Source organism: Dermacentor silvarum, chromosome 8 (assembly GCF_013339745.2).
Source record: "Dermacentor silvarum isolate Dsil-2018 chromosome 8, BIME_Dsil_1.4, whole genome shotgun sequence".
Classification (NCBI taxonomy): domain Eukaryota; kingdom Metazoa; phylum Arthropoda; class Arachnida; order Ixodida; family Ixodidae; genus Dermacentor; species Dermacentor silvarum.
This window is the reverse complement of record NC_051161.1, coordinates 146100875-146172963: the sequence shown is the minus strand read 5'-3', so window position 1 is coordinate 146172963 and position 72089 is coordinate 146100875. Positions and strand designations below refer to the sequence as shown.

At 46.5% G+C, this 72089-nt stretch overlaps 2 protein-coding genes across 2 annotated transcripts; one reads left to right on the top strand and one right to left on the bottom strand.

Moving 5' to 3' along the window:
• Nucleotides 1–25383: 25383 nt before the first annotated feature.
• On the top strand, nucleotides 25384–27366 carry LOC119462474 (neprilysin-1). Its single transcript, XM_037723820.1, has one exon. It carries the CDS (start codon nucleotides 25384–25386, stop codon nucleotides 27364–27366), a length of 1983 nt encoding a protein of 660 aa, XP_037579748.1.
• A 2939-nt stretch (nucleotides 27367–30305) lies between these two features.
• Nucleotides 30306–43949, bottom strand: LOC119462473 (putative nuclease HARBI1). Its single transcript, XM_037723819.1, has 2 exons — nucleotides 43497–43949; nucleotides 30306–30377 (listed from the first exon to the last, which is right to left on the bottom strand). Exons 1-2 carry the CDS (start codon nucleotides 43947–43949, stop codon nucleotides 30306–30308), a joined length of 525 nt encoding a protein of 174 aa, XP_037579747.1.
• Between the last annotated feature and the right edge of the window lie 28140 nt (nucleotides 43950–72089).

The window sequence follows — 72089 nt, the reverse complement described above, 5'->3', positions numbered from 1 at the left end:
ATAAATGATAGGGCACGACATGAATGTCATGACATGCGTGTCATGTAGGTCATAAAACTTCCGCCTAAATTGACAATGACTCAGCGAAAGAACATTAACTCTCAAAAACCACTCAAATGGGTTCTGACGTATCTACGAAGTGAAGGAAACACTAAAGGTAATGCTAGAATTCAAAATCATGAACATGACTCAACAAAAATGACAATGACTCAGCGAAAAAAGATAACTACTCAAAAACCACTCAAATGGGTTCTGACGTGGATACTATGTGAAGGAAACACTAAATGATAATGGTAGAAGTCATAGTCATGAGTATGACTAAACAAAAATGATAATAACTCAGCAAAAAAGATGAGCACTCAAGAACCACTCAAATGGGTTCTGACGTGGGTACTATGTGAAGGCAACACTAAAAGATGATGCTACAAGTCATAGTCATGAGCATGACTAACCAAAAATGACAATAACTCAGCAAAAAGAGATTAACACTCAAGAACCACTCAAATGGGTTCTGACGTGGGTAGTATGTAAGGGCAATACTAAAAGATGATGCTAGAAATCATAGTCATGAGCATGACTCACCAAAAATGACAATGACTCAGGAAAAAAAGAGGAACACTCAAAAACCAATCAAATAGGTTCTGACGTGGGTACTAAGTGAAGGAAACACTAAAGGGTGATGCTAGAAGTAATAGTCATGAGCTGGACTGAGAGGACTACCCACTGCAGAGCGGAGGAGCTACCTACGCTCGCGTGCTCTTTGGAATAAAGTTTATTCTCTCTCTCTCTCTCATGAGCATGACTCACCAAAAACGACAATGACTCAGCGAAAAAAGATAAATACTCAAAAACTACTCAAATGTGTTCTGACGTGTGTACTAAGTGAAGGAAACACTAAAGAATGATACTAGAAATCATAGTCATTAGCATGACTCAGCAAAATTGACGACACAGCAGAAAAAGATCAACACTCAAGAGCCATTGAAATGGGTTCGGATGCGATACTGAGTGAAGGAAAAGTGTAAAGGTCAATGGTTGAAGTCAGTCATGAGCATCGCTAAGTATTTCGCCTTAAGGTCTCCTAGGCGTTGCTAAAGGGACTCCTGAAAACTTATGACGTGAATGTCATGACATGCAGTGTCATGTAGGTCATAAAAAAGCCGCCTACGTCTTGGTGCTCTAATGCTTGTTTCGCTAACTTGGTAGGCTCCCCGCACACTGCTTCGCATAACCTCGGTTCCCACAGGGCGTGGGATCTGCCGGCTTTTAACTAGCACAACCCGCGACACCCAAGGGCTCGACGTGAGTTCAACAGTGCCGTTGCCAAGCATCTTGTTCACTTCATCTTAAATAACCTTACGCTCTGATGTAGAAACTCGATATGGCCGGTGATGAATGAGATCACCAGTATTTCATCATCAGCCTATATTTATGGCCACTGCAGGTCGAAGGCGTCTCCCTGCGATCTCCAGTTACCCCTGTCTTGTGCTAGCTGATTTGAACTTGGGCCTGTAAATTCCCACCAGTTTTCTGCCGCCCTCGACTGTGCTTCCCTTCTCTTGGCGCCCAATCCGTGACTCTAATTGTCCACCGGTTATCTACCCTACGCATTACATGGCCTGTGCAGCCCCATTTCTTTCACTTGATGTCAGCTAGAATATCGGCTATCTCCGTTTGCTCTCTCATCCACACCGCTCTCTTCCTGTCTCTTAACGTTAGGCCTAACAATATTCGTTCAGTCGCTCTTTGTGCGGTCCTTAATTTGTTCTCGAGCTTCTTTGTTAACCTGCAAGTTTCTGCCCCATATGTTAGCACCGGTAGAATGCCATGATTGTATACTTTTCTTTTACACGACAGTGGTAAGATCCCAGTCAGGATTTGGGGATCCCGGCCGTATGCACTCCAACCCGATTTTATTCTTCTGAATATTTCCTCGTCGTGATCAGGATTCCCAGCGAGTATTTGACCTAGATAAAGGTACTGCTGTACAGACTCTAGAGGCTCACTGGCGATCCTAAATTGTTGCTCCCTTGCCAGGCTATTTAACAGTATCTTTGTCTTCTGCATATTAATCTTCAACCCCAATTTTACACTTTCTTGGTTAAGGTTCTTGTCCCAGACCCCGTGAACAAGGCGTAGACGCCGGACCAAATTCCAAAGCCGATTAATCAGCTCCCGAAAATAATCCCACGAAAGCAAGGACAATTAAGAATGGGCCCTCTGGTGCGCCAGCGAACGCCGGTTGCTGGTAAAGGACCGAGTCAGAGCCCAGAGTTTTCAAAACACAACAAAATATATTCTTCACACAAGGCAGTTACGTACACACTTTTACACTTAGGCTAGAACCAACACAATACAATTCAGATGGGTATTAAGAAACGCAAGAAAATAATTAACGACAAGCACTAAGAGTCCAACACGCGAATTACAAAATGAATAGGAACACTAAGTGTCCAATCGCATTCACCCGTGATGGTCTTGTCAGACGACCTGGCCGTAGCTCGGGGCAATTCTCGAAGAAAACTTCTTCCGGAAATGCAGACGCTCGATGAACTCGTCGAATACCTTGCCAGGGAATCCCCTTCTTCTGCAGAGGGTCGGTCTTCACGTTACATCTCTTCACCAGACCGGTCTGAACTGAACTCTTCCTCTTCTGATTGTTGCACGGCAGTTTTATAGCCGTCACATGCATTCTCGAACCTTCCTATCGGAGTCGCGCTCTCGTAGCATGGCCAAAGCCTGGGCAGCTTCTAGTCTTTTCTCGCACCTTCGGCCGCCGCCGTCGGAGCGTCGTCAAGGGGGGGGGGGGGGTGATGACTCATCCCGTTGGCGCACGCTCACGCTGTGGCAATCTTTCTCGACTCGCCGGGTGAATAGGTGTCTCGGCGCGCGCGTGTGGTCTCACTCTCTCTCTGGTTACCGTCGCCTCGACGTCTAGACTCCGTTGGTCACGTCGACTGTTGAAGTGTACGCGCTCTCCCCCTCTGCTGAAGCTGCCGCCGCCCCGGCGTGTTTCTTTCGCTGACTTGCCTGGCACGTGGCGCGCGCTTTGATTACGCGCTATTTTGTGACAGTTCTCAATCATTTGTTGTAATTCGCTTTTTTGTTGGTGAGTAGGACAATGTTATCTGCAACCCAAAGGTTGCTGAGATATTTTTCACTGATCCTCAATCCTTAGTCTTGCCAGTCTAAGATCTTGAATCCTGCTTCTAAGCATGTAGTGAATAGCATTGGAGAGATTATCTCTCCTTTCCTGACTCCTTTCTTGATAGGTAACTTTATGCTTTACTGGTGAAGAACCAGCGTAGCTGCACAATCTTTGTAGATATTTCCCAAGAGATTCACGTATGCCTCCTATACTCAGTGATTACGCAATCCCTCAATGACTGCTGATATCTCCACTGAATCAAATCCCTTTTCATAATCTATGAAAGCCTGTTCTCTTGGTTGATTGAAGCAAAGTGTTGCCCTGATTTTATTAGAAGTAATATTGGTGAATATTTATACAGTACTATAAGCAAGCTATTGGGCATATAACTTTTCACTTCTATAACATCTCCCTTCTTATTGATTAGTATAAGGTTGGCATTCTTCCAGTTCTCTGGTACACTTGAAGTCGTGAGGCATTGCGCATAAAGGGCCGTAAGCTTTTCAAGCATGATATCTTCCTCCATCTTTCATTAAATTGACTGTTACTACATCTTCTCCAGAAGCTTTTCCCATGGCCATGTCTTGCAGGACCCTGCTAATTTCATCGCTCGTTATAGAAGGAGCCTCTTTATCCTGTTCATCACTACTTCGAATGAAAGTAGCTTGGCTGCTCTTAGAACTGTACAGGTGAGTATAGAATTCTTCCACTGCTTTTACTATGTCATCGAAATTGCTGATGATATTACGGTGCTTATCTTTCAGTGCATACATCGTGTCTAGTCATATGCAAAGTTTTCCTCTCACTGATTTAATCCTGCATCCATTTTTTGCGGCTTCCTCAATCTTTCTCAAGTTATAATTTCCAATATCCCTTACTTTCTTCCTGGTGATAAAATTTGACAGTTCTGCGAATTGTATCTGATCTCTTGCGTTTGACACTTTCATGCTTTCTAGTTTTTTATTAGGTCTTTTATTAGGTACTTGGTTGTAGTAGCACGGTTCCCGATGGGCGGTCTGCGGCTGCGACTATTTGGTTAGCCCCTCTTGCTTCTTCGAAGGAGAAAGCGCGTGCTCGCTCTGGAAGGTGGCACGCTAGACATCGAAGGAGCGTTACGTCCGATATCGCACACAACGAAATTGCCTCTGCAAACCGGACAGAGTTAGTTCTGTCGAGATAGCAAGTTGTAGCGCCGCACTGGGATCGAACGTCGAGCTGTGCCACCCGATGCCACTGCCTGCGGGTGTGGGAGAGAGTTCTCCTTGGTAGGGTTTGAGGTCACAGACATGCACCGGTCTGCTGATAGGTCTTAACTTCAAGTCCGCCAGCCTGTACACGAGCGAAGAGACAGTCTGTCGCACCCGGTACGGTACAGTCCATTTCGGCGACAGAGAAGATGAGAATTTCCTACTGGCGTCGCTTAGGACGTTATTGCGTCTCAACACCAGGTCGCCCACTTTGTACTGCACTTCCCGATGAGAGCAGTCGTACTGCGCTTTCTGCTCGGCGCGAGCAGTGCTGAGGTTCCGTCGCGCTTTGCGTAATGCCTCCGTTATGCAACTGCAATGCAAAGGGCGCATGTATACACGCTACGCAGCGCGCATCTCGCATCGCAAGTGGCCTGATACAATGCTAATGACGGCGATGATAATGATTATTTATTGGCATTCACTTTGAAACGCTGCCGTGAGATAGTCACCTAACCAGCTTGATTTTATTGCGATAGCAATTATATGGACACTCCAAAGCGATTTTTGCCGTCGGCTTCGTCGTTGCCGTCACCGTCGCCGTGAGGTTCCGTATAGTGTCAACGGCGATGAAATCGTCGCCGCGCTCCGGACGCTGTATATGCGAGTGAAAGGGCGCGAGGAACGCGCGCTTTCACGGGGAGCGAACGCATGTCGGAGAGCAAACGCGCGTTCTGCGCCGTGCTGCCTGAAGGGCTGCAGAATTAGGCGTCTTTTTCGTCCTTTACAATCACCACATATAGAGAGCAAACGCGACCTCTTCCCTCGCGCGAGCGGCCGTGGGGGGACGGGAGGGAGGGAGAGGAGGTGACGTTTAGCTGCGGCACCAAATGCCTATTTACATAAAAACGTTGCGAGGCGAGAAGGTGGGTAAGATTTCCGACGCTGCTCGAGGAGTGGCCCATTCTGATCTCGTCGAAAACCTCCGACCCGCCCCCAGAGGCACCAGCAACAGTCACCAACACCGCGCGTGTTTGGTGCGAACGCGGATGAAACACCGACGGCATCGAAAACAGTTCTGCGCGTTGCTGGTGCTGCTGCATGTCTAAGTTTATACAGCTGATAAAACTACTATCCTTACTCCGTATAGCTCACTACTAATTTGCTACCGCAATTGATGCTTCGCCTTTCGGGTGAAACAGCGAAATTTTTATCAGGTACACCATATATATTTTTCTAGCATTCTCGTTTACGTTTCCTCAAACTTCTTGCAACAGCAGAGCTGTTTAAGTTCTTGGTTAGGCTGCGTAGTGCGAACAACAAAGTACGCCTGGCGATGAGGTCACCGCGCGTTGCATAGCAACGCCTCGCACAGCTAGACGATGCACGTGACGTGATCGCTCAGCGAGGTAACCACACTCTCCCAGGCTACCCTCGCCACGGCGCGAGGCGCGGCCGAAGTATCCGGCGTTTGTAGGTGCGCCCCGGCTGCAGCCGGCGTCGAGATGTGACGTGCTGCATTTAGCGCCGGCCTCGCCACCCAGAATGAACCGCATCCGCGTCTCGTCGAGCAAGATTGCCTGGTGGATAGCCGTGATTATGGAATGCTCGAAAACCGACCCTCTATACAGTCCAACGCATGTGCCGCGCCGCCTAGACGCATGCGCATTTTATACGAAACTATAGGAGTTTCGGGATGATAACGAAACTGCGAACTCGCTGCACGTGCCGCCACCAGTATCCATGAGCCCACTTTGCTCGACCCGACGAGAATGCGGTCCATTCTGGGTCACATCTCAAAGCCGGCTGCAGCCGGGGCACGCCGACGAACGCCTGATACGTCCGCCACGCCTCGCGCGGGACTATAGAGTGCTGCGCTTTCGCTGACCTGGCGTCCCCGTGCGAGCGCGCTCGCGCTATAACGCTACGGAGGACTATAAGGTGGCCTTTAGAAGACTGCGCGCAGACTTAGCCAAATTTAGCCTATTCCAAATATCGTCCCGAGTATCGGGACGGTACTCGGAGTGGGCTAAATTTAGCTAAGAACCAGCCAAGCCAAACCAAGTTAAGCAAAGGAAAGCAAAGACAAAGCTAAGGAAGGGTCACCATCTTCACTGTTGGCTCAGTCTTCGCACCACTTAGTGTGAAGCTGCGCTAGCTTTTTTTTTCCTCGAACCTTTCTACCTTGTACCACTACCTGTGGATTTGCTACGTGGCGCTCTATGTGGTGTAATATATGCAACTGCGATGCAAAGGGTGCACGTATCGATGCTATGCTTAGCGCATGTCAAATGCTCCTGCCGTGCCCACGGCGTTGTTTTGTAATAGCGTATGACTGTTTTGTTGTTCGTAAACTATTAATTTGCGGCGATGTCGAGAAAAACCCAGGACCTACGCAGAAGGAACGGTACATGCAACTTCTTAAAGGTCAGAGAGAAATTCGTAAGGAAGTACTAGAAATAAAAACTGAATTAGCTGAACTGAAAGAAGAGATGCACGACTTCAGGCGTACTGTGGAAAATATGGCATCTGAGCGCTCAGCACAGCATGAAAACACAGATCAATTGCAGGCCACACTGAAACAGTTTGAACACGTCGTGTCTTTTCAATTTAAGAAGCTAACAGACCTTGAAGACCATAGTAGACGGTCTAATCTAATTATCCATGGTGTACCTGATCGACCTCAGTAGAGTCAGATGAGGAACTAAAGAACAAGGTTGTGAAGGGTATTTTTCAAGACAAACTCGAAGTTAAATTCGAATCTGTAGGGCGTATCCATCGACTTGGTAAGCAGACGGAGAAGCGGCCTGTAATAGTGTACCTGCGATACTTTACGAAAAAAAAAATAATGAAAAACGCAACTAAACTCACGGGCTCGAATATCTTTATTAAGAACGATTATTCCAAATCGACGTTAAGAAAACGCCGCCTGCTCTGGAACAGCGGAAAGGCTGACATGGAACAAGTCAAAAGAATCAACCTCATACACGATAAACTAAGATCGACAAGGATACGTACTTTTGGGATGATGCGCAAAACAGGCTGGTGAAAATGACCAACTACAAAAACACCAGTCCTCAACAGCCTAACAACTGACGTGACGTGCATGCGCACGACAAGCAACTTCGTCTCCTCAATTTGAATGGCCGCAGTGTTATGAATAAAACCGAACCCCTCCAAATTCTACTGCTGCAGTACGATCATCACATTACCGTAATAACTGAAACTTGGTTACATGAACGTGTGAATGATGCCGCCATTTTTCCGCCTTCCTATACGGCTTTTCGTAAGGACAGGCAATCAAGGGGAGGTGGTGGGGCCGTTCTGATCAAAAACAAATTTGACGCTGTCTGGCTAGAGGATGTACCGGAACTTGAATGTATCTGCATTAAAGTATCACTGTGGGGCCACTCGTTCTTCTTATACGCAATATATGGACCACTTGACTAAACTCTCGAGTACTTACTAAAATTAAAGGCACATATGTCTAAATATCAGGACAACAAAGTTCCTTTGGTTGGCGATTTTAATATGCCTGGAATAGACTGGGAGCGTTTTGAGACTTTTTCAACCAATACCTGTCATGCAAATGCAGTGTTTGACATAATGCTCACACAGAATTTTACACAATTAGTTCATGAACCAACGCATTACCAAGGTGCCTTTAAATCTGTTTTAGATTTGGTATTCATTCCGCGTGATTTTCGCACATCCACCGTTGTAATTGATCAAGGGCTGTCTGATCACTACCTTGTCTCAGTTTCTATTCCCCTGGTGCCACTTTCGCAGACTATGAACGCGTCCTTTCATCATGTGAAAGACTATACACGTGCCCATGATGTATGCATTATCGACCACCTAGAAAATTGTCTTGTAGATTTTGTTGATACGTATGTTTGCCGTTTGTGGGACCAATTTAAACGCATAAGCTTCTACTGCATCGAAAACTTTACACCGTCTAAACGTAAAAAGGTGCATAAACATAAGCCCTGGATGACAAGAGACATTTATGATGACAAGATGACATTTATCTTAAGCGTAAAGCGAAAAGAATAAAGAAAAAGCATGCTGACCCCAAACTTATATCTGACACTCTAAAGAACCTTGCAGATGCGGTGGATAGCTCGAAAGAATACTAGTTCAACACGTCACTCGCAAACTTCATAAAAAATGATCCAAAGAAATTTTGGAACTATATCAGCGAAAACACGAAACCCATATCACAAGGTTTTGTCGATGGTTCAATGGTATCTGATCAGACCGCCATTGCTCAACACTTCAATGACTATTTCCATAGTGTATTTTCTGCCCCTAGTGCTTCTATACCCACCATAACGGTGGACCATGCTGTAAATGTTTACTTCATTTCTTATCCTGGTGTCCTTGCTATGTTAACTCGAAGACTAAAACTTCTTGCGGGCCCGACAATATTCCTAACATATTTCTTCGTCGTTTTGCCGAGTCTGTTGCAAAATACTTAGTTATTATTTTTCGTGTCTGTTTGTTATCAGCGGAATTACCAGATGACAGGAAGTCAGCCCGTGTTGTGCCGATATTCAAGAAAGACGACCGTCTAATATTGCAAAATTATCGCCCGATCTCCTTAACATCATCGTGTCGTAAACTTATCGAACACATAATAGCTCACAAATTAAACGAATTCCCAGAAGAACACTCAGTTTTAACAAATCATCAACATGGATTCCGAAAAGGATTTTCTACTACAACACAATTGGTTAGTATAGTCCACACCTTTGCAGCTTGTCTTGACACTAACAGACAAATTGATGTAATATTTCTAGATTATAGTAACGAGGAATAAGGATTATAAACAGGGATAAGGTGTCTCAGAAAGGCTGGCCAACGTTTCGATAGGAGGACCTATCATCCTTTTTTTTGATTTTAGATTATAGTAAAGCATTCCACACTGTTTCTCACGATAAACTAATTATAAAGGATCGGTTAATTTGCATACCAGAATTGTTTATTTCCTGGATTTTAGCATATCTGAATAACTGTAATCAATACTTTCAGGTGGGAGAACAACAATCGGGCTGCCTTCCTGTAGTTTCTGGCGTTCCGCAAGGGAGCGTACTCGGCCCCCTACTTTTCTTGCTCTACATGAATGATATTGTCAATGTGGTTAACACCCCAGTAAAAATTCGTCTATTTGCTGACGATTGTGTGCTGTTTAGAGAAGCTACCTGCCTTAGTGACCAATGTGACCTTAACTCTAACTTAGGCAATGTGTTAAAATGGTGTGAGCAATGGGGAATGCTTCTTAATGCAACTAAATGTGTCTATCGCCCCATAACGCGCAGAAAAGCCCCCCTAGACTACACCTACAATTTGGCTGCAGCACCTTTACAGAAAGTAGCCTGCTATAAATACTTAGGTCTAACAATAACCAGTAACTCATCGTGGAACTTACACATAAATAACATCTGCTCTGCTGCTTTCCGAAACTATGCCTTCTACGCCACAAACTAAAAACTGCCCCGCCTACTGTTAAACTACTCTCTTAATTTTCCTTAATTAGGGCAAAACTTGAGTACGCTACAATAGTTTGGGACCCTCACACAAAAAATAACATTAAGAAGCTTGAAAGAATTCAAAGAAAAGCGGTCCGATTTATTTACGATAAATTTAGGACTACTGACTCCCCCACTGCATTACTAACCGCGAACGGCATTGAACTGTTACAAATTCAAAGAAAAGTAGACTAGAGATTCTATCAAACCTCACATCATAGGCTACCCTTAGACACCGCAACGTACGTATCCCCCTTGATAAGCAGACCCACTCGACACCACTACTCTCATTCGCTAACGCCAGTTTTCGCAAGGACTGACACTTTTTGATACTATTTTTTCCACAAACAATGCCTGACTGGAATAAACTAACTGAAGCATTCCCCCGGCGGCCGTGATCTCTATTCCATTTGTGTAATTAGTGCTGTTATTTATTGTTAGAGTTTAATTATAACCAAGCTGATTAAATTTTCTTAATCGTGTACCCTATGACGACACACATATTGGGAAAAGCTTGGTAGAAACTTGTTTCATCCTGTTCCTTTGTGATTATTCTTGTGTATCCTGCTCACCCTGCTTGGACTTCTTGTCCGCAGTATTTTTAAAATAAAATAAATAAATAAAATAAATTGCGTCTCCCCTCTCGCGCTAGGACGCCATTATCATCATCATCATCAGCCTATATTTATGTCCACTGCAGGACGAAGGCCTCTCCCTGCGATCTCGAATTACCCCTGTCTTGCGCTTGCGTATTCCAACTTGCGCCTGCGAATTTCCTAACCTCATCATCCCACCTGACTTTCTGCCGTCCTCGACTGCGCTTCCCTTCTCTTGGTATCCATTCTGTAACCCTAATGGTCCACCGGTTATCCATCCTACGCATTACATGGCCTGCCCAGCTCCATTTCTTCCGCTTAATGTCAACTAGAATATCGTCTACCCCCGTTTGTTCTCTGATCCACACCGCTCTCTTCCTGTCTCTTAACGTTACTCCTAAGATTTTTCGTTCCATTGCTCTTTGTGCGGTCCTTGACTTGTTCTCGAGCTTCTTTGTTAACCTCCAAGTTTCTGCCCCGTATGTTAGCACCGGTAGAATGCAATGATTGTACACTTTTCTTTTCAACGACAGTGGTAAGCTCCCAGTCAGGATTTGGCAATGCCTGCCGTATGCACTCAAACCCAATTTTATTCTTCTGTAAATTTCTTTCTCATGATCAGGGATCAACAGATGAGATAGAATTCGCTGAACTGTCAAAACTGATCAACAAGAAGAAAGTAAGGGATATTCGAAATTATAACGTGGGAAAAATTGAGGAAGCGGTAAAATATGGACGCAGCATGAAATCAGTAAGAAGAAAACTAGGCATAGGACAAGGAAAGATGTATGCACTGAAAGATAAGCATGGTAATATCATCAGCAATTTCGATGACATAGTAAAAGCAGCAGAACAATTCTATACTGACCTGTACAGTAGCTAAAACAGCCAAGCTACTTCCATTCGAAATAGTGATGAACTGGATACAGAAGCTCCTTCTATAACTAGCGATGAAGTTAGAAGGGCCTTGAAAGACATGACCAGAGGAAAAGCGCCTCGAGAAGATGGAATAACAGTAGATTTAATCAAAGATGGAGGAGATATCATGCTTGAAAAGCTTGCGGCCCTTTATACGCAATGCCTCACAACTTCAAGTGTAACAGAGAGCTGGAAGAACGCCAACATTATACTTATCCATAAGAAGGGAGACGTTAAAGAATTGAAGAATTACAGACCCATTAGCTTGCTTTCAGTATTGTATAAAATATTCACCAAGATAATTTCCAATAGAATCAGGACAACACTTGACTTCAGTCAACCAAGAGAACAGGCTGGCTTCAGGAAGGGATATTCTACGATGGACCATATCCATGCCATCAATCACGTAATCGAGAAATCTGCGGAGTACAATCAACCTCTCTATATGGTTTTCATAGATTATGAAAAGGCATTCGATTCAGTAGAGATATCAGCAGTCATAGAGGCATTGCGTAATCAAGGAGTGGAGGAGGCATACGTGAATATCTTGGCAAATATCTACAAGGATTCCACAGCTACCTTGGTTCTACACAAGAAAAGTAGAAAGATACCTATCAAGAAAGGGGTCAGGCAAGGAGACACAATCTCCCGAATGCTATTCACTGCATGCTTAGAAGAAGTATTCAAGCTCTTAGACTGGGAAGGATTAGGAGTGAGGATCGATGGCGAATATCTCAGCAACCTTCGGTTTGCAGATGACATTGTCCTATTGAGCAACAATGGAGAGGAATTACAACAAATGATTGAGGGCCTTCATCGAGAAAGTGCAAGAATTGGGTTGAAGATGAATATGCAGAAGACAAAGATAATGTTCAATAGCCTGGCAAGGGAACAAGAATTCAGGATCGCCAGTCAGCCTCTAGAGTCTGTAAAGGAATATGTTTATCTAGGTCAATTACTCACAGGGGACGCCATTATAGGGCTTGTTAAAATCGGAGCTGTCCTTAGACGACCCTTCGCCGTCCGCCATAGCTGTTACGCAGGTCAGGTGACCAGGAGAGGATGAGCGCTGTACTTGCCAGGGGATGGCAGGTCACGTGACCAGCAGAGGAGAAGCGCGCTGGGTGAGGAGGCGACCAATAAGAGGTCGCGCCGGGCGCGACGAGGGCAAGCGATTGGTATAAGACACGCTCTTTCTGTGTGGCGTGCCCTTCGGGATAACGAACGCATGGGATGACCACGGGTAGTGCGTACTCCTGAGGAAGAGGCTGCCTACCGCAAGTGTCAGCGGAGTTGGCTTGTGAACGGGCTCGTCGCTTGCTCTCATTAATGGCGCGCAAAAAAGGGGCCGCACAACTTGCACGCGAAAAAGAAGTACAGAAAGAAACCTCACGAGAAAAAAAAACGCTGAGAGAACCGCAAATATGTAGCAGCACCAACGAGCCAACGCGCTGAGCTGCTACCCACGCCATCCGCGTCTCCCCGCGTTCGCGCCAAACGCGCGCGGTGTCCGTGGTTGCAGCCGATGCTTCTGGTGGTGGCTCGACAGGTTTCGACCAGAAGACTGGAGACTCGTCGAGCAGCGTCGGAAGTCGTCGCTGCCTCTTCTCGCCTCGCAACGTTTCATTATAATATCGGTTCCTGTTACGGATCTGTGTTTACTTCTGTTTACGCAATTGCATCAGGTGCAACACATGCACATGTAACACTCGTAACAATCGGTGTAACTAACACAGCGTCGCTGTTCGACCATATTCACGGAATAGAAGGGGCGGTGAGTTTTTTCTGCAGCAAACCAGCAAGCGCTGGCGTGGCTCAGTGTTAGAGTAGCGGACTCTCGCACAGTGGGCCCGGGTTCGATCCCGGAGGGAAGTGGGTATTTTTTTTTCTCATTCCCGGCGATAACTTCTACGGAAACCGGCGGCGGACACCATTGCCTACCGAAACGGCGATTGTCAAGAGCCCATAACAGCTTACGCTGTAAAAGCTCCATTATGTATGGCTTATATGGCCTCAGGTTAATGGGCCCAGCACCCGTACGTTCATCGGTATTGTACGTGATCGCGCTGCACAGGCTTGCAGGTGGGGCCCTAATGCCGTGCATAGGGTGAATAGCAGCTTAATAACGTCTCCTGTCGGGCTTGTTGGTACATGACTAGAAATGGTTTTAGGCGCAAAAAGACACGGCCGACAAAAGAAAACCCACGGACTGGCGCCAGTCCGTGTCTGTTATTATTTCCGTGTTTTTTTTGCCCCTAAAACTACTTCTACTCAATATCGGCTCCCTAGGTGGCCGGTACCGTCTATATGTGGTCGTCGACGATATCGTCGAACACCAGTTGATGACGAAACCCGCGCTCCCTTCGCATAGGATTCCTGTCAAGGGTACGTAGAGCTATGAACTCAGCCCCAAAAAGATGGTTCAGAGATTTGTAGGCGTGATTGTAGGCGACACTGGTAAGCTATTTGCAAGAAGAAAAAATGCTCTTGGACATTAGCCCACGGAGTAGTTATTCTGAGCTGAAAGATATTTCTTTTAAAATTAAAAAAACAATAAATTTTCAAGTTATGCCGTGGGTAGTGCAATATTGGCTGACTTCGTCTTTCCTCAACAACTGGTGCGTGGAAGCTAGCTCGTGGACCTTTCTTAAACGTAGCAGCGTTGTCCGAATATACTATTCGTAGTGTTCCACGTCTTCCACAAAATTTTGAAGGACCTGAGGAAAGCGTTTGCAGTAAGTCCAACCACATGCTCAAGGTGAATTGCTATAACTGCTGCACACGTAAAGAGCACCATGTAAACTTTAACGCTACCTTCAGTATTTCACAAAAAGTGGTCCTGCCAAGTCGACTCCCGTAACCTCAAATGGGCGCGAATTGCACACACAATCATTGGGAAGAGGGTCTGCCGGTGCACTCGCAGCCTTGAGTCGGAACCGAGCACAAATCACACATTTTCGAAGCACTCTGTTCACTGCTTGTCGCACTCTGGGCACCCAGAACCAGGCGTGAAGTTCATGTAAGGTGTCACCGACACAGCCATGGAGCACAGTTATGTGTGCTTGCAAAAGAACGAGTCGCGTGACCAGTTGGTTGCACGGCAGCAACACAAGCGTATTTATGTTGTTTGTGACATCGGCGTTCTGAAGGCGAGCTATAATCCTCATGACGCCCTTTTCTTCGATAAAGGGATGCAGGTCTCTTATAGACGTCGTCTTGTTGAGGTCTTGTCCCACTTCAAATTGGGCTCTCTCTTTCACATAGGTACCTGTTTGCATTTGCTTGAACCAGATGTTCTCAGTTTCTTTAACTTCAGTAGCTGTACGTGATCCTACTGTATGCGACGTTGGCTATCGACAGTTGTCCACGAAGCGTTTTACCCGTGCTGTCACTCTTGCCATTCGCAACCAAGAGCTAAATCTTTCGGCACTGACGAGTGATACTCTTATCACGCTCACCAGTACAAGAACGTTTGCTTGTAACTCGGAAGCAACTTGTTCGTCTTCCGGTCCAGAATCTGGAACGTCAGATTTCGTTGGCCAACTATTTGCCTCACGTAGAAGCCAGTTGGGTCCTTTCCACCACAGCTGGCTATGTCGAAGGTTTGGAAGCGAAAGTCAACGCGTCAGCAGATAAGCCGGGTTTTGTGTTCCCGGAGAGTGATGCCACTGGTATGGATCCGTTTACTTGACGTATCTCGTTAACTCGGTTATTAACGAATTGCTTCCACTTGGTTGCCGAGCTTTGTATCTAACAAAGCGCTACAGCTGAGTCCGTCCACAGGTGCTCTTCTATTTTCCAGTGCCTCGACTTTAGAGCTTCACGCAAGAACTTTTTGACTCCAGAAGACAGAATCGCTGCTATGAATTCCAAACGTGGTAACGTGATCCCTTTGATTGGAGCTACTCTACACTTCGAAAATAGAAGCTCAACATCCACGTTACCGAAGTGATCTTCAATCCTTAGATAAGTTATGGCACCATAAGCAATAGAACTGGCATCAGAAAATACGGGAAGCTGGAAGCTTGTAGGCTTGTCCAATAATAACTTCAGCTCTCACCTAGGAAGTGAGAACACCGGAGAGCATTTCAGCTCATCGGACCAAGTTCCCCATTCGTGCCTAAGTTGCTCAGGCAGAACTTCTTCCCACGCTGTGCCGTGCTCCCACAATCATTAAAGAGGACTTTCATCCTAACGACGAGCCGTGATAGCCACCCTAATGGATCGAAAATCCGTGCGGTGGTCTGAAGGACACATCTCTTGGTGACATTATTTTTTTTTCGAGAAGCTGCAACAGAGATTTAATGTTTAGAATAAGTTTGCCAGCCCCAGCTGTGTCCCATAACAAACCAAGGACTTATGTAGGAGCATTGCTGAGACAGAGTCGAATCCATCAGTTATGTATTTTCTTAGCCCATCATCATTGGTGGACCATTTTTTAGCTTCATGCCCGCTTTGCTCAGGATGAGATTAGCTTCTTTATAAAGAGAGAAAGCTTCTTTTGAAGAAGGAACTCCTGTGACAAGATCGTCAACGCAGAAATTATCAGCAAGTTGCATGGCAGTTGATTTAGACGCAGGATCGACGTGCTTGAAATGATACTGTAGCGTCGCTGTTAAGAGGAATGGACTTGCTGTAGTTCCAAATGGCACTCGTGTCATCATATACTCCATCATTTACGGCACACGTTCACTTGACATTGGCGGGCTGTCAAACCATAAAAACCACAAGGCGTCGCGATCAGGCTCTTGAACACCGATTTGAAGAAACGCCTTTTGTACATCTGCACCAATTCCAATCTTGTGTAGTCTGAAATACACAGGCAGTTTAACCATGTTGTTGTTGATCTTGGGTCCTTTTTCTAATTTGTTCAGAGACGCTGCTCCATGTGTGTGTGACGAGGCATCGAAGACCACCCTCACCCGTGTCGTCAAGGGTGATTCCCTGATAACGGCATGGTGCGGCATGTAGTAACATCTCTCTGCCGCGTCTTTTCCGTTGACTCTTTCAGCGTGATCATCCGGGTCATACTGCCTGACTACCTTGTCGTACTGCTGAAGAAGCTCCTCGTTACTACCAAATCGCCGCAATAAACCGTGAAGTCATCGAACCGCAACACTTTGATTGTCTGCTCGGTATGCGTTGCCGGGCTTCCACGGTAGTGCTAACACGTACCACCCGTTCTTGAGTGCTATGTTCTCTGTGAGTTGCCGGACCACTGCACATCCATGCGCTTCGTTGGTAGAAAGGTCAGAAATGCCTAGGCTGTCTAGATCCCAGAAGTGCTGTAAGGTTTCAGACACGTCAGTCTCTGTGCAACTCGTGCGAATGACACAAACGTGCACGCGGACTTCTTTAAAAATGCGACCGTCGCATGGCACAGGTCCTTGAAATGTCCAGCCAAGCTTATTGTTTGATCGCACCTAGTCCTGTCACTTCTTCGTGCGACCAAATATTGTTTAGCACGAGCTTGCACATTTGGTCGGCTCCAATGAGCAAGCTTATGCCGACGTCTGTTTTCAGCCAAGGAAACGATACGAAGTCAGCAATAAACTTATTTTCAGTAGCCAGCTTCAGCACAAGTGACTGTGACGGTGGAGGTTCTAGCAAGTGATCGCAGATAAAGGGAACATCTAAAGCCTCGATTTCGTGCTTGGAGCTGTCAAATTGGCTCATCGAACTCACCTTAACCACTAACCAAGTTGAGCTGCTCTTTTGGCGCACAGCTTGAACCACCCAACGCTTTCATTTCGACATCAACTTCTTCAGTGTTGGCAGGCTTAGTTTTCTGGATATATCTTCTCTGACAAACGTTCTCTGGCTCCCGTTGTCCAGGACCCCTCTCATATAGCAAGAGCTGCAGTCACTTAGAGCCCATACTCGGAACGTCTGCCGTAATACGTCATTTTCAAGCAAATTCCTTGTAGGTGCCTGTGCGGCAGCATGTAAGGTCAGGGTTTGCCGTTCACTCGGTTTCTGCGTGCTAGCGTAGTTGGGGTCACAACAGCTGTTGCGCACTTGCCTTTACAGGTAGCGCAGCGGTTGTTGCGTCAGCAATCTTTCCATCGGTGGCCTGATATCGTGCACTTGGAACATCTGCCTGACTTGGCCAGAAGGCTCTCTTTCTCAAGCAGGCTTAGTGTATAAGTGCACATTTCCGTAACGTGTGTGGGTTAAAGGCAGAAAAACAAGTACCTTTCGCCTTGCTGGAAAACAGAGGCGGTAGGCGTGGCTCAGGGCTTCCTGCCACGCCTTCCATCGTGCGTGTCGCGTACGCAGTACTCCTGGTGACCACTTTTTTCACGGGCTTCGACCTACAGTCGTAGATAATCCAATAGCTGACGCAGCTCCGTCTCTGTCGACTGGGTCTCGTCGGGTTTTGTAGTAAGCTCTGTCGCTTGTAGTGTCCACCACGATGTCATTGGGGATCACTTTCGTTAGAATCTCGACGAGCATCGCAGCGTATGAAAGCTCCGTAATGTGGAAACTTGGGCTAGTTGGTGATTACTCATCATACCGTATTGTCCACTTTGTCCTTGTCAGTGCGCTGCTACACCAATACGGTATGATGATGAAAGCTCCGATCGTCCAAGAGCCTTAAGACCTTTCCCGTTAATATGTACGGTAACCAGGAGATTCCTCATAGCGGTCACGTCAATAGAAAACCTCACTGGTCTCAGCATTCGAAGATTCTCCAAGTACTTCTGCTCGATGATCCTCACGTTGTCGCAGCGGTTGGTTAGAACTTCGATGGTATTTCAATATATGCCCCCGTCACTTGAATTCCCTGGATCGCTTTGGCGGCTGGTCCAGCCAAAAGGGTTTCAAGTAGTGCAAGCGGTCGATGTTCGTTAAACTGGCATTTTCGTGGAACGCAGCTTGAACATGTCCCATAAGGGTTGCACTGTCCCATTGAAGTGAACCAAGTCGAGCTTCGGAAGTGGAGAAGCGCCGCTAACCGGTCTTGAGGTATCACTGGGGCCACGATGTCCTGAGATCGTACCTGAAGCTGAGGCGCCGTTAAGTGTCGGTAGGCCTCGATCCGCGGTCGTGTGAGACTGAAGCCGTTCGATGTGGTGACAGAGAAGGGACAACGTGGCTAACGCGTTGTCTTCATAATCGGCGACCGAGATGTAGTCTTCGGATGCTTGCTCGTCCGTAAAGTAACCCTCCATCTGTTTGTTGAGTCCCCGTAGTCCGTTGTTGCAGTTCTTCAATCTGTCATGCAGCACTCGAAGCGCCCGAGCGCTAAACTGACTCGATTCATAAGTTGGCTTGCCTCGTTTCGAAGACGTGTGTGCAAAGGTCGTTGGGTCGCTCGCTTGCCCTTGATCCGCTCCATCTTCGTTGCCGGCGAAGTTCTTTTTGGGTCGAGTCGCTTGGATCGCAGAGTCCCGGGTTTATCGGCACCAGAAAGTGCAAAGCAAACGAGTCTTTGCAGTAGAAGGGCGGGAAAGGGGAAGTTTATTGCCCGAGGGACAGTAGCAACGCGTCAATACTGGCCGTTCGAATCAGTCCAGTCGCGCGAGATCCCGAGCGAGCCACTTGCGCTCAGCGCGCTAGTCCCCGTCATCGCTCTCTTCCTCTAATATTTAACACCTGAATAAATGACAGGTTGGTGACGTCAGAGCCTGGAGCCTCCTACTACGCTGTCTGTCATAGGACAAGTGGCACCTCATAGAAGTTAGGGCGATTAAGTTAACTTCACCATAATGTTTGGAACCAACGTTTCCACAAGTTTACCAGCCTCATAAGAACACACGCGTTGAGGTGCACGTCAGAATACTGCACAGCAACGTACACGAAGCGCATAGAGATTCAACATTCTACCTGGTTTCGGATCATATCGGTTGACGCCGTTGATCTTGCAACACTGACGCACTTGGTTCGGAGCAGTCACTGCACATATAGTTCGAGGCCACGGCCGGAGCGGTGGTATCCATGCGGCGCCCGACGCCGTTCTTTAAACATGCGAATGCGGCTTCGCAGTACGAAGCGAACTGCGGCACAAGAGCAACAATTCGTTAAAATTCCGCAGGAATTTAGGAAGATGTAGAACGTCATCAGCGTATTTTTATCTTCACTGCAAGACAAGGGCCTCACGCGGCGCTCGCTAATTACCCCTGACTGGTGCTAGCTGATTCCAAGTTATGCCTGCAAATTTATTATTTCATTACCCCGCACAATTTTCTGCCGTTCTCAACAGCGCTTGCTCACCCTAAACGCTTCCGGCCGTTCCAATTACGCGGCCATCCCAGCTCCAATTTTTCCTGTTTATTTCAACTACCACTTCACTCGTTTGCTGTATGATCCACACTGCTCGCTTCATCTCTCAGCGTTAGACCTAAAATTTTTCGTTCGATCGCTGGTTTGAGCAGCCCTTAACTTATTTTCAAGCTGTACTGTTAACCTGCATGTTTCTGCCCCATATGATAGTAGTTGAAGAATGGAATGAATGTAGTTTTCTTTTTAACGACAGTGGTGAGCTCCAGGTCACGATTTCCTAATGCCGGCAGTGTGTTCCGTGATCCATTTTCATTCTTCCGTAAATATCCGTCTCATGATCATTAACTTGTTGGTAATTGACCTAGTAAACTCACTCCTGTACACGTCTGGTTCAATTGACAGTTTTGTCTTCTGCATCTTCTGCAGGTTATTCTTTAGCCTACTCATACACTTCTTTGTTTAGGGTCCTCAATCAATTGTTACAATTAATGCCAGTGTTGCTGAACAGAGCAAAATTGTTCGAAAGCTGAAGGTTGTTGAGGTATTCGCCTTCGATCGTCGCGCCTGGTTTCTCTCAGTTCAATAGCTTCCATACTTCTAAGCATGCAGTGAATATCACTGGAGAGATTGTGTCTCGTTGCCTGACCACTTTCTTGAAAAGTACTTCTCCACGTTTCTTGCCGATAATTAAAACATCTGAAGCCGCATGTTTGGCAGAATCGAAGCATGAGAATTTGCTGATACGTGCACTGTGGCTGAATGCAAGTATGGTAGTCACACATAAATAAAAATTGTTAGTTCTCAGCCGCATGCTGGAAGCACCATGGCTTTGATGTAAAATTAGGTCAGTCCTTCAGTACAATGAATATGATACGCACTTACACCGCTAATTACACGCAAATGTAGTAGCTTAGGCGAAACACACTGAATTAAGTGATTGAATATGCGTCATCGGAAGAGCACCCAAGACAGCGCAATTCGAGTGACATAAACGCTGATCTTGCTGATGCGACGCGTTTTATTGACCGCGTTTTGCGTCGTGTGCGCTTCACATTGTTCACATCGCGATACCGGGCCACTGTAGCCGGTTTTTAGATGCGAAGCAGCTTATGGCGGGGGCTTTGTCCCTCCTGCGGCGTCCCACACCCCACAGCGCATGCGCGTCCCCTTCCCCCTCTCTCTCCTCTCCTACGCTCCCCCTTTCTCTCCTCTAGGAATCCTCTACTGTACGGAGCGGCGCCCACATGCCACACCCCCACAGCGCATGCGCCGCGTCCCCTCCCCCTCTCTCTCCTCTGCTACGCTCCTCCTTTTCTCTCCTCTAGGAATCGGGAGCGGCGCGCAGGACAGGTGGTGCGACAGCTGCATACTCCGCTGGGGGCGCCAGGGTAGTTCCGCGGTATGAAAATGACGGAGCGCCCGCACTTCATTCTCTCTCCTGTGCAGCGCCGTGATGAGCGCTCCGGCCGCTGCCGCGAAACCATCTCCCGCTCAAGCTAACCATCTCCCCGCTGCTTCGCATCTACATATGGTTCCCTTTAGCGGGAGATGGAGTAATTTTTTTTCATGACGTCATGCTTTCTTGACTTCTGCGCAATGAACGCGGAGCACCGTAAGACTGTCGACGGCTGGAAGAAAATTCTTGCGCTGGATAGGTTACCCGTAAAAGAGCGAGGTATTCTGGTATGCACCGTCTGCTCGTTCTTTCCGGTTCGAGGAAGCGCAGCCGCTGCCACCGCTTCGCCGTTTAAGCATAGAGTAACATACGGATTACAAGAGTGTCCACTCCAACCTAAAAGCAGCCGAGCTACGCACCTTCATGCCGCCCGCTGGAGGGCAATACAACACTCCCTGTCTCCAAGGGAGCGCATGTACTTGTTATCTACTGTAGTTACTTTTCTATAGTGCGCTATACGTCTACTTGTCTATGCGCCTGTAGACGTCGACGTTATCAACGGGATCAGCCGGTCGTGAGCGGTGGATGTTAAGACTAGTATATAGAATAAAGCATAACGCATCGCTACAAGATATCGGCCATGGTGTGATCACGCAAGGCGACCCTACAAAAGATGTGCGATAACGTCTGCGTGGTCTTTGCTCTGTTCGTCTGCCAGAACGTCTGTCTGCTTGGCTGCTGCTTGGTAAGAAGGCCTTCATTACGTTCCTTTTCCCCTTCATTACTTTGAAAATTACCTATGTATTTGTGACTTCAGCCTGTAAGTTGACATTTCTCGCATTGTGCTGCTCGGCGCAGAGAGCTTTTTTGTGTTCTTCACTTCGCGCATGATGTTCGTGGATTGATTCACATTATGTAAGAAACAGCAATTTGGAATGCTGCGCAGCATGTTTGCGAGAAAATCGTTTCTTGGCACGAGAAAGTGAGTCGGAACACGTAGTCTGAATTCAATGCACGTGTGTGCAATTGTGTGAAAGAACGGAGTTATGCTTAGGATCGTTATTCGTGGCGTGCTCAGATTGCTTAAAGCCTTTGTTACGAGCGCAATTAGAGAGAACTTGCAAATTGAGAAGAATGTTTCTAAGCTGTGGATACGACGTATTCTGAATAAACATTCCTGCCTCAGTAGCGCATGCATCGCACCAAAGGTTGCTCTTTTTAGCTGCGATAATTGCACGTGACGCTTTTCGAGAAGGGCGATCTGAAGTGCGTAGGTGAAAATTTGTGCGAAGGCGGGACAGAAGACATAAGCAATACTTTTCCGTCTGTAGTCAAGTACTACGGGAATTACTGCTGTGTTCCGTGGTGCAAGTAACAACGGCAGCACAGGGAGAGAGCGTAGGGTGGCTGACAACTGCAGTGAGCAGCCTTCATTCCTTGTTTGCTATGCAGCCCGAAACTACCACTTAATAAGAAAGGTTAGGCTTCAAAGGACGAGGGTTGTTTTGCTCTTTAATCTTTATGCATGTCTTCAGTTTTACTGTTCTTTAGTGTTTTTCATAATATCGCGTGTTTATTCCTTTTGTGAGCTTTATTGTCAACATATGGCACCTGTATTGGCATGTCTTGCACTTTGCAGTGCAACCATCTTTGTGTACTTGCGTTCATCGAACGTTGTGAGAAAAAAAAAAGTGTGGGTTGGCTTACTGAGAATGACTTGAAAATAAAATGTTTCGTCTCTTCCAACACTTGTCGTGTTATTTTAAATGTCTGCATAAACACACAGTGGCATCGTGGGCTTGCTGCTCTGGCGGTACAGCTTACACGAAGCTACTCGATGCATGGAAGCAACGCGTTAAAAAAATCCAAATTTAGCCTCCGGGACGAGCACTCGCCACGGAACAATCTTGGAGGCCTGGGTAATGTTTCTGATCACTAGCAGATAGCCTTCGAGATTAGTTTTTCCGCTGTCCTAATCTCCTGAGTCGGTGCAGATTCCACACACCCGCTAGGTGCGCTGCGAACCAAAATCGGCCGCAGGGGCCTATGGAAGTGTCCTCTCTTATCCTTGTATATGTTAATCTATGGTTGAAGCGCTTGCAGTCCGGCTTTGTCACACTAGAAGATTACCCGGTTTGCAGGCGCCTAGCAAAACCATGGTCGGCTGTTCAGCTGTTGGCTGCTCAAATTCAAGCGTTAAGGTAAACTCATGTAATTACTACCTTGCAGCGTCGTTTGCTGAGGCAGCTGTACACAAGCATCAGAGGCATGACTGCCACATCCAAAACTGAACCATCAGTGAACAAAAAGAAAATGAACGTACAGTGGCACTTAGCAGGCGGCGATGAGCTGTGTAAGCTTGGGCTGACACGGAATTATTACCCAAGATATTTCTTTCTCTAACATTGACTCAATCAACAATAACTATTTCAGTAATCGCATGCACATATAGAGGAATTATGAAACATGGTTTTACGGCACAAATTTAAACGGGACACAGCGAGATACTTACATAATACTCGTAACCAACAAGCCCACCTTAGTTCCTTGTATACAGAAATAATATGCAGCTGTAATATGTCGGCGATACGGCCATTTCCACATCTTGTTGAGAAAAAAAGCAAGAACTTCTACGTACCACTTCAAATGAACCTCGAGTTTTGACCAAGAAATGTCGTTGACAGCGCACAGTTTTCAAACATTTTGAGCACTTCATTTTCGAATGACGCTAGCTGCGCCGTTACTGACGATATCGGTTGCAGCGACGACCCCAGGGCAGTATTTACCAGGCTGCTATAGCCATCGTCTCAGCACCCGATTTTCTAAGTAATGCTTGTATACGCTTGATAAATTATCAGATAACAATAACGTTTTCACCTGTCCGACTGACCCGCTGTCAGAGCAGTCATTGATGGTGCGTCCAATAAACGGCAAGTGTCGTAGAGCTAAACCTGGCAGAAACAAAAAAGGCCGCTGAAAAGAAAACCAGCGTTCCTTTATGAACAAAAGCGTATCCTTGCCTTTCTTGGCTCGTCATCGTCGCGCCCAGAAGGAACTGAAACCTAGAAATCCGCTGCATTAATGGTACGACATTGCTGGTCGACAAAGCGTACGGAAAGCTTCACACGACTGACAGCTGAAACCGTGTAGAAAAACACGTGCGCCGGGCATGCCGCCGCGTCGTCCGTCGAACCGGAAGCTGCTAGCAGACGGAGTGCCCCACAATTCCCTGCGATTGATCGTTTTACGCGTCACCTATTCACAAACGCGTACGAAGGGATTCTTAAGTGAGAGGAGGAAACTATAGAAAGAACATTGCACAAAGCGAATGAAAGACGTGAGTGACGTCATCTTGCTCAGAACTGATGTTAGTTTGGGGTTCAGAATAATTATCTCCAGCCAATTATAGGATGGCGATGGTGGCCGTTTGCTGTCGATTTTTCTGGTCGTCTGGTCTTCTTATGCATGGCTTGTTGACTGTTACTGGCTTTGTGCATATAACAAAAATTGTAGTGGCGTCTTTGTGAGCGTTATGCGGCGCACTTTTTTAGCAAGAACGAAGTGTCTCCAGTGTCCGGTGATTCTCGTCAATGTGTGTGCGTGCGTGCGTGTTTTAGCAAAACTCTTGTTAGATCAGTCCACATGATTTTTCTTCAATGGTGGTACGTGATTGTATTTGCCATTTCTTTTTCTTCTGTATGTCATCGTATTGGCGCGTCGCTCTATACATTACCGCACGACTGGCCGCTTGAGGTACTTTCTGTCTATTCGAGGGCTTCTTTCACGCTCGTAAAAACGCTTTTATGTAGCACGTATATTGAGCAGCAAAAAGCTGCCTCGGGAGTTTTTCATGTTGCTCGACAATGTTCTCATTGACACGTTTTATCTAATTATTATATTTCAGAAGTTCAATCATTAATAAGGACTAACTCTGTAATTAGACGTAATGCAAAAAAAAAATATCGGGGTGTCTCGAAGCGGTGGTAAACAAAGCTTTCTTTTTGCCACGTTGTATGCTCTGCACATTTGTTCGAGGATACTTGCCTCTTTGTGCGGCACTAGGTCATTTTGGCATTACTACGCTTGAAAACTGCGCCATTTATTGAAAGCAATGTTACTAGAAAGTTTTAGGTAAGTGGTAACCGGCAAAGAAGTTCTCAGTAGACGGCGCAGAGCGCGAGCTAAACCAGAGTTCGTCATTTTCGGCAGTCTTCTCAACGGTGAACGTTCTTGTCTTCGCGAAGGGTCTACTTTAGCTTTCATTGCCGTTTTTATTCTTAATTCTTTTCAGATGCGGAGTCCACTGAGCACCACCATTGGCCACGGACTTTTCTTCAGTCGAGCAGCATTGGTCGTCTTCGCGTCACTCGCAGCAATCTTGATGGCCGTTGTGGCTATCGCACTGCTGCTTATGTCCATGCACCAACCAACCCTCAAAGATCTGTGCATCGCGGAAGACTGTCACGTTCATGCAGCACTACTGGACAACACCATAAACCAAAGCATCGATGCCTGTGAAGACTTTCGCGCTCACGTTTGTTCCAAATGGTCCCCACCGGGTGAGAGGAGGCAGCTGCGAGACTTTGACACGTCCGTCTTGGAAGACATGGTGCTTTCTTGGTTATTCGGTTTAGAGGAGACCCTCCTGAAAGGCTCGCGAAAGTTCCCAGTAGGCCACAAAGCGTTACTGATGTTCCAATCCTGCATGAGCGGCCCCTCCGAGTACGGCTCAACGCTGGGCCAATTTCTCAAGTTTATCGAAGAGCTCGGCTTGTCCTGGCCAGAACGTCCAAAGCAGCAGATCGATGCTCTGGAGGTGCTCCTCACGTTGGCTCACGAATGGCACGTCGAGTTCTGGTTCTCCGTGCAGATCGTTCTGTATGGTCAAGGGACAAGGGAATTCTGGCGACTCTCTTTGGAACCCGCTCCCCAGCTGCCGTTCTACCTCCAGCACCACCGCAGTGTCATCAACTCTGGGGGATACTACGAGTACTGGAGCCAGTTCTATACGGCATTCACCAACAGTAACCCCGTCAACAGTGAGCGGCGAGCCACAGATGCTGCCCGCCTAGAGGGCGACATACTCGAGGCCCTCAACCAAGCCCTTCACGTGTCGCCCAGAAAAGCGACGGGGTTCTCTCTTGGAGAAATGGAAGTGTACACGCCGAGCATAGACTCCGACCGGTGGCTAGAATGTCTGCAGAAGGTCACCAACATGGACCCCGCGCTGAAGCAACGGGATGATGTTGTCGTCAGCAACGTGAAGTTCCTGCTCACTGTGGGGGAGCTTTTCGGCAACTATTCGAACGAGCAAATTCTGGCGTTTCTAGCGTGGCAATTCGTTGAGCACTACGGTCCGGTTGCCGACAGCCGCCTACTATGGACGAGGTATGGGGACCAGACGATAGCCGATACACTGAGACCAGCATTTTGCGGCTTTCACATCGAAGTGGCCTACAAGGCAGTGTTACTGGCAATGCAGTTTGCCCTCAAGATTACGAAAGAAGACCGGTTGGAGATATACCGAGGATTCCGCCGCCTGAGTTCGAAGGCCGTGCACTTGGTGCACTCATCTGAGTGGCTGGACTCGGAGAGTAAGGATGCAATGGCAGCGAAGCTTAGAAGACTTGAGTTGGAGATCTGGCCTCCGGCGGAGTACTTGACCAACGAAAGTCTCGAAAAGGTATTCCATACTTACCCCGAACACGAGAAAACGTTCGGAAGCTACTGGATCAAATCTATTCAGAGTCTGCGCACCACGAAGAAGGATTCGCTATACAAACGTGTGCGTAGGCTGCCGCTAAACTACGCACAGCCCTATTTCGTACACGACAATTTCAATAACACCGTTAGCGTGGCCATCGCTGCCGTCACCCGCCCACTGTTCTACAGTAAGGGCACACGTGCCATGTTCTACGGCGGCATAGGATTCTCGATTGCGCTTGAACTGGTCAAAGCACTCGACCGAGAAGGCCTTCGCTGGGATGCTGCTGGTAATGTCCACTCAGTCATCAGCAAAAACTCGAGTGCGGCCTATGATGCGAGAAATAGCTGCCTGAACAACAGCGACGAACGCGAGGACAGTTTGTTTCCCGAGATCCCGGCGATGGAGATTGCCTACTCCGCGTTTTTGGATGCCACGAAGGAAGCTGAGAAAGAACTCCCCATAAGCCAGAATTTCACGGAAACACAGGTGTTCTTTCTGACAGTGTGCTATATGACGTGCAGTCTAAAAGGCGTCATTAATCCCTTCTCGGCCAATTGCAACAAACTTGTGCGAAATTCCTTAGCTTTCGCAAACGCCTTTGCCTGCCCGCTTGGATCCAAGATGAATCCATTCAGGAAGTGCGCTCTGTTCGGATAGATAGAATGATGCCCCGAAAATACTTTCGGTTATTGTCGCCCTAAATGAATACACTCAGCTTTTCATTAGCTTATTTCGAAGTACTGAGAGCCATATTGTGGTTGATGTTGCTTTTGCTTGTCGATTTTGTGAATTCTTTAATGCTTTGCTGAAATCTGGTTTTAAATATACAAACACACTTAACAGGTAGACGTCGAGACACTCATCATCATGACAATGGCTGGTTTCAAACCATGAAATCGTTTTGGCGTTACGAAGTGCCGTGCTGCCGTCTGTGCACCTCCACGAAATACCTTAACGCTCGATACTTTTTTATATTCGAGACAGCAATTTCTCACCATTCCATGCATTCTCGCGACATCGTCGAGACTGTGTTTACAGCCTTATTTCATGTGACGTCAACTAACAAAGATAATGGCAATAAAAGCTACCCATACGCCCTGAACTTCACTACAATGTTTGTCTCAACGACGTTATCACTGCTTTTGATAAAAAACAGCCTGTTTGCTGGACATGATTTATCATCCTTAAGAGCGTTTAGCCATGGCACTGCAAACACAGCGATGATTACTTCCGTGCTTTTTAGAGGCTTCCCCAAAAAGAAGAAACATTTTTTTCGTTGATGGTATCAGGTCAACGGGATAGGATAAGTGCCGCAAGCACTCCACGGCAGCTTTTCTTGAGTCATAACAGATACTTGCTTTGTTGGGAAAACTTAAGAAAGTCGCAGAGCGGCTATGAGAGACATCGTTGTGAATGGTGCTTGATTTTGACCGATCGATTTCGTTAAGGCACCCCCATTTAGTTCCGAAGCAATATTCCTATCCTCGCTCATGGTCTATTGCAGCAACTCCCATTGGAGAAAGATGCGTCTAGATGTTACGATGGACACATGAACAAGTTGGTTTTGCACCTTGGGGCATAAGGCACGACACAAGAATATTGCGAAGTATCCAAAAGAACTTCTTCTTGGGCAAGTTGGTGCTGATATTTCCTAGGTATACTTGACTGTGGCGCGAAGTGCATTTTGTGAAAAGGGGACAGAATAGAGGAGACAGGGAAGCGCCAAACTACCAACTGTTTAATGACAGCGTGAGAACATACAGAAAAAAGCTAACTTCCGGGCGTCCAAAGAGAGCCAAGGTATGACATGGAACTACATGATCGTGATAACATTTTTTTCAATAAAGCACATCTCTGCAGTGTACAATATGATGGATGTGTCGCTAACACAATCAGACCCTTTCTTTTAATAAAGAAAGCTTCAAACTACTCCCTCGAAGCTTTGTCGCCACTTTTGCCCAGAATCGATACTTGCTTAAAGCGTTGCTCACAAGGACCGGCCTTACAGTGTGCAGGAAGATGCGCATTGTCACACTTACCTTCTATTAGCATGCTCCCTCAGTCTGTCGTTAATGCAACGTCCCGTTTGTCCAATGTAGGACCTACTGCACTCTAGGGGTATCTCATAGACCACCCCTTCGATACAGCTCCTGACAGGGCTCGTGTGCTGGTGCTTCTTGTAGCCCCGCGGCCCATCGCGTGTACACGAGGGAATAATTGAGCCAATTTATTGGGAGCTGAAAAAACAACCGGAATGCCATATCTGGTAGCGACCTTCTTGAGGTTATGGCTCAAACGGTGAACATTTGGTACTACCTCTGGCTTAACACGCTCCCTATCCTTCGAGTGCGCTTTCACATTGGCAGTGGTAGCTTTCAACTTTTCCAGCAGGGACTCAATCACATAATTCTGAGGGAAGCCAGCCCTCAAAAGTCTCTCAAGCTGATTGCGAAAACTCGCCTGCATCATATGTACACATGACTTGTGCAAGGCCGATTCCGGGCAAAGTAAAGCGATTCCACGCTTCCCAGTGTTAAGAGTACGCTGAGTCGTACTGCAAAAATTTTTTTTTTACCTCTAGGGATGTGCGCTCAGCAGACGTGATCACTCAGGAGTGTTAGGTTAAGGTCTAAAAACAGCAACGAACTGTCCTTATTCAATGGACAGTATAACACGGAAACTCAGTTTAGAGTGTCCATAGAATAACTATCGCAATAAAAAGTAAGTACAACAACAGTTTACGTTTTACCGCAACTTGGGCAGCGGTTATCTCAAAACTGGTTTGAGATTGAAAATTGGTTCTAATCGACTGCGTCTTCTGAAAACACGCTTCGGTTTGCATAGTATTGAGGTACTTGAGCTAGAGCAGTCAGACAAAAAGTTGAGTAGTGAAATATTGTTAGGGAGACAAATTATGCATTTTGAGTTAAACTGTTTACCAGCTGAGTGAGTAGTTCTGTGCTATATTCCACAGGAATGTTCTAAAATTCTAACACTAAAAAGAAAAAAATGAAAGAGAAAAACGAAAAACGGTTTAATACGGCCGGGGTACCACAACAGCGTTTCCCGATTCGAACGCGAAGCCGGTCACAAACAAACAGAGGGAACAAAGCTATGTAAGCAGGTAGTGATGTTTTCGCAGTCTACAGTGCTGGACCGCAGGTGTTATCTAGAAGTGGTATGCTTATTTAGAGCCGTGCTTTTCATTCATTCGATAAAAAAAAACGAATAAAAAACGCCTACTTGCGCCCTTTTGCAGGATTACAAAACAACTTCCGGTGCAGCTGCTTTTTTCTGAGTTGTGTTAGCATTTCTTTTTTCAATTCTGGAATAAACCACACATTTATAACATTTGTCCACATACGACGCGCAGCTTGTATTTCTTTCTGTGCATATTTAAAGCTGTTAGCACATTCCGTTGTTAAAGAACAGCGTCAAAACATGCATAAGGCGCTTGTATAATGCTTTCAAGCGGTTGGACAAGTAATTCACTGCAAGCACTGGAATTAAATGACACAGTTTAAACAATAGTTTACATATGTCCTGCGACGTTCCGGATTGAGCATGTAGAATCAGTGCTAAAGAATAAGCTTGATTCACTTGTTGACAATCTTGCCGCCAAAATTTGGAACAAGTTTGATGACCAGGGACTCGGCAACCTTGCTTCTCTAGCTGAAAGCGTGCGTTTCATGAGCGAACAGTATGAAACCTTCATAGCGACATTTATTGAATTCGTATCCAACCCGTCGTGGTTGCTCAGTGGCTATGGTGTTGGGCTGCTGAGCACGAGGTCGCGGGATCGCATCCCGGCCACGTCGGCCGCATTTCGTTGGGGGCGAAATGCGAAAACACCCGTGTACTTAGATTTTAGGTGCACGTTAAAGAGCTCCAGGTGGTCCAAATTTCCGGAGTCCCCCACTACGGCCTGCCTCATAATGAGATCGTGGTTTTGGCACGTAAAACCCCATTATTTATTTTAAATTAACTAAAATTAAAATTAATTTGTATCCACTAACACAGAAAAAACCTCACAGAATCAAGCATTAGAAAAAATAATCGACAACATGGAGCAGTACAGCAGGATGAATTACATCGAAATAAAAGGCATTCCATCATGGACAGGAAGAGCACTGCTCTGCAATTTTTAAGAAGGCTGCCGGTGCAACTGCGTGTCAAATTTCTTCTGGGCAAATTGACATTGTACATCGTGTGGCCAACAAGACGTCTCACAAGAACGTCGTTGTTCGCTTTTGTTCACTCAAGAAGAACGATGAATTTCTTCGCAAGAGTCGAAAAACTCGTCTACGCTGTTCCGGATATGCTTTTCTGGTAGTACTGATCATGCCATTTACATTACCGAACACCTCACAGTCGACAACAAACGCTTATTCAGCAAAGCTCTTGCACCAAAGAAACGGGAACAACTGGTAGTTTTCATGCACTGAAAACAGTCAGATTAAAGCCCGTATATCAAACAATACCACGGCCTTCTGAATCGACTGGGAGGCTGATTTCGCACCCAATACCAGGAATTAGGGACATTTCGTACAGTTTCCTTTTTTCGCCACCACGTGGCGTATCGACCTTAAAGAATTCGAAATTCCCGCCATGACGTATGCTATGACGCTCAACTAAAGAAAGCGCAATAAAAAGAAACACACCCTGAAGCTGTCGCTTCACCTCGGTGCTTGGAAACGAGCGCGCTTGTGTATCAGCGTTATTTCGAAGACGGCCAGCTACTTGCTCTACTGACAATGAATCGACGGTGTTGCTAGACACCTGGCCAGAAAGCTCGTCCGCTTTATGGAGAGATGTCTGGCCGAGATAAAGGCTCCCGCGAAGCTTCCATTGAATATGTAATTTTTTTTCTTGAGCACTTTTTATTTGTGCACCACTGTGGACATGGTCTTGCTTATACGTCAGGGTTCTGTTTCATCGGTTTCCTATAGAACTGGCGTGATACATTGTTTAAGAGGAAGCTTTAGCTCGGGCCTATCTTCGATGCCGGATACTCAAATACGCGTAAAATGCAGGAATGTTTTTATGAGAAAACCGCTGAACCGATTTGAATGAAATGTGTTGCATTTAAGAGGGAAAGTTAAATTGCAGAGACTGCAGCAAATAGAATTTTCGTTTAGATAGTGTAGTGTTTTCAAAGAATCGCAGGATGTTCGTAAATTTGAAAAAAAAATATAGAAGCATGAAGTTTCCAAATCCGCAGCTCAGCCATTAAAAACAAATATGGCATTTCTATAAACTGCACCCGTTGGAGCATCAAAAGCGAACAATTTTTTTGCTATACCTTAAAACTTACGTGAATTTCTTATAATGTTTGGAAGGGCTTTGCAAATGCAACATTCACAACATAGTGGTATATTTCAGGATGGTGTATGATATATGATTGCTATCCGTTTGGATGTATTATTAGGTGCAGTTTACAGAATTCCGATATCATTTTTAGCTGCTGAGGTACATAGCTCTATAAGCCAAGTTTTCTTTTTCGAAGTTTGGCAATTCTTTAAAATTTTACGTAAAAAAAGTAGACGGCCTATAATAAAATATCCCTTTCTGCAATCACTACATTTTAACTTTTTTTTCTAAATTCAACATAACTCATCAGATTTGGTGCATCGGTTGCTCTGAGAAACTATTGCCGATTTCCCATGTATTTCGATAGGAGCCCCCAAGCTCAATGTTCCCCCTAAGTTCGAGCTTGAATAATATACTTGTTGGCAAGATACGTTTGTAAACGTGCGATCGTGGCTTAATGAGCTAGAGCACCGGCGTACTGAGCTCAACGGCCGAGGATATGTTTGTAAAGCTTCTTGGGAAGGAATAGGAGAAAAGAAAGGGAGAAGGCTGGTATGTTATTCAGAAGCGTGTCTGGTTGGCTAAAAATTACTAAATGCTTTGGTCGTGATACCACCTCCAGGTTCCATCAGCATAATTTCTATTTCATTCGGCTAGTATTGTGCAATTATTGTCAATCAATCGAGATTAGAACACCGGCGTCATGGCATCGTATTCTGTCGCAATTATTTATCGCCATCACTTCAGAATCATCTCATCGTCGTCATGCCGTCGTCCTTATATGCCTTCGTCCTTCTATCGACATGATTCCTACCTCGTAATTCCATCGTCGTCACTGCATGCACCGTCGGCCTGCGGTCCTTGTTCTACCATTGTGGGGTAACATTGGCGAACGATGGGCATAACAAAGCGGGTCAATAAGGGAGACAGTGCATGGCCGCATATAGCCGAATCACTTGAAACATCAGGGGAAACACTGCGGATTCTAAATAAAGGTGTCTAAGCTAACACGGTGTGTCGCTTCTTGCTCGCTAGATTGTGTGAATGGTAATCGCATTAACTTCGATAATCATCTTAAAATGGGTTCTGCAGGAATTCTTTCGTCTTCGCGACACTAACTAACTCTTGTCTACATTGTTCCCAGCATATTAACACCTCGAATTCCTAGAGGTGATCGTGCTCAGGCATGTGATGGACGACCCGAAGTTTGATGGAGGTAGCTGTATGATTTCGACAGCGGCGCCGCCAATCGACACGGGGAAACACATTTGGATGGGTGGGAATAGCGGCGAAAAGCACACTTCCAGAGTTGCTAGGCATCACAGATTCGAATCAACCTGACAAAGAGTTAGAAATATATATGCATTGCAGTCGCGCTAAACAAATAAAAAACTATTGGATTGGTGTGAGACTCGCTGCACAAACATTCATTAGACTGTTTCAGGTAGCCGAGCTATCCTTAACGGGAATCAATGAGATGAGCTTCGATGGAGCTCGTTACATTTTTCAAAAGCGGAAGACGTGCCTAGGGGCAGAGTCGACTGCAATATTTTGTTGCTGCACAAAAATATCTATATTTTCGACGCGATCATTTTAAAGAAAAAACAAAAATTAAATAAGTTTTCAAGAATTACTTAGAGTACCTCGATAAAATTGTAGCAAATAAATTCTGAAAAGTTCATATGCAAATTTTTGGATCTTAAGGCACAGGGCAACTTACTACCGGTTTCCATTATTTTCTTGGTTATATTTTCAAGCGAGTTGAATAATCTGCCGTAGGTTAATTCACAATTAGCCCAGCTAATTAAACTGAGACTTTCAAGTGTATATTGTTCTTAGACAAATGCTTTAAGTCTACGCGGATGCTGCAAAATTTCTCAACATTGGGGAGGGGAATATGAAAAACAAAATAGAAATGCAGAGCATTTTATTGCCTCAGTAAATTTTTTAATGCTATTTCCGCTCGTTAAGTGGCTAGACCCTCGTGTTCGCAGCCTTGTATATGTTCTTGAAAGCACTAGGTGCGTTGTCTGCGAATTTACGTGAATAAGCAAGCAGATCATACTTTATTCTGGGCGGAGAAAAAAAAAACAAGGAAAGCCTAGGTTGTAGATGCACTGTACTGAAACACAATGAGACAGAGTCTAAATTTGCATATATTTCTAAACAAGGATGCCTAAATTATCCATTAAAAATTGACATAATTATAATGAAGCCGAATAAAGCAATAAAAATGGCATGTTCCGTGCGAAAATATGATGAGCGTTAGCCTTGTGGGTCAACAATTTCTGTTTAATGAAAAAAAAAGCTTCTAATGGCCGTGTATTATCGTATTCCAGAAAGCCATTAACGAGCGTATCTAAATTTACATTCGCGCCAAAATTATTGGCTCGAGTTCCATCACTGTATCCGAATGACTATATGAGATTCAAAAGTGAGATTAAATGGCAGGCCGCGGCGTGTGTGGTAGTGTTCACCTATGCCTTTGCTATAGTATGTTGCCGTACTCTTTAAAGCATGAGCATGGTGATCAACCGATGTGCTTTTCTACAACTTCATCCCTAAATGTAAGCCGGGGTTCTGCCACTCCCGGTGGTTGTTAGCCTGATCCCTCCCTATTTTCCTAACTGTCGATTGTATGGTTTGTTTTCATACCAAATATTCACATAATAATCTGTGCGTGTTCGGCTAGTAATGAAATGTTTATTTCTCTCAGTTAAATTATCAAGTAATCATCAAGAAGGGATGCAGGGCAAAAACCTGCTTTGATGCAGCTTGAAGACCACCCGGCGGCCGTTGATCACATGACAGTATCTTCACAATAATCGAGAACTCCAGCTATCTTCGCATAGGCAAAAAGGCTAATGGGTCGAACAGAACCGGGCCGGCCAAAGTATGGTACTTTCGGGCTCGGGTCCAGCCCGGACTTGAAAAACCGGCCCGTGCAGTGCTCTACTTCAGATAGTCTGATCAGCAGATTCCCATACCGTCCCGTAGTAGTGACGTTGAAGTAAACAGTCGTAAAACTGTGTATGACAAAACTGATTCTTTGTTGGGCGGAAGATGTGCCAACAAAAGCAAGCTACACCCGAAGCACAACGAAAGCGGCGATTACAGTCGGCGATCGTCGAAATCTGATCAGCGGCGAAACGCGTCGGCTTTTATACATATGAGTCATTGAAGGCCCCAGAATAATGCCTGGTACCCGTATGTCTTGAAGAAAGTTCTAGATACTTCGCGTCGCTCATACAATCAGATTACATGAGCGTCGGTGACAAGAGACAACGGATAGAAGCATCGATAACGTTCGAGAAACTTCCGATACAAGCAGGCGCGTCCTGTGCCTAGCGATAACGTTTAACATTTGTTAGCCGGTGAAAAGCGGTCACCGGTGAAAGATAAACATGTATACGTATCCATACCCTCCCTTAAAAAGCATAGTCCCGATGATACAAACAAGAAAGCGAAAACAAAACCACGCGTACAGAGAACGAGAGAGAGAGACAGAAAAACTAAACAAACAACTAGAAAGTAGCAAAGTACCGAAGTTCTTTAGCGGGCATAGAAAGGCTTAGAAAGACGCACCACGTAGATGACTTCAGGTCCTGCCCGGCGCCGCTGTACGAAATGCCGTCTGGCACGACCTCATAGTCCAGTGCGCCAATATGTCGGATTATCTTGTATGGTCCGAAATAGCGACGTAACAATTTCTCTCTAAGTCCTCGACGGCGAATCGGACTTCAGACCCAAACACGGTCGCCGGGCGGGTACGCGACGTAGCGTCGTCGAAGATTGTAGTGTCGGCTGTCGGTCCTCTGCTCGTTCTTGATGCACAGGCGGGCGAGCTGTCGACTTTCTTCGGCATGCTGCAAATAGCTGGCAACGTCGAGATTTTCTTCGTCTGTGACGTCCGGTAGCATGGCATCAAGCGTCGTTGCCGCGTTCCTTCCGTAGACCGTTGAACGGCGCCACGTGCGTCGTTTCTTGCACGGCCGTGTTGTATGCGAAGGTCACGTGCGGAAGGATGGCACCCCACGTCTTGTGTTCGACGTCGACGCACATCGCTAGCATGTCCGCGATGGTCTTATTTAGGCGCTCGGTGAGGCCATTCGTCTGCGGGTGGTAGGCGGTGGTCCGGCGATGACTTGTGTGGCTGTATCGCAGGATGGCTTGAGTTCTGCCGTAAAGGCCGTAGGTTTGTCGGTGATGATGACTTCTGCGGCACCATATCGCAGGAGGGTGTGTTCTCAACGAAGAATCGGGCTACCTCGGCGGCGCTGCCTTTGGGCAAGGCTTTTGTTTTGGCGTAGCGGGTGAGGTAGTCCGTAGCTACGCCGATCCATTTATTCCCGGACGTCGACGTCGGAAAAGGCCCCAGTAAGTCCATCCCGATCAGCTGGAACGGTCGGCGAGGTGGCTCGATCGGCTGTAGAAGTCCGGCTGGCCTTGACGGCGGTGTTTTGCGTCGCTGACAGTCTCGGCATGTCCTTACGTAATGGGCGACGTCGGCAGAGAGGCGAGGCCCGTAGTATTTTTCTTGTATCCTCGCGAGCGTGCGGGAAAAACCGAGGTGTCCAGCCGTTGGGTCGTCATAGAGAGCTTGCAGAACCTCTGGACGCAATGCTGAGGGTACCACGAGGAGGTAGTTGGCTCGAAGAGGCGAGAAGTTCGTCTTTAATAGAATGTCGTTTTGCAAGAAAAACGACGCCAATCCTCGCCTGATCACCTTGGGCACAATGACGGTCTTGCCTACCAGGTAGTCTACAAGGCTCCTTAGTTCCGGGTCAGCTCACTGTTGTTGGGTCCCAAGAAAGTGTCGTCATCCTGGTCGTCCTGTGGCGGCGGTTCGACGGGGGCACGAGACAAGCAGTCGGCGTCAGAGTGCTTTCGCCCTGACTTGTACACGACCGTGATGTCGAATGCTTGAAGTCTCAGACTCCATCGTGCGAGGCGACCTGAAGGATCCTTCAAGTTAGCTAGCCAACACAAGGCGTGGTGGTCGCTCACAACTTTGAAGGGCCTGCAATGGAGGTAGGGGCGAAACTTTGATGTGTAGCCCAGATGATGGCGAGGCACTCCTTTTCGGTTGTGGAATAATTTGTTTCCGGCTTCGACAGCGACCAGCTAGCGTAACTTACAACCCTTTGTAGTCCGTCAGTCCTCTCCACAAGCACGGCGCAGAGTCCTACGCTATTTGCATCGGTCTGCACTTCGTTTTCGTCGAAATTTGCATGTATTGGCGGCGATTGCAGGCGTCGCTTCCGTTCTTCAAATGCTTCGACTTGCGGCGTCTCTCACTTGAACTCGACGTCGGCCTTCGTGAGGTACATCATTGGCTCAGCGATCCGTGAAAAATCCTTGACGAAACGCCTGTAATAGGCGCGCAGTCCAAGGAATCTACGGACTGCCTTCTTGTCGGTGGGCGGAGCAAAGTCAGCGATGGCCGCAGTTTTCTGTGGGTCAGGGCACACTCCAGATTTGTTGATGACGTGGCCCAAAAACAAGAGCTCCTCGTATGCAAAGCGGCACTTTTCTGGCTTTAACGTGAGTCCGGAGGTCTTGAGTACTTGAAGAACTGTTTGAAGGTGCCGGAGGTGTTCCTCGAAGCTTGAGGCAATCAACGACGTCGTCCAAATAGACCGAGGCAAGTCTCCCACTTCAAGCCTGCCAGTACATTATTCATGACGCGTTGGAAAGTTGCAGGTGCCGAGCAAAGACCTAAACGGCATGACCTTGAACTCGAACAGTCCGTCTGGTGTTATAAAGGCAGTCTTCTCCCGGTCCCTCTCATCGACTTCGACTTGCCAGTAGCCGGTTTTGAGGTCCATTGACGAAAAACTTTGCGTTGTAGAGTCGTTCCAAGGCGTCGTCAATACGTGGGAGAGGGTATACGTCCTTCGTGATTTTATTGAGGTGACGATAATCGACGCAAAAAATTAGCGTTCAATCTTTCTTCTTTACTAACACCACGGGGGACGCCCACGGACTCTTGGACGGCTGGATGATGTCGTCCCGTAGCATTTCGTCGACTTGTTGCCTTATGGCCTCGCGTTCGCGCGCCGAAACTCGGTAGGGGCTCTGACGGAGTGGGCCGATATATTCGTCGGTTATGATGCGGTGCTTGGCGACAGGGGTTTGTCGAACTTTTGACGACGACGAGAAGCAGTCCTTGTATTGCAGGAGCAGAGCTTTTAGCTGTTCTTTCTTATGATTGGGGAGGTTCTGATTGACGTCGAAAGTTGGTTCAGGTACTACAGTCGTCGTTGCAGGTGTACTAGAATCAGTGAAGGCGAAAGCACTGCTGGCTTGTACTATTTAATCGATGTAGGCGACCATGGTGCCTTTGTTAATGTGCTTGTATTCGTGGCCGAAGTTCGTGAGCATCACTCTTGCTTTCCCTTCACGTAGCTCAGCTATGCCTCTAGCAACGCAAATTTCATGGTCGTGCAGTAAGTGATAATAGCCCTCGATGACACCCTCCATGTCTGCAGGCACTACGGTACCGACGCAAATCCTTACGCTGGAGCGAGGCGGAACGGTGACTTGTTTTTCTAGCGCATTCAAGGCATGGTAACTGATGTTTGTATCCGGTGGTATCGCATTGTGCGTTGAAAGCGTTGTCGACTTGGACCTTAAGTCGGTGACTGCACCGTGTTGGTTTAGAAAGTCCATGCCTAGGATAACATACCTGGAGCCGTGCTGCGGGATTAAGAAGCTCGCCGGATAAGTGCGGTTGTTTATCGGGACTCGAGCTGCGCAGATTCCAGCCGGCGTTATTAGGTGTCCTCCCGCTGTCCGGATATCGGGTCCTTGCCACGCCGTTTTCACCTTCTTCAACTTGGCGGCGAACTCGCCACTGCAGACAGAATAGTCGGCTCCAGTGTCGACCAGAGCGGTGACATTGACCATCGAATCGCACGTCTAGATCGGTAGACCATCGTCTGGCGTTACGGATAAGTCGTGGCGTCGGATCACGGCTGCGTCGGCTTGCTCCGCTGCTGCTACGTCGCGTTGGTAGGTCTACTTCCGGCGGCGAAGTGTTGTCGTCAAGGCTCTTGCCAGGCTCTATGCTGATACCTCGTCATGATGATTCGCGAATCTAGTTCGTTGGCGGCGGAGTATCTTCAGCATTGCGTCGTACAGCAACCGCACCTCCATCGGTTGCTGCCTTTAGTTTCCCGGGTGAGGGCTGGGAGATCGGCCCCGGGTTGGGCCGGCATACAGCCGGCGATGCGGTCGATATGTAGCGGCCTGGTGACGGCGAGCGTGAGGGTTCTCGTGGTTGTCACTGGGCTCTGGCGAGGTAGTCGGCGCGTGAGCATCACTCTTGCTTTCCCTTCACGTAGCTCAGCTATGCCTCTAGCAACGCAAATTTCACGGTCGTGCAGTAAGTGATAATAGCCCTCGATGACACCCTCCATGTCTGCAGGCACTACGGTACCGACGCAAATCCTTACGCTGGAGCGAGGTGGAACGGTGACTTGTTCTTCTAGCGCATTCAAGGCATGGTAACTGATGTTTGTATCCGGTGGTATCGCATTGTGCGTTGAAAGCGTTATCGACTTGGACCTTAAGTCGGTGACTGCACCGTGTTGGTTTAGAAAGTCCATGCCTAGGATAACATCCCTGGAGCCATGCTGCGGGATTAAGAAGCTCGCCGGATAAGTGCGGTTGTTTATCGGGACTCGAGCTGCGCAGATTCCAGCCGGCGTTATTAGGGGCGCGATCTTGTACGCGTTCCAAAATGGAAGGGAGGCGTTCCGTTCCATCGAGCCGCACACAATTGGTCAATTTCAACCGCGACGTTCAAATTGACCAATCGTGTGCGGCTCGATGGAACGGAACGCCTCCGTTCCATTTTGGAACGCGTACAAGATCGCGCCCTAGGTGTCCTCCCGCTGTCCGGATATCGGGTCCCTGCCACGCCGTTTTCACCTTCTTCAACTTGGCGGCGAACTCGCCACTGCAGACGGAATAGTCGGCTCCAGTGTCGACGAGAGCGGTGACATTGACCATCGAATCGCACGTCTACATCGGTAGACCATCGTCTGGCGTTACGGATAAGTCGTGGCGTCGGATCACGGCTGCGTCGGCCTGCTCCGCTGCTGCTACGGCGCGTTGGTAGGTCTACTTCCGGCGGCGAAGTGTTGTCGTCAAGGCTCTTGCCAGGCTCTATGCTGATACCTCGTCATGATGATTCGCGAATCTAGTTCGTCGGCGGCGGAGTATCTTCAGCATTGCGTCGTACAGCAACCGCACCTCCATCGGGTGCTGCCTTTAGTTTCCCGGGTAAGGGCTGGGAGATCGGCCCCGGGTTGGGCCGGCATACAGCAGGCGATGCGGTCGATATGTAGCGGCCTGGTGACGGCGAGCGTGAGGGTTGTCGTGGTTGTCACTGGGCTGTGGCGAGGTAGTCGGCGATGTCACGTGGCCGCTCGCCAAGCTGTAGATGTGGCGCGTTGACGGCGAACCCTTGCAGGCCCACAAAAGCAAGCTACACTCGAAGCACAACGAAAGCGGCGAACGTCGAAATCTGATCAGCGGCGAAACGCGTCGGGTTTTATACATGAGTCATCGAAGGTCCCAGAATAATCCTTGGTACCCGCGTGTCTTCCAAAAAGTTCTAGATAATTCGAATCTCTCATGCAATCAGATTACATGAGCGTCGGTGACAAGAGACAACGGATAGAAGCATCGATAACGTTCGAGAGACTTCCGATACAGGCGCGTCCTGCGCCTAACGATTACGTTTAACGTTTGTAAGCCGGTGAAAAGTGGTCACCGGTGAATGATAAACATGTATACGTGTCAATACGATTATGTAAGATTGAGTAAAGCAGCTTAAGACGTAACCTGCTTTCCTGTTCAAGCAAAACAATCCAGTCAAGTTTTTTCCTCTTGCACTTTGAAAGCGGTTGTATATCCCCACGTCGAACAGTGTCGCGACGGATTGTACTTTTTCTAAAGCATTATTATGCAAAAAAATTAATTGTAGGGCTTTACGTGCCAAAACCACGATCTGATTATGAGGCGCGCTGGGGTGGGGAACTCCGGATTAATTTAGTCTACCTGGGGTTCTTTAACGTTCATCCACTGGTGCATTGATACGCACATCAGAAACCACATTCAACGCAGAGCATGCATACACCATTATTGGTAAAACTTGTTTTTTACGCTGCTCTTTTACGTTAATACTTATGTGTTTTAAACTTTGTTGCAAGAAGTCAAGGGCATGCCCTGCATTTCTAACTACGGTATAACATGTAATGACCAGGAGCCATCCTCTGACAGCATAAGGCCTAAATATTTCACTGCTGAATTATTTTTTTTATTTCAACTGGCCACTTAACAAATACTTATATCTCATTTTGTTACACTTTTCTAGTGAAGGTAATGTGTACATAATTATTTGTGTTTAGGGACATGCTATTAGTGACACACCATTTTTATACTCGCTTCAAGTCGGCCGCCAATAAAAACAGTGACTCATTAGATGCCCTTGCAAACAGTACACAATCATCCACAAAAATTGTATCCCGGTTCGATAATATCACACATATTGCTAATAAAAAACCTTGCACTCGGCCGCGCAATGCTTGAAACAGCGAAGCTGTGTGATCGTAGCCCAGCTTTTCCCGGAAGCGCACGCGAACTTTTCATCTTATCACTCATGTAGATGATAATTTCTGTTCGTGCGTCTCGGACTTACGGCCGACACTGCGCGTTGCACAGCGCAGCTTGCAACAACGACACCGCGTTCCAATGCCGACATCGCGTTCAAGGAGACCCGCTCCGTGAATGCGTCGCTCTCTCTCTCTCTCTCTCTCGTTCTCATAGGACGCAAAACCTCTTCACCTCGCAGAACACGAGTATACAAACGCGCCAGCTGTGAACGTATACGACGACGCTCGAACGCAATGCAGCCGTCGTGCAGCACGAACATGCGGCACGGGCCGTCGGTGCTGCCAGATTGCACTCCGGCGATGATGGCCTGCAAGGAATCGTTGCGATTTTGTTCAGCGCGCATGTCGCACATGTCAGTGAAAGCCAACACGCAGGTCTCCGCATCATGTGCAACACGATCAGGAGGATCCACGGGATGACGAGAGAGGCAGTCAGCGTCATTGCGCAGACGTCTAGACTTGAAGATGACAATAAAATAAAATTCCTGGAGCCGCAAAGCCCAGCGACCAAGCCCTCCTGTCGGGTCCCGGAGGGAAGACTGCCAGCAGGGGGCATGGTGGTCTGTAAAGACCAAAAACGCGCGGCCGTACAAATATTGCCGAACTTGGAGACAGCCCACACTAAAGCCAAGCACTCACCCTCGGTGATGGAGTAATTCCTCTCAGAAGGTGACAGCAGGCGGCTGGCGTAAGCTATCACGCACTCGGTACCATTCTGCTGCTGGGCGAGAACAGCACCGATGACCACTGGTGTCAGTGTGGACTTTGGTCGGTGCAGATGGATCAAAGTGGGCAAGTATGGGAGGGGTGGTCAGAAAGCCGATGAGAGCGGCGAACGCGTGGGCCTGCTCCGGGCCCCATGAGAAAGGCGTGTTCTTCTTTAAAAGATCTGTCAAAGGGCGAGCAAAGTCGGCGAAGTTTTTGAAGAAACAGCGAAAGTAAGAACACAGGCCGACGAAGCAGCGCACGTCAGAAGCAGAACGAGGGACAGGGAAACTGCGAACGGTGCGAACTTTATCCGGATGTGGTTGTACACCGGTTGCGTTAACGAGATGTTAGCAAGGACATGACAATACTTCAAGAATTGTTTCAGATATGAAAACATTACATGCTGATAGTCTTGTTGAACCATATGCCGTGTTGTGCCATGGCCAATCAAATGAGCCCTCGTTGGCCATTGCCTGTGATGCAAAAGTGTGTGGAAATATGCAGGACTAACATTACATTTGTCACCAATTCAGCAACAGCTCTACCACAGCAGTTTCAATCATTGTACCTAAACCTACCTGTCTTGATAAATTACATTAATTAAAATATGATTTCTCGCCCCAATAACATGTACGTACGGCAGTGGCATAGTAGGTGCACCCGAAATATCTTCCCAAGACTAGTTTCGTCAAAATTCTCAATCATAAATAGATGTTTCATGCATCTGAAAACATGAACACTATTTTTTCACAAACAGTCACTGTCTGTGTGAATTAAAGAAGTGCATTCTCGTCGTCGAACGCATCAGCTCCAATTTGGCATCTTCAGCCTTGGCGCTCGAACTAATGTGTGCTTCTCCTTGTACAACCCTTTTTAATTGGTTCAAATTTGGTAGTCACTGTTTTGAAGTAATTATTTAGCACAGAATGAGTATCTGACCAGCACTGCACGCAGATTATCGCGTACCCTCTCCGAAATTGAGAAGCGTGATTTCTAGGCACGAACACGCTTTTGAACAACGTTGCAAAAGCTAATTTTAAAAATGCCCTGCCAGCGCCGGCGAGCGTTTGCAAACAATGAACTCACCTGTACGTTCACTGAGAACACTCCTTTCCGCTTGCGAAACACCTCCGCTTCATCGCCGCCGGGGCTTTTTATGCGCACGTGGGTGCAATCAATGCATCCCGTAACTCCCGGGAAATCGTCAATTTCGAAAAAGTCGCGCATTACCGAAGCAAACTGCGACAACTCCGGGAAATGCACAAGTTTGCGGAACAGATGTCGCGCGATGAGGCGCGTCACCTTGTCGACGGCTCCGCACACTGTCGGCTGTGAAACGTTGATCAGATCTCCAGTGACAATCTGGAAGCTGCCGGCGCCGTAAAATCTGAGGGCCAGGAGCAGCTGCAGCATCGGCGATAGAGGCAGTCCCCGGCTGTTGCCGCTTGCTTCCAGCGGTAGCAACAGCTGCAGCTCTCGCACAGTTTCCTTGGAGAATCGGTAGCGCAGGAGGAACTGCTGGTTATTGTACAGCTCCATCAGGTTTTCCCTATCGCGAAGCAGTCGCCGCGGCACTCTTGGCAGTGCATAGACTGCACCGAAGACGATATCGCAAGCGCGAGATCTATAGTCGAACGCGTCGATCATACGCCCCGCCATCTTTGACTGCGCCGCGAGTACTGCAAGTCGAGTCAAAGGTAGGTGCGGGGCTGCCTTGGAATTCGCCACGACTTGATCGCGTCAAGTTCGCTTCAAGAGGGCGCTTCAAGTCGAGACAGGTTTATGAAATGGATTGACGCCGCTTCAAGCCTGTTGGAAGTCAAGTTCGAGTCAAGTCACGTTTATGAATTCGGGGGTAAGACAGCCAAACCCGCCACGACGGAAAGCAGTGGCGGGAACGTCAGTGACGGTCACGAAGGGGATACCACTGACGCGGCCGCGGGAGAAAACAACAAAGACAAGGGCAAAGTTAAGACAGGAGGGGAGGGCGTTGTGACCTCGGGGGCAGCTTTCGGCGGTGAGGTTGAAGAAAAGCGTCGAGTTGTCTTTGTTGGGGATTCCAACATGCGTAAGGTAGAACCGGCGGAAACAGAGAGGGTAGGTGCAGGCGAACGAGTCCAGGTTAGCGCGCTTCCGGGAAAACCGATTAGAGAGGTGATAGCGAGAGCCAAGGAACGCATGTGGATGATGATGATGATGATTTATTGGCATCCCCTTTGAAACGGGGCGGCGACAAATAGTCACCTAGCCTGCTTGATTTAATCAGGTATACTATACATGTTCTTTATCTAGCATTTTTGTATACCTCTCATTATTATTTTTCTTTTTCAAAAAATTACCTTGTGTCGCTGCCTATGATTTTAAGAGATCAGGTCGTATCCATCTTTTCCCTGCTTTTTTTCCACCAGTACTCCAATCGTCTCTTGCTGATCTCTACGGCTGATCTGTTTATATTTCCTTCCACTTTGAAACCAAGCGCTTCTGGGAGTTGCACGTTACCTACGGTTCTCGCTGGGTGGATCCCGTCGCATTCCATCAGGATGTGCTGAGTGGTTTCTGGATCTTTACTGCAGCATGCACATGTCTCATCTAGTTCCGAATATTTGTTCCGATATGTTTTCATCCTTAGGCAACCGGCTCGAGCCTCAAATAGCAAGGCACTGCCCTTTGTGTTATCGTACAGATTTTCCCTTCTAATTTCTTTCTTCTCATTCTTGTAAATCTCCATTGTCCTTTTTGTTTCCATTCTTTGCATCCAATTCACGGTCTCTATTTCTCTCACTTTCTTTCTGATGACTCCAGGTTGTCTATTTGCAGTTTCGATTATCCTGTACTTGGTTGCCAACTTCCTTGACTTCTTCCTCCATTCTGTGTCTACGCTTTTCATGTAGAGATACTTGTGCACTTTAGCCGCCCATTTATTTTCATCCATGTTCCTGAGCCTTTCTTGAAAACCAATTTTGCTTTGTGCTTCTCTGACTTCAAAAGAGGCCCTGCAATGCCTCATTTGTGGTATTACCGTCGGCTCCCAAAGCCAACCGGCCTACTGATCTTTGGTTAACTTCCAAACCCGATAAAATATCCGATTTTAAGCATAGAATGGCATTTGCGAAAGTTAGAGCTGGCACCATTACTCCTTTCCAGATTCCACGCACCACCTCATAGTTAACGTGGCCCCAGTGTGCTCTGTGTTTCATTATTGCTGCATTCCGCTTCCCCTTTATTTTCAGATTATCTTGGTGGTTGCTTGAGTAATTCTTTCCTTCGTTTATGTGTACGCCGAGGTACTTATATTGCTTCACTATGGGTATTACTTGCTGTTGAATTGACACCACGAAGTTACTCGTGTGTTCATTAAAGATCATAATTCCTGATTTCTCTGTGCTAAACTTAAGGCCTAGATTTGTCGCTGCATTCCCACAGATATTCGCAAGTATCTGTAAATCTTTTTTATTGTCCGCTAGTAGCACAATGTCGTCTGCGTACATCAGTCCAGGGACCTTCTGTTGCACCATTTGTCCATTACGGATGTAGGATAAATCAAAACCTAATTCGCTGTTTTCCAGTCGTCTTTCTATGCCGTTGACGTAAAGCGTGAACAACAATGGTGACAGAGGGCATCCTTGCTTCAATCCTTGGTGAATTCCCACCATTTCATTTCCTTTTCTACCTTTCCATACCACTTGTACTTGGTTGTCTCTATATATCTCCCTCAGCAGCTCCACGAAATCGTCATCTATGCCTTCGTATTGAAGAATATCCCACAACAATTCCCTGTCTACGTTGTCATAAGCTCCTTTAATATCTAGAAATGGTATCCATAAAGGTCTTTTCTGAGCTACTGAAATCTCTATGCACTGAGTTAGTACAAACATATTGTCTTCTAAGCGTCTGCCTGGCCTGAACCCATTCTGTAGTTCCCCCAGTACATCGTTTTTCTCCACCCACTTTGACAGTTCTAATTTTATGGCTTGCATTGCCATTCTATATATCACCGACGTTACTGTAACTGGCCTGTACGAGCTCGTCTTATCCTTATCTCCTTTGCCTTTGTAGATGAGATTCATCTTGCTTTCACGCCATCCAACGGGAACAATGGTGTGGGGCACAATGGAGCAGAGACACCTAGTGGTGATAATGGGCGGAGTGATTGACGTACTGCACGGACGAGGGGCAGGGATCACAAAGAAAACAGTCAAAGAGGTCACCGACCTGCGGAATGTTTCAAAGGAAGTACAAATCGCGGTGTGCACGGTGCCAGAGGTTGAAAGGCAGGGTTATGAAATTGAAAGGGCAGTTCTTGCAGTAAACAGGGAAATTTGGACTCTAGCTAAAGCAATGAATTTTACGGTCATTGACATCAACCGAGAAGTGCGCCGAGCAGGCCGCGAAGACGCTTTTGTGCGTGACGGGATACATTTTTGTGAAAGTGTAGCAACACCGGTCGGACGTCGATTCGCGGCGGGAGCTGTAGGTTTTTGAGGTGGGCCCCAGGCAATCTGTAAGCAAGAATAAGTATTGAACTTAGCCAAACACCAGTAACGGGCCGAATTAGACGACCAGGAGTCAGGAAAAGACGCAGGAAGGATAAGAATAGAGAAGGTAAAATTTGCTACATTAACATGCAGGGTGGCCGCAAGCAGGAAAAATGGCTGGAAATTCAAACGCAGCTGAATGATGAAGCGAGCGTGTACGCCTTGACCGAAACGATTCTACGATATTTGGAGCATCCACCTGTTATTGACAATTTTGTATGGGAAGGGTGCAACAGAATGACCAGGTCAAGGAAAGGCGTAGGCGTACTAATTAGGCGAGGTCTAAAGTGGCGAAGGGTAAACGAGACATGTAAAGAGCATTTATGGATTAGCGTCACATGGGCAAGGCAAAAAGACGTGGCTGGGAGTAGCTTACCTACACTCTTAGCACGGTAACGTTTACTAAAGGGGTATATTCTCACAAATTTGTGCACCTATAAAGAAAAGTTACGTAGTAACCTTTATTTAAGTAACCTTTAATAAAGGGCATACTTACACAAATTTGTAACCTATAAGTTGGACATAAAATTGTAACCTTTACTTAAGTAACGTTTAATAAAGGGGCATATTCTCACAATTTTGTGCACCTATAAAATAAAAGACTACGTGTACCTATACTAAAGGTTACTATATAGTAACGTTTAGTATAGGTACACGTAGCCTTTATGTATGTAACCTTTCGTGTAGACATACAGTCTTGCACGGCTTCACACGTGCGTCCTTCTGCGCATGTCCATGAATTTAGGACATTGATTCTTCGGCCAACCACCAAACTTCCCCGCAATGCACTAGCGTAACTCACTGAGCAGAACTTCATAAAAATTCTACTTCAAATGATCGGCCGAATTTCTACAACTTTCGGTTACCAACGTCAGGAGGATACTCGCTTCTGAAAATATAGGCATTTAAGGCACTTAGTCATAACTTCTCTGCTGGGTTATATTAGCGCTTTGGTCAAGGTTAAAGCACTACTATAACTCAGCAGGAAAATTACGACTAAGTGTCATAAAAGCTTATGTTATCGGAAAAAAGGTGTCCTTTCGACGTAGCTAACCGAAAGTTGTTGAACTTTGGCTGATCTTCCGAAATAGAATTTTTCTGAAAACGCTGCTCAGGGAGTTACGCTAGTGCTCTGCAGTGAAGTTCAATGGGTGGCCGAAAGAGCAATGTGCAAAATTAATGTGCATGCGCAGAAGGACGCGCGGGTGACAACGTGCAAGACTGGATGCCTATACGAAAGATTACAAAAAAAAGGTTCCTAAAAATGGCCGCAGGGATTATGCCCTAATTTCTTGGATATGACTCATTGTCGAAAACTAAAAATTATTCAGGTCTTAAGAAAAATGACATTTTATTGCTGTGAAAACTTCATAGCGGCGACAGACAGCATTTGCACGATAGTCAATACATTTGGAGACAAAATTTTACTAATTAGTTTTTTTCATTTCTTTGGAGACATGTAATTGCATACTGAAGGCTGCCACTACTGAAAGCATACCGATTTGCCATAATTGTGCCTGGCACCAAATTAGAGAAATTTAATCTGCAATGAAGTGCGTTGTTGTTTCAGTTATTCTTTCTGCACAACCTGCAGCAAAATTCTGTAAATATCTCAGCTAGAACAGCAATGCATTTTATGCCATGTTTGCTGCAGAATTCTGTAAATATCTCAACTGGAAGAGCAATGCATTTTTTGGCATGTTCGCAGTGTGTGTTTTTGAGACTATTCTGTGGCAGAATGCTTCCAGCAACCGGATATGGAGTGCTGATTGACCAGCTCTGCCGTTAACTACGATTGTTTATTTACATGCTAATCAGTCAAACATTGGTAATATTCGTACTAATGATGATCATTCGTGTTTATTGGCGCAATTCGTACTAATGATTATTGCTGAAATTCTGTTGCGATGACTATAAAGCTTGTTCCGCAGAAATCAACATTTCGTCTCAAATTCTCTTTTTTAATATTCAAGGACAGACTGGTCAACTACGTGCAAACCTTTGCCACCTTGCTATTTTACAGCGCAGGTCATTTACACAAGGCAGCTTCCAGGAATTAGTATAGAATGCACGATGCATCAAGACAGTTGTACCTTTTGAAAAAAGCTGGCACATACTTGGTAATTTTGGAATAAATGTGCAAGACACAAAATAATTGATAAAATACACAGTATGTTGCTTTTGTATAGGTGAATGCATCGTATACAGGTTCGTCCCACAACATATTTCTTTGCTGCGGGCCATGGTGAAAGTTTTTTTTTGCAAAAAGTATCATGTCGTCATCCCATGATAGTGAGGTTTCTAATAATTATATTTTGCACAAGTGGAAAGTATATCTGAAAAGGCGGCACATTTCAGAATGAATACGCATTTCAGCATGCAACATCTTTTGTATCGAAAAAAACATTATAGAGGTATGAGACGGCAGCACCCACATTCTGGAAATGATGTGAGTAGCAGCTGCGACAAGGAAAGCTGACACAAAACATTTAGTGAAAATGTTATGATTACTTTATTTGCATATACAAAACAAGGTAACTCAAAGCTTTCCCTTCACAAGCAAAATTACATTTTGCCTTGGTCTGTTTTCTTCTTCACGGCCATGAAGCAATAATGAAAAAACCTCTGAGTACGGCGCTCCCTGCCAGCACAAATTTCTACAGCATCACGAGGAATGGGGCAAAAAAAGAGAAATATTGAAGATTCGTGTACAATATGTTCAAATACAAATACATATAAGTTTTAGACTTCCACGAGGAGGACGATCTCATCCCTGTTGCTAGCACAATCATGTCTCTTTGGTGCTAGTATGTCAGTTGCTAATTCTCCGATCTCCTTGCTGTGTAGTAGAGCCTACAACGACAGAAAAGTAATTTTACAATCTCATAGTTACTTGTTAGCGTCGCCCTGCAAACAACAGCTATTACCATGTAATGAAAGAGACATAAATAAACCACAAACAGATGAAAAACTACCACAGAACAAATAATTAAACACGCCTAAGGCGAATATACTCTTCTGTCTAGGAAATGTCGGTAACAATAAAAATTAAACATTAAAAAACAACGAAAATGAATTCTCAAGTCAGTTCGTACCCCCTCCAGTCCAAGTACAAAAGTCAACACCGCAATAATGTGACAGTTTAACAGTCAAAACGCCATATCAAGTGATCACAAACTGAACTGAACAGCACAAAACACGAGTTCCGTGCATGAGGTCAATGTTGTGCGTCCGCACAAAAGTGCAACATAAACTTGAGATTTAAGAATAACCAACACGGTGACTGATAGTGATAAAAAAATATTAAAACAACAGTGTTTATGAAGCGAGCAAGTAGTTTACTTAAATAACACTGAACAGTGCTAGCATGAGCTTGAATTGACGGTGAAATTTACGACAGACACACACCAGCAAATAAATAGTTGAACAGGAAGCATTGCTTACCTAGGTCACATTTATTGCTGTCTTCGGCATTCATTACAGCAGTCACAACACAAACGATGTTCACCACTCTCAGGTAAGCGAAGAACGTTTACCGCTGGCCATCGGCAATGCGTCTCGTTGCAGCGGCCACGCAGCATGCCAAACAAGTCTGTGCTCCACGCCCGGCGTCATGGCTTCTTTTCAGTGGCGCGCGCGCCTTTAGGAGTCTTTTTAGTAACTATACCACCCGTCACGAGTGACTCAGACACACAACACGCTTGGTAAACTCACGCCACCAAATCCGAGAGCGGAAAAACGTGCTTAAAGCGATGAAACGAAGCGCGACACGACCGTTTCAAAACGGCACCACCGGCGATACTCTTCCCGGCATGCATCGCGAGAGCTGCGCAATGCGAAGGAGATATGACAGCACTCATGTTTGGCTGAAGCTGAATCGCGTTTGATTACGCCCCGCATCTAGCGCAACTAAAGATAATAATCAAACTATAGTTCCGTCAAAGTATCACAAGACCATATATATATCAAGACGCTAATATTTTAATGTTTCAGGATGTTGCTGTTCGTTTGTATTTGTATGTTTTCTCCCTGCTCATTTGGCCGGCCGCCATTGTGGCCTCCCACCGCAAGCGCACGTTCATCTCTCTACGAGACCTTACTGGAGCGGCTGTCGCCCGCTGTCATGTGAATGAAACGGTGTCTTTCTCGCGCGTTAGTGAGCGGCCAAAATTGGTGCGTGTCTGGCGTTCTCTAATGAACCCAACATTTGCTGTAATTTAGGAACCACTCTCTCTAATACGTCAAAAATACAAAAAAAAAGAAAGACAAGAAGAAAAAGAAAGCGCGGTGGCCTCAGTTGCAGTGTACAAGTAAGTCTGATTACGAAGAATCTTTCTCGCCCTGCAGATTAGTTATTCGACCTGCTCTAGGCTTTGATTCTCTCGGTCGTCGATCTTTTACAGTACTCTAGCGTGCGCCCACGTGCGACCTTCAGTGTGCGCCCGCTGCTAGTGGGTGTCGCGTTTCAGGAGAATGTAAAACAAACGCGAATATAGGGTGAATTGATACACAAGGAAATAATAAAAAAATATTGGATACAAATATACATTCAACCACCATAATGCATCCGCTTTTAGTTTTTGTGCAGGTACACAAGTTTATGTTTGATACCACAGCCTAAAATGCCTGCAGCGGTAGCGGAGGGCTTTTCATCACATTGAACCATAGTGATAATTCAAGGCACAACATCGTTTTCCACAATATTCTCGGATTATGTTCACTGTTTCTGTGGCTTCCTTTTAGATTATAATGGCACGTATGCAGTACAGATCAGTGAAGAATGAATTGCTGCTGTCTCTCTTGAGCATACGCTCGTGCAAGATTTAAATTTATTTTTTACATTGCGAAACCAAAGATCTCCACTGGTGTCAATAAAATATTAATTTAGTCCAACCTGCCTCATTCTCTCAGCCAAACAACATATCGTATAGGTTAGTCCCTGCTAAAAACACCACATCAGGATTGCAATACGACACAATAATAAGTAGACTTCCAATCCATACAGTAGGTCCCCTGAGGCAGGAATGCCAACTCGTTTAGAGGTTACAATCTAAAGGTTACAAAACATTTGGCATTGCAGTAACCTTTAAAATATACGCTTCGGCACATGTAACCTCTAGCCGCGACGGAAATTCACGAAAACACAAAGATCAAATTTTTTTAGTCACCGAGTAACCTTTCTGTTATAAGTTACTCGCAATTATAGGTTAACATAAACGTTACCGTGCTAAGAGTGTACGGACAGGTAGTGATAGTAGAGAAAAAAATGAGGAATGGGTTGATTGCATTAGAAGCGATATTAATCAGTACAGTATATCGGGCCAGGTTATATTAGTATAGGAGATATGAACGCACACATGGAGGATTTAGACGGATACATTGATTACAACGGCTCTCTAGTGCTAGATCTGTGTGATGAACAGAACCTTACAGTAGTTAACAGGGAGAATAAGGGTCTTGGACAGGTAACCTGCTAACGCGGAAACCGGCAGCCATGTATCGGCTATGCCTTAGTCTTAGAAATGGTCTACGAACAACCAGACAAAATTATAATAGACGAAAATGGAAAAAATAGCCTGGGAAGCGATCATAGACTTTTAGCATTAAAGCTTGGGAGAGATACCAACGCAGCACATCAACTAATAGCCTCAATTTTTATAAAAATGAATGAAGAGCAAATAACAGAGATCGCAAAAAAACATAGAGAAGAAAATTGAGGCTTTTCCTACAGCAGTCTGGGAGTATAAGGAACTGGTGGACGTTATGCAGCGTGAAATAAGGCAGACACGACAAAACAATTGTTGGATTGGAATATGAAAACCACGTAAATGGTGGAACAAGGGAATAAAAGAAGCTATAGGAGAGCGTAAAGAGGCATCTAGGGCTCATCGAGAAGCCAAAAAGATGGGATTACAAAAAGAAGAGGTGCTCTTTAGATGGAATACATACCAATAAATAAAAGAGTTGCGAGTGAACTCGCGCAAGAGAAAATTAAATGCGCAAGTGAACGTTGGGTGCATAACATTCACAAAAGAGACAAAGGCGCTCCAAAAATATTCTGGAATCATATAAAAGCGCTCGGATCTCCAACTAAAAACTCGCAAACGGCTATAAGGGAGGAAGATGGTCACATCTACAAAGGAGACGATGCGCTGCGGTACATAACAGACGTTATAAGGGATAACTTCGGCACGAGAAAAAGCGTACTTCAGACAACAGATCCAGCAACAGCAGAGAGGCCAGAGAGGTAAAAATTTAGCATAGAAAACTTTTATAGGATAAAGGCAGCAGAAAATGTTCCTAATAACACAGCAGCAGGACCCGATGAAATCCCAATACAGCTAATCAAAAACCTCGGTCCGGAAAGCAAGGCACTGCTGACTAATGCCATAGAGCAAGTGATTAGAACAAAGAAAATTCCCGTTGGATGGCGTGAAAGCAAGATGAACCTCATCTACAAAAAGAAAGGAAATAAGGATAAGGCGAGCTCGTACAGGCCAGTTACAGTAATGTCGTTGATATATAGAATGTCAATGCAAGCCATAAAATTAGAACTGTCGAAGTGGGTGGAGAAAAAAGATGTATTGGGGGAACTACAAAATGGGTTCAGGCCAGGCAGACGCTTAGAGGATAATATGTTTCTACTAACTCAGTGCATAGACATTTCAGTAGCTCAGAAAAGACCTTTATCGATAGCATTTCTATATATTAAAGGAGCTTATGACAACGTAGACAGGGAATTGTTATGGGATATTCTTCAGCAAGAAGGCATAGATGACGATTTCGTGGAGCTGTTGAGGGAGATATATAGCGACAACCAAGAAGAATTGATATGGGAAGGTAGAAAAGGAAATGAAATGGTGGGAATTCACCAAGGATTGAAGCAAGGATGCCCTCTGTCACCATTGTTGTTCACGCTTTACGTCAAGGGTATAGAAAGACGACTGGAAAACAGCGAATTAGGTTTTGATTTATCCTACATGCGTAATGGACAAATGGCGCAACAGAAGGTCCCTAGACTTATGTACGCAGATGACATTGTGCTACTAGCGGACAATAAAAAAGATTTACAGATACTTGCGAATATATGTATCAATGCAGCGACAAATCTAGGCCTTAAGTTTAGCACAGAGAAATCAGGAATTATGATCTTTAATGAAGAGACGAGTAACTTCATGGTGTCAATTCAACAGCCTGTAATACCCATAGTGAAGCAATATAAGTACCTCGGCGTACACATAAACGAAGGAAAGAATTACTCAAGCAACCACGAAGATAACCTGAAAATAAAGGGGAAGCGGAATGCAGCAATAATGAAACGCAGAGCACTGTGGCGCCACAATAAGTATGAGGTGGTGCGCGGAATCTGGAAAGGAGTAAAGGTGCCAGCGCTAACATTCGCAAATGCCATTCTATGCCTAAAATCGGATATTTTATCGGGTTTGGAAGTTAAACAAAGATCAGTAGGCCGGTTGGCTTTAGGAGCTGACAGTAATACCACAAATGAGGCATTGCAGGGTGACAGGTTGGGCCTCTTTTGAAGTTAGAGAAGCACAAAGCAAAATTAGTTTTGAAGAAAGGCTCAGGAACATGGATGAGAATAAATGGGCGGCTAAAGTGCACAAGTATATCTACATGAAAAGCGTGGACACAGAATGGAGGAAGAGGCCAATGAAGTTGGCAACCAAGTACAGGATATTCGAAACTGTATGTAGACGACCTGGAGTGATGAGATAGAAAATGAGAGAAATAGAGACCGTGAATTGGATGCAAAAAATGGGAACAAAAAGGACAATGGAGGTTTACAAGAATTAGAAGAAATAAATTAGAAGGGAAACCTGTACGATAACACAAAGTGCAGTGCCTTTCTATTTGAGGCTCGAGCCGGTTGCCTAAGGACCAAAACCTAGCGGAGCAAATATTCGGACCTAGATGAGGCATGTGTATGCTGCAGTAAAGATCCAGAGACCACTAAGCACGTCCTAATGGAATGCGACGGGATCCGCCCAGCAAGAACCGTAGGTAACGTGCAACTCTCAGAAGCGCTTGTGTTTAAAGTGGAAGGAAACATCAACAGATCAGCCGTAGAGATAAGCAAGAGACGATTGGAGTACTGGTGGAAAAAAAGCAGGGAAAAGATGGATACGACCTGATCTCTTAAAATCAAAGGTAGCGGTACAAGGTAAATCTTTGAAAGAAAGAAAAAGAATAATGAGAGGCATACAAAAATGCTAGATAAAGAACGTGTATAGTATACCTGATGAAATCAAGCAGGCTAGGTGACTATTTGTCGCCGTCCCGTTTCAAAGGAGATGCCAATAAATCATCATCATCATCACACGCGTGAGGAGCCCGGCCAACGAGACGGGCTGCGTACACGCCTCTTTCATGACGTGTCTCTGTTGTGGAAATACGGTGTCGCTACATCGCTTTAATGCTAATCGCAGAAACGTCGGCAGCCACTCTAAGATGGTATGTGCTGCAATATTTTTTATATCTGAATGGTTTCTGCTACTCCCGCTGCATCAGCCAATCAGGACGAGCTCCTCATGGATTGTCTTCAAGGAGCTCGGAACTGGAGATTGGGCCCTGGACAGCGCTCTCTCGATCAACACACTCCCACGAATTTTCAGTAATAACAACAATTCACACAATTATCGTGAGCCTATAAAGTGGAATAAAACGGTAATAATTAAGGTTCTCATACATGTTTGCAATTATTTCCCAATTATTTCCCTAAAGACAAGCCAGTGACTCGTGCGAGTGCTTCTGTTCTTCATACATGGCTAAGAAGATGAGGAGAAGGAAGAAGAAGACGACGAATCCATCGAACGACGTACAGGTAAGCGCTCTTGACTTCCCAACTTACCAAACAATTCTAGACTGTTTCCAGCGCTGAACTTTCAAAGGATATCCTCCTTTAAGCATCGCAAAACGCATTTATATTGGATATACTTCGTGCACGATTTCTTTATATTCAGTTTTCTTGAGTAAGTCAGCTGATAGGAAGGATTGATCGAGACAGCTCCGATTCTGTGGACAGCACAAGGCCCATAAACGGCCACATTTGCTTTTAAAATTAAGCGTGTTTATTTCCAACTAAATCGATTGAGCTCGGCTGAAGATTACGGTAGCACAGCTTTTTTTATAGGGCAATAGAGTGTTGCAGTGGTAGGCTCCAATTCTCTGGTGGAAATCAATGTTATTCGTACGAAAATTAGTTCACGACATCACTCAGGGTAGCCGTAGCGTCGCTACAGCCATTCTATCAACTTCCCACGCTGGCAACAAATAATGCCCCCCCCCCCCCCCCCCCCCCCGCTCCTCCCACCCCAACCCGAATCAACCGAGTAGGCCGAGGAGCCGTCACACAAAGCATTAAACCAGGGAGCATAGACATGCCCGTGTAGATTTACCAGACAAATCAAAGTAAGAAGCCTATAAACTTAGGATTATTATTAGCCCCATTGGAACATAAGGGTTCCCATTATGCGCGAAGCACACCTTTTCCTTCGTTAATCCGTCACTGCACATTCCGAACTTCTTTTGAACACGCAGGCATTCCTGAACGCTTTCGGCTTCTCGGCTGCCGGCAACGACCTCCGTTTCGGACACAAGAGATCGGACCACACTCCAGGAGTGACCTTCCTGCAACTGAACGTGTGAAGGGCGCCGCCGAGGTAGGTCTCTCACAAGAACCGGTGCCCGATAATGCCAAACAGGAACCAGCATGTGCGACGCCCGAGAAGTTGAGAAGGTCATCCAAGGGCCCTTCCGAAACGGACTCCCGACTGTCACGGCGCCGGAGAAGCAGCTGCAGGATCAAGGGCCACACAATGAAGTCAACGTCCCAGCCAGATACCTCTTCGAACACCAGCAGGGTCGTCACTGGTGCGCTCGTGCCATTCAAGGAAAGCGATACCGTCGTCTCCACTGCATCATCGTGCAAGTCAACAGGTCGAGTGAAACGAGCCTACGGGACACCAGTGACCATTCCTCGCGTCAGGATACGCAGAAAAGCTGTCGCGCGCGTCCAGCACACCGTCACGTGTCCAGCGCCAGTGATCACCAAGCGGGCCTCGATATACCGCAACCGGTACTATGTCAAAATTTCGGTCATTGTAGTGTAGCTGGCATATAGATGCGAATCAACTCGTTTGTTAACAAAAAAAAAAAAACGCTTAACCTTGCACTCGGCCGTGCAAAGATTGAAACAGCGAAGCTGGGCAATCGTAGCCCAGCATTTTTCGAAAGTGTGCGCGAGTTTTCATCTTATTATTCATGATGATGTTAATTTCTTTTCGCGCGTCTCGGACTTAGGCCTTGACTGCGCGTTTCATAGCGCAGCTTGCAACACCGACCCCACGTTCCAATGCCGACACAGCGTTCCAGGAGACCCGCTCCATGAATGCGTCTCTTTCTCGCTCTCATAGCGCGCAAAACCTCTTCACCTCGCAGAGCACGAGCGTACGAACGCGCCAGCTGTGGACAGACGCTCGAACGCAATCATATGGTTCGCAAAAATGCATAATATGCTCGCGTGGCTGTATGGCCTAGTGGTTACAATGCTCGCTTTGGGACCAGGGCTAAGTGGGTTCGAATGGCACATCCGCACGAAAGTTTATTTTCTTTTCGTTCTTGGGGGATTCTTGATACGCACCAAAAATTACGTCTGGCTTAAACAGCATCGCTGTTAAAAGACGCCGCGATTTCTTCTGCCCTCTCGGTCCATCAATATAATCGAATTCTTTCTTCTGTTTTTTGTGAGGCATCGATCTTCTTTCTTCCGATGTCAAGCGCCTCATTGCTCCCAGTATGTTGTTTGAAACAATTAGTCGTTAGCATAATGCCGGAGCTTCCTCATCAAAAGCGTGAACTCATGGAAATATCGTTTTTTGTTTTGGAATACGCTGCAGCCTTCTCCGTTCTGAATTTAAAAAATTTTGATTCCTAAAGCTACACTTGAGCGAGAGGTATGCGAAAGCATAGGTAGCGTCTGTCATGATGTCTCAACAGGTGGCTCGTCTGTGTTGGAACTTGTGCTTAAGCCGTGAATGTTTTAAGGGCCCTACGATTCGTCGCTGTCAACGCTCCCCAACACGCCGCGCGTTGCTGCAGCGTTTCGACATCACAGCGCATTCTGTCGTTTCCGCATTGGGACGCCGCACATGGAATTCATTAAACAGGACCATCGTAAACCGAGGCATCACGGCTGATCTTCCCATTTCTTGTGTTTCATATCATGTAGTCATTACCACAATGTTCAGGTCATGCACCTCGACTTGGCATCCCCAACCTGGGGGGCTATTCTGTAAAAGTTTACCTAGTGGACTGTCCACTTCGGCTGTCACCATTGGCTGCTACTTCACGAGCATGAAGGTGCCAGCCAGTCTCCTTGCTGCTCGTGAAGCAGCAGCCAATGGTGACAGCCCAAGTGGAAAGTCTTCTAGGTGGACTCTTACAGAATAGCCCCCTGTTCTTTGTAGCTGCGACGTTTAGTGTGCTGCGTCGCAGCCACGAAACATGCCGCTACTATCCTTCAGTGTTCCGATGCTTCGCCTCTGAGCTCTTACAAACACGTATATAAGCTAGTGAGGTTATCGCTAGCCAGTCCGGAGCGATCCTATCCCCTCGGCTTGTTTAAAGTGCTATAGAGTTTCGAAAAAGAATTACTACAGATTTTGTCAATGCCAGTGCAATCGCTCGCTCCATAATGACAGCCGTTAGATTGTCTTAGTTCAGTGAGTTGCCATGATGTGACGCTACCCACAGGGTACGACTAGGGAGCCTACATGCAACGCCGTTTTAGGGTGGTGACACCCTTTGTAAGGGTACTTGCCGCCGCCAGCTAAATTGGCGGGTTAAATCGGGGGCACCAAATGGCGAAAGACCAGCCGACAGACCACATTTTCTCGCAACCCTTGGTGACGTGAAATGAATTAACTTCTTTTATAAACTATGGCCTCAGTAGCCAGAGACAAATGGCGCGTCTGAGCGCCGTACACGGCCCGTCTACGTTTTAGTTAAGCAGACTAGTAAGGACAGTCTTATTACAGCACACTTCGAAAAGCACCCTTTATATATTATGTACAACGGAAGGAAACAACAATGCTTAATGCCAGTTCACATTCTTGGCGTGAGATAATCCTACCACGAACACGCCATCGTGCCTTATAACTTGTTGCTTGTATATGTGTCGCACGACGTGCAATAGAAGAGTAAGTTTGATGTGTTAAAATAACAGGAAAAGGCAACAAGTATATTAAAAATTTATGAAGGTTTCTTGTGCGCATTGGCGCAAAACTAAATTAAAGAAATTTATAAATCGCGTTCTAACATGCATACATCAGAGCGCGACAAAAAAAAAGGCAGATAGACTGGAGACCAAAAATGGCTACCCACCAAATTTGGCTGTAAATAGCGGTCAAAATATTGGTGCTGCTCACCCCTAAAACGGTGTTGCCTGTAGCTCCTAGGTACGACTAGGGTGCCCTCGATGTCAGCGTGAAGCGTTGCATCAAGGCGCCCTAGGTACGACTGCTTGCGTCACGCATGCGTCTGAGCGCGCGCCACTGCCGTTCCGGAGGAGATGCGATAGACGCTTCACGCGTCAGTCAGGATTAGTTTCCACCGATTTCCGTCGTGAGGCGCCACCCAGAGGGCACTATTAGGCACTAACCCCCCGACCGTAAAACAGGCGCGGACGCTAGTCCACGGGGGAGAGTAGGAAAGGGCGATCGGAGAGGGGTGAACCGTTGGATCGGCCGCATCTGGCTGGCATTATAGAGGAGGCGCTATAGAGGAGAGAGAGAAAAGGAAAGAAAGACAAGGAGTTAGCCAGTGTAAATACCGCTGGTCCTGGCGCTATTGAGGAGGTTAACTGTTATTGCTATAGAGCAGTAACAGCTTTCTGTTAATATGGGTTCAGGTTGCTCTCTTATATTTGTTTAGTAGAAACTCTATGACAAGACGGCATCTCGTTTTTTCCACGCATCGCTGCCGTCTGAATACTCCTCCTCACCCTCTCCTCAGCACCACCCGCCTCATCTCCCAATTTCTCCTTCATCTCTTCCCTTTCCCGCGAATCCGGATCCCGCTCCCACATCCTTTACCATCACACGGGGGGGGTGAGGGTCTCCTGGCAGTGGTTAAGTGAAGAAAGGTGTATGAACGATCCTGGTGATACTCTACACGGTGACCTTATTTTCAGTGAACTGAACGCTTTCAAACTGAATTGCATCGGATAAACTATATAGCACAAGCAAAGACGGATGGACTGCTTGCGTCGCTGTGCGTGGTGCGAGACTGTTAGTATAGTTTTAATCATAGTTAATATTCCTGAAGATTTTGCCCGGCCCTGTTCACCCTAGCCTGTTCGCTATTCCTTGTGCCTCATTCTCTGCTTTTTCCCATGAGTGCTCGATTCTAACTAAAGTGGTGTCCTTCATTCACCAGCCTCCCAAAGGCGCCACGATGGGCCAACTGGCCGGGCTCAGCCCGATCCGCCCGAACTGTACCCTGCCGGCACGTCAGACCCGAAGCCAAAGTGCGACAACCGCGGTTCCGGCTCAACAACAGCCCGGCGTGCTAGGACGCTTCATCAGCCAGCACACGTTCGAGTAAGGTGGTGGTGGCGCCCGTTTTTTTTCCACGCTGTGCCCCAATCTCGCCCACGTATCCGGACACGATTTCTCTGCACGGTGGCCTGGCTATCACCAATCCGGACCCATGCCTTGCTTCTCCCATGGGACTCCAGAGCAAGACAGAAGGCTCGCAGTCGAAGTCACGCACTGCTTTAAGCCCCGGCTTCTCGCCTTGGCGTCATTGCTCTTCTTATGACTGTTCCTGACTCGTACAATTCGCAACTTCATGCACTTGCCATAGTTTTTTTGTGTTATACCATGCAGTGAAACTGCGTTCTCTGTAGGTGCACGCTGCTCCAACGCAATCAAGCAATATATTTAGCCCCTTTGCAATCTCATTGATGTTACAGCCTGGTTAACAAACCTTGTGGGTGGGGTATGCGGAATGTAGGTGCATGGGAAACGCACTATACATATGTGGGTATACTGTGTACAGGCAGTTATACATACTGAGTTTCTACTGCGAGGAGTTCTTTCACAACACGTGCCATGATGTAAGCAAATGATTCAGAGAGAAATGTGCCAACCCTTCTTTCTTTTTATCATGTGGAATACATGTTATACATGGGACAATACAATTGGAACTAGCGTATACAGTTTCTTTATTCGTCCAGGCATATTCTTTTTTAGAGCAATCATTTAAATGCAACGCCTCAAGTGAAACTTATAGGGTTTCGCACACACAATTTGCCAGCTAGAGGCTATTCCTCTACTCATCTATTCAAGCACCGTAAAGAAGACCGCAAGACAAGGGAAAAAATCCGTTTTAAAGTTTGGTTTCAGGCCTATCCCCCTCAGTGGGTGCGAGCCATGATAAAGGATAATCATCATCATCATCACCATCATCACCATCATCGTGCGTGGATTTCAGCGCTAGACAAGATCCGGCTGGAATACGCAGTCTATAATGTAGTAAACTCCCGTTGTGTGAAAGAAAATCGGCCACGTATGTGGCTTGTTGGGAGCGCTCTGGTGATTTCGTAGCACATGGTGTAATCTGTCGCCACAGCGACCCAATTGTTGCCAGACGTTGATAGAGGGAAAAGTCCAAGTAAGTCCAAGCCAATGCGAAACAATGGATCCGGCGGGACGTCGAGCTGTTGAAGGTACCCGGCAGAAAGCGTCGATGGTGTTTTTCAGCGCTGGCACTTCTCACATGCCAAAAGAAGCGTTGGCGAATCCGGTCGTAAGTGCGGGAATAGCCGAGTTGACCGGCGGTTGGTAAGTCGCGAAGTTCAAGGAGACCCGGAGGTGCTTATGAATGATGAGGAGTAGAGCAGAACCACGTGAGCGAACGTTGTGGCGTTATAATACACCATACCCGAGAAGACAAGTCAAGAAGACACCATCCCGAGAAGACAAGAAGACACCATCCTTGAAGAATACAAGTCCACTTGTCGAAACGTTGGCTCTTGCTCTCACCTTGATCTCGGGTTGCTCACCACCCCTGGGGACGTACAAGTAAAGGGATGAATAAAAGGCGAAGATTCCAAGCGACCAATGATGGCGCGCAAGGTGGCATCTCGGCGTTGCTCGTAGGCGACGTGAAGCAGGTGAGAAACGGAGAAAACGCAAGCATCGGCATCGGTTTTAGAGACATCGGGTGGTTCATTCACTGGATAACGTGATAAACAGTCTGCGTCTTGATGTAGGCGGCCCGACTTGCATACTGCCGCATGGGAAAATTCTTGAAGCCGCTGAGCACAGCGACCAAGCCGGCCGGTATGATTTGTGAGTGACGAAAGCCAGCAGAGCACGTGATGGTCTGTAATTACAGAGTAGTGCGAGCCATACAAATACGTGCGTAGTTTGGAAACCGCCCAGACGAGAGGCAGGCATTCACGCTCCGTTGCTGTAAGGAGGCGTTTAGCGCAGGTAATAACTCGGTCTTGTCCCCGTTGGCATCGAGATAAGGCGGCCCTGATCCCGTGAGTCCTGGCATCGGTGCAGATCTCTGTAGAATACGTGTCAAAGTAGACCAGTATATGTGGCGTGATGAGAATGGTGGCTCTTTACCATTATCTTTGTGGTGGACAAAAGCTTGAGTTTGAGTGGGAAACTTCGTAAACGGCACATAGTTCTTCAGAAGATGAGTAAGTGGTTGGGGAATCACTGCGAAACAATTCACGAACCGGCGGAAGTAGCAGCATAGTACTACAAAACTTCGGACGTCTTTGGCAGACTTAGGTACACGAAAAGACGTGACAGCACCATTTTTCTCAAGGTCCGACTGAATACCGGAAATTTCGACGAGGTGACCCAGCACTGTAATCTGCTGGCGACAGAAGTGACACTTCAATGAATTCAGTTGGAGTATATTACCATATTACGGAATACTTGAGGAATAGCTGATAAGCGCCCAAATACAGGGGAAATACGAGACTGTCGTCTAAGTAGCAGAGGCGTGTTGACCATTTGAACCCTTGAAGCAAAGAGTCCATACGTTCGAACGTTGCTGGGGCGTTGCATAGAACGAATGACATAACTTAGAAATGGTAGACCGTCAGGGGTGACGAACGCGGTTTTCTCTTGGTCATTTTAATTCACAGAAATTTGCCAATACCCAGACCGTAGGTCTACGATGAAAAGTTTTTGGCACTGTGGAGCCAGTCGAGGACGTCCACATTGCGGGGCAAGGGGTAGACGTCCTTTTTGGTAATTCGGTTTAGATGACGATAATCTACGCAAAGGCTCCACGTGCAATCTTTTTTTTTTTAACTAGCACAGCCCGCGATGCTCAAGGGCTTGACGAGGGTTCAGCAATGCCTTTGCCAAGCATCTTGTTCACTTCATCTTGAATAATCTTACGCTCGGATGTAGAAACTCGATATGGCGCGATGAATGGGACTTACATCAAAAGTATTTCATCATCAGCCAATATTTATGTCCACTGCAGGTCAAAGGCCTCTCCCTGCGAAATCCGTTGCTGTAAGGAGGCGTTTAGCGCAGGTAATAACTCGGTCTTGTCCCCGTTGGCATCGAGATAAGGCGGCCCTGATCCCGTGAGTCCTGGCATCGGTGCAGATCTCTGTAGAATACGTGTCAAATACCCCTGTCTTGCGCTAGCTAATTCCCAACTGGGGCCTGCAAATTCCCACTAGTTTTCTGCTGTCCTCGACTGTGCTTCCCTTCTCTTGGTGCCCATTTTGTGACTCTATAGTCAATCGGTTATCTACCCAACGCATTACATAGCCTGACCATCTCCATTTCTTTCACTTAATGTCAGCTAGAATATCGGCTATCTCCGTTTTCTCTCTGATCCCCACCACTCTCTTCTGGTCTGTTAACGTTAGGCCTAACAATTTTCATTCATTCAATCTTTGTGCAGTCCTTAACTTATTCTCGAGCTTCTGTGTTAACGTCCAAGCTTGTGCCACATATGTTACCACGGGTAGTTTTCAACGACAGTGGTAATCTCCCGGTCAGGATTTGGTAATGCCTGCCGTATGCACTCCAGACCAATTTTTTTTCATCTGTAAATTTCCTTATCTTGATGAGGGTCCCCTTTGACTTAGATAATTGTAATCGCTTTCGGACTCTAGAGGCTGACTGGCGATCCCGAATTCTTGTTCTCTTGCCAGGCTCTTTACCATTATCTTTGTTTGCTCCATATTAATCTTCAACCCCCACTCTTACACTTTCACGGTTAAACTCCTGAATCATTGGTTATAAGGATTATAAACAGGGATAAGGTGCCTCAGAAAGGCTGGCCAACGTTTCGATAGGAGGACCTATCTTCGTCAAAGGCGGCCTCGTCATCCTCGGCGGGTTAGTTTTAAAGGGTTAGTGGAGTGACGTCACGTCGATGTCCGCTGTGGCTGTCTGTAAAGGGAGAAACTGAAAAGAAAATGAGCGCCGGCACTTGACTGGCTAGGCGCGGTTTCTAAGACGAGGGGACAAAAGCGGGAGAGCGAGAAAGTGGCAAAAAAAAAAAACCACCGTCAGAGGGGGTTGGGGGAGCGAGAGGCGAGTGAGCGTTCGGAGGAGTCGTGGTTGGCGTGCGTTTGGGGTCCCTGAAGAGCCGGTCAGTGTGCAGGTCACAATACGAGTTGAAAGCATGACTTGAGTAGCGTAGCACCAAGGCATCGGGTAATTTTGTGGTTGACAGGGAGCAGCTTGGTCCGTCAAGGGATGTTAGCCTCACTAGTTCGCCCTAGGCGTCGTCGTGGCGGTATACAGAATTGGCGAGACCTTGTGTGGTCAAGGCGCCGAAAAAGGTATCCTGGCGTCTGGGATTTTGGACTGTCTCGGTGTGGATCTCGTGTGGAGAAAAAAAAAGAAAAGAAAGAAAAAAAAAGGAAAACGCGCATTTGAGAAAAAAAAAAGCCGGCGCAGGAGGGTGACAGTGTAGAAAAAATATAATTAGAAATTTAAACCTGGGGGGGAAACAGGTGTACCTGGAAAAGCGCTTGTATGGAGGACGATAATCAATTGAGTGGTAGGGTACTCCATTAGTCAGCCATCCCTTTTTTTTATTTTGAATCATTGGTTGTATTTCGTCGTTGTTGCTGAATAGGACAATGTCATCTGCGAACCGAAGGTTGCAGATGACATTGTCACTCCTAAGCCTTCCCAGTCTAAGAGCTTCAATACTTCTAATCTTGCATTGGAATACTTCTAATCATGCATTGGAGAGATTGTGTCTCCTTGCCTGACCCCTTTTTTGATGGATAAGTTTCTACTTTTCTTGTGGAGAACCAATGTAGCGGTGGAGTCTTTGTAGATATTTCCCAAGATATTCACCTTTGCCTCCTGGATTCGTTGATTATGCAATACCTCTATGACTGCTGGTATTTATACTGAATCAAATGCTGTTTCATAATCTATGAAAGCCATATAGAGGGGTTGTAGAATATTCCTTCCGGAAGCCAGGCTGTTCTCTTGGTTAAATAATGTCAAGTGTTGCCCTAATTATATTGGAAGTTATCTTGGTGAACATTTTATGCAGTACATAAAGGAAGCTAATCAGCCTCTAACTTTTCAATTCGGTAATATCTCCCTTATGGACATATGTGGTATTTATCCCGTGTTTATGTGGTGCACCCCCAGTATTTATGTGGTGCTTAACAAGTGAAGTCTCACCCAATTGTCGACTGTGGAGGTTGAAGATGTCGCGGTAGGAAACAAAAAGGTGGCATATAGTTGCTGCTTGTTGAGGCAATAGGTTCGCAGCAATCATGGGGCTAAATGTTGAGTCGAGGCAAATTGCTTCTCCCACGTCGGCTAGTCGTGACGTGGTCATGTGTTATAGCACGCGGCGTTGCAACCGATCTGCCTTGGGATAGAACTCGCTTTGCCAGGCCAAATTGACGATGGAAAGGCATGTCCGGCTATCGAAAACCGTTACGACGGAGAGGGGACAGTGATATTGCGCATCAAAAGGACAACAGGGACAGGTGTGGTGACGTAATCACCATCGGGCACAGGGAACGAAGACAGCAAATGGAATTAAGTCAAGGCTACAGGCGGCAGGCGGCCAAAAGGTGGTTGAGTCCTACTGAAGTTGTCCGGGAGCTCGGCCAGCACTGTAAAAAGAACTGGAACGTGGCGGTCGGCGATGCTCATACGGGCAGTTCACATTCCAGTGAAGGCAACAGGGTTGCCATCGGCGACGCACATGGCTCGTCTAGTAGCAGTCGTGAGAACCTACTTCAGTCGACGATGGAGGCTTGCACTTGTTATGAACAACTGGGCTCCAGTCTCAATTAACGCCTTCAAAGGGCCTTCACGCCTTAACGTGAACATAAAGAAAACTCTGGTTCGTTTGGAGCGTCAGTGGAGGATTTAGGCACGAAGAAAATAATGCAGCAATATGCATGAGGGACGTGTTATACTTTGTGCATTTAGAAGTGTTGAAATTATGTATATTATGAAAAAGACGCAATATACTTGTAGTATAGGGAGTGATCGTTTTTTAATTTGTATGGATTTTCATGGTGCGCAGGACAGGGGTAATTGGAGATCGCAGGGAGAAGGGTTCGTCCTGCGGTGTACATATATGTAGGCTGATGATAGATGATGATGATGGATTTTTTAGAGATGATTTCTTGCAGATAATTTCTTGCGTACTTGAGCTGGGTTATTCAGAATACAGGTCATTACTTGCACCAAAAATAGAAACACATGTTCAAATAATTAACAGAAATGCAGTAATTCCTAATTACTAGTTTTATGGTACATATTTCAATTTACGAATCGTAACCAGTGAGGTTGCGAGGCATATCCACTTGGAATAAAGTTACATAGTGATACCAATTTGGAAATATGCGCCATCAAATTTGCCTTAAAGATGCACTATGGCTACGTTTGGGAAATCGCCGGCTACTATTCGTAAGTGGCAATATGTGCCATAAAGTAATTAAGAAGTGTATTAGTAAACTTTTGTTGATAAGTTGAAAGCATGTTTTGATTTCTCGTGGTAGTAATTTCAGCCTCTTTGAATAATACAGCTCAACGACAACAATCATTCTATCTGCCACAAGCGATTTTTAAAAATTCTGCAAATGTTGAAAATGATTCACGCCGTATCGTCACCGTACTTCCCAGATCAATGTTGTAGTTCGTTACATTCGGATCGTACAACACCACTCGCGTCGCGTGAGAGCTCGGAGTGCACATGGCTATCTCGTTATCCAACGGGCGATAACGCTCACGAAATTGCCGATGCAGCAAGCGCATATGCGCCGAGAGATAACTTAACAACAGTGATAATTATATAAATTGATCGGCGGGAAAAACTAAAGCAATGCGCATGATAGAAACTCTGTAAATATTTTTGTCAAAGTTCCCACGATAAGCATTCTGAAATGAACCTGTTCAAGGAAAAAATACGTGGTTTAAACCAAGCAAAATGATAGCCGAGTTTCTTTTCTGATATATATTTCTAGAGAATAGGGTCGGAATTCGCTAAGCTGCACCGTTCGTACGCAATTTCTTAGACAAATAGTTCTTAAGCTAAGATAAGGGGGTAACCAAAATGGCAGCATATTTAACTTACGGCGTCGTATGAGAGTGAGGAGGAAGCAAAGCTCGGATTAAACGACAGGAAATTAAAGTGGGGTCTACTGATAGTTGGATCGCCCATCGTGCGTCTGTAGTTGAGGCTATATTTTCACGGCGAATCACTGCAAGCACGTATTCCGACCGTCTGCTACAGAGCGGACAAGCACAACCGCGCTCGCCCGTTCACCGCAGCATCGTCGAAAGAATGGCAGTGCAGGTGTCACGCATTCTTCTCACATGGCTGAGAGATACAGAATTATGGGCACATGGTAACATATGTGACGCAGAACCGGGCGCTGACGCGGAGCAACTACCGGCCAGGTCTGCCAGGCTATGTAACTCCGGCTATAGCAACATCACCACCACCACCAGAAGCATATTACAAAGCGGCTAAATGTCTTTATTTCGATACTAATTACAAAAATGAAAAAAAAAAATAGTCACAGGCCTGCGCGGCACACGCAGCACCGTCACCGCGCAAGCTGGAGGAGTGGCTCAACAGGAGCTCCATTTTCGGCACCACACATTTCAGGGCGTTCGCGGCGAAGTCTCATTGCGTGATTTTCACGAGAGCGACCTGAACTGTCTGCCTGGCGTCAACGGCGAGCTGCAGTTGGCACTGCTCTCTGTACAGTGGTTGGCTGAGTGCGATGTTGCCTGGTTGCAGCTGCGCGTGTAGCTCCACGATTCGCTCAGTAATTTTCCTACACACCCCCTCAATTCGCAACGACTTTTCTTTCTTTGATTTTACGTGCGACGGAAAACTTTGTGTAATAGCGCCAGGAGAAGCGCATATGTACGCGAAAGGATGCATTGTCCATAGCTTGCTTGTGATGGGAGACTCCAACACGAGAGAAAGTACGGCGAATACGACAACCGGCCGGGGTTCATAGAGTCAGGGCCAGACGCAAGCGTGGGAAGGTGGTGTTCCCGCGTGGTGACACCAAACAGAATGCATCCGAACACCGCATCCAAACGCCGCAACCGAATGCGGCATTTGTCCCCGTGAACGGCAGTGACACACCGTCTGTAAGGCCTCTATGGATCGCGCCAAGCGTTTACGGCGCGCGCGTCGGAGAAAGAGAAAAAAATGGCAGCATATTTGCTTGCTTCGCTGCAAATGACGTCGAAAGATGATAGTGTTCTGCCGCCCCTGATCCGTAACTCCCTCTCTTCTCCCCCCTATCACCCCTCCCCTCTCACTCGTCCCATGATGGATGCAATAGAAGTTTTGCTGAATTCAATTCAAATTTCCCGCTTTCGCCCTGTTCTGGCGCCATCTTTTGGGACCTTTTGTTACTGTTGACTTAAAGCCGGCTACAGAGCCGCGGCTTCAGTCGGCTTGTTTTTAACGCGTAGCGTCTCTTCGACACCATTTATCACGCGTTGATTTTTCACTTACTAACGTAAAAACGAGTCCAATATGTATTATTAATTAAATGAACGCTACAGATCACGGTTATGTGATCAAGCTTGGTGAAAAGGCCGCGAAGCGAGAGGCCTCAAGACACCACAAACATGTTGCAAACATTTTGAGCCAATCGGAGGCAATATCAGAAGTCATAAATGAGGCTGCAAAAAGTGCCGACGATCAAGCTAATGTTATGAGAAAGAACATGGCTGTAGCATTCTACTATCTTTTCAAGTAGGAAGTAGCCAACACTACGAACTGGAGGTCCTTGCTGAGCACGTTTTCCATTATGAATCCTGAAATCGAGGAGTGGTTGAGGGGAAGACCTGCAAATGCGCATTACCTTTCTGCAAGAAATTCAACTGATTGTAAGCATGCGGGGCGATGGTGAAGAAATTAACTCTTGAAAAGGTCCAAACCTCTGTTTCCGCGTTACAGAAGTTTTCCTACATGACCGACGAGTGCACTAACACTAATGGACGCCATATCCTGAGTCACTGCATACGCTAACTTGATATCAATGGCCAACCGACGGACGAGTTCTTCGACGCCGAAGTTACATTTGACGCATCGGCTTCTTCTGTGAGCACACATATCCTGCACGAGTTGACGAAGTCAGGACTTGACGCAACCAAGATTGCTTCTTGTTCATTTGATGGTGCTGCAAACTTCTCTGGAATGCACGGAGGGGTGCAGGCTTTACTTGGGCAGAAATATGCAACCCTCATCTCTTTGTTACACATACTGCATAGTTCATTTACTCCAGCTTGCCCTAGCGCGTGCGGCAGTGTCATCGAAGGACATCAAAGAGCACTCTTAATCTCGTCTTGTCACTCTACTCTGTCTTCATTAAGAGCCCTAAACGCTTGAGTGTTCTTGAAAACATGCTGGTGTCTGTGGCGATAAGGGACATGATATGTCCGTAAGGAATTCTTAAATACCTCGCGCAACCGGTAATATGCAATTGCAATAGAAAGGTCGCACGTATAGACGCTATACAACGCGCATCTGACATAGCAAGTGGCGTGATACAATGTTAATGATGATGACGATTTATTGGCATCCCCTTTGAAATGGGGCCGTGACATAGTCACCTAGCCAGCTTGATTAAAATTAAATTATGGGGTTTTACGTGCCAAAACCAGTTCTGATTATGAGGCACACCATAGTGGGGGACTCCGGAAATTTGGACCAGCTGGGGTTCTTTAACGTGCACCTAAATCTAAGTACACGGGTGTTTTCGCAATTCTCTAGCCAGCTTGATATCATCAGGTACACCACATATATATTTTTCTAGCATTCCCGTTTACATCTCCTTAAACTTCTTTTAAGAGCGGAGCTGTTTAAGATCAAGTTGGGCCGCGTAGTGCGAACAAAAAAAAACTACGCCTGGCGATGACGTCACCGCGCGTTGACTAGCAACGCCTCGCACACCACGTCGCCTAGCAACGCCGTGCCAGGCGTTGCTAGGCGACGCACGTAACGTGATCGCTCGGCGAGGTTACCACCCTCATCCAGGTTTCTCTCGCCACAGAGCGAGGCGCGGCCAACGTATCCGGCGTTCGCCCCGGCTGCAGCCGCCGTCGAGATGCGACATGCTGCATTTCGCGCCGGCCTCGTCAACCAGAATGGACCGCATCCGCGTCTCGTCGAGCAAGACCGGCTGGTGGTCTTGCAAGTCGAGCAAGACCGGCCTAGATTATTGAATGCACGAGAACCAATAACCCCTCTATAGTCCAACGTATGTGCCGCGCCACCTAGACGCATGCTCATTTTATGCGAAACTAGGAGTTTCGGGATAATACGAAGCTGCGAACTCGCTGCACGTGCCGTCACCAGTATCCATCAGCCCATCTTGATCGACGAGACGCGGATGCGGTCAATCCGCCTTTTTTATTTTCCTGTGCTGCCCTCTGCCGCGCGCCGCTGGAAACGTTTTGGTAGGGGGCTGTTGCTTTCGCCGGTTGATTTGTGAACCTGCGCCCGTGTTAAGTGCGCATCGGTTGTGTGTTTCGTGGATTGCGAATAACTATTAAGGGCTTCTGGGGGGCAGCATGTCGTTCCTGGAAGCCATGTAGCACTCACCAACTATATACATGTCGGGTGAGCAGGCCTGAGTGTGCTGTTTTGTTTACAGTACGGCCGATAAAGGCACGCTGAGTTCCCTCTGCCGTAGCGGCTGCTTTGGAGTTTGTTGGCGCTAGCTCCTGCACTTGCACCTCGCTTTTTTTGTAATTCTTTTTACACATTCTTTAGACATTTCGCATAAATAAGATGTTTTCGAGTGCGCAGCCTTCCGCGTCGGATTTAGCAAAGCGATGCACTTGTTTACATCGGCATCTACAGCCACAGATCGTTGTTAGCGTCAAAAAATGGGGGAAAGGTGCATATATGAAAAGGCGTTGATATGAAAGAATGTCGAAACGTAGAATAAAACACACATATCTGCTCATATGAGCCGCGTGGTTCCATCGTGAGACAAGTCAGTATGAGCGGCTGAGCCATTTAAACAATGGCGGCTGTGATCCAGTTACAAATATTGGGCTGTTAATTTATTATTGATTCTCGCTTTCCTTTAACTTCGCGATAGGTAGTTTGCGCGTGTCATAAAACATTATTAGAGCAAACTGTGCTCGCATAAGCGCTCATTTAAAGGCCGTGTTGTTCTCCTGCAAAAACGCGGATGCCATCGCTGACACCGTTGGTATATAACTGAGCAAGGCGGTTGTTTATGCTGCATGCTGTACCGAATGTACCGTCTCTTGTTTCGGGTTTGACGCAGACATAAAGAGTACATCTCAGGTATTAAGAAATGTGTCAGCATGCCAACACGTAAAAACCCACCCATCTACGTTGCGAATACGACCGGCAGCTTATGGGAACGGTGACGTACAGATGTTGGCACAGGCGTTGGGCACAGCGCTGTGTCCCCGCTTGCAGCTTATTGTGTACGCGGCGATCGACGCGAAGAGTAGTTTATTTCAAATTGCTAAAGCTAGAACTGTACTATAAAAGCAGTTTCCTTCATTCTAACTTGCTTACTTTTCAGTACAGGTCCACCGGTAGCGGGTGCGCAAACTCGACGGCG

What these genes read in the sequence shown, in the direction of transcription:
- LOC119462474 (XM_037723820.1), top strand. Translation starts at nt 25,384, where the DNA reads ATGGCCGTTGTGGCTATCGCACTGCTGCTTATGTCCATGCACCAACCA.
- LOC119462473 (XM_037723819.1), bottom strand. Translation starts at nt 43,949, where the DNA reads ATGGAGCTGTACAATAACCAGCAGTTCCTCCTGCGCTACCGATTCTCC. An exon ending in TGTTCTCAGTGAACGTACAG is followed by an intron (nt 30,378 to 43,496) that starts GTGAGTTCATTG and finishes GCTTTCAGCTAG; the next exon opens with AGAAGCAAGGTTGCCGAGTC.